At 44.9% G+C, this 72089-nt stretch overlaps 1 protein-coding gene across 1 annotated transcript; it reads right to left on the reverse strand.

Annotated features, from left to right (window-relative positions):
* Positions 1-26735: 26735 nt before the first annotated feature.
* On the reverse strand, positions 26736-49861 carry LOC308512396 (cyclin-Q-like; the record flags this gene model as incomplete). The annotated part of the gene is made up of 2 exons (XM_081082161.1): positions 26736-26806; positions 49054-49861. 2 exons carry the CDS (start codon positions 49859-49861, stop codon positions 26736-26738), a joined length of 879 nt encoding a protein of 292 aa, XP_080938287.1.
* Positions 49862-72089: the final 22228 nt, after the last annotated feature.

The raw sequence follows: 72089 nt of genomic DNA on the forward strand, positions 1-72089 counted from the left end.
TCTGTATCTATTATTGTTCAAAAGTTTATAATGGTCTCTATTATCCATGAATGAGTGAGATCATGTGGTATTTTTCCTTCATTGACTGGCTTATTTCACTTAGCATAATGCTCTCCAGTTCCATCCATGACGTTGCAAATGGTAATGATTATCATTGTTTTTATTATTATTTTTTCTTAAATGTACATTGTTTTTCTGTTTTTGTTCATTTTATACATATTTTTGGTTGATTTTTCTTTGTTAAATGGCATTTAAATATATAAAATAAATATCAAAAATATAAATCTTTTTTTATTATGGTTGCAAATATCAAAAAAATATATGAATATTTCTATATGTGACACGGCACCAGAGTTAAGTTAGGGTTTTTCAAAATTTTTGACACGCCAAGCTCAAAACGTTCACCATCACTGCTCTAGGTCCTCAAGTGTTCCAGCAAATGTCTCATCTCACCCCTGGACTTTTAGCAAATCTACAAGCAGCTGCAGGAAGGAGCCATCCAGTAAATGATTTTAAAATATTGCCTTCTGGTGCTTTTGAATTCTCTCAAGGAACATCTTTTCCCAAGAAGGCTTCCGATCTTGCTTGACAAGCTCTCCAACATCATTCCCAAACCACTAACTCCTCAGACTTTCCTTTCTCTTCCATTTTAATTTGTACTACTTCAGTATTTTTAAAATGCTTCAACTGCAAATTGACTACAAATCATTGTAAATAATAATACTAAACAATTAGTAACAAATTCTCCATGTTTAAGTTCAATATTCATTAATTATACAGGGTATCCCCCCCAAAATGTATACACACTCTAACAGCCGATAGCTCAATTGTGAAAATGTTGTTTAATATACACTGCCTTTATAATTATTCAAGGTGTGTTTATATATTTTTGGGACACCCTATATTTATAGTTTAATTCATCTTTGGTCTCATTAACTGTTCCTGTAAAACTCATTCAAAAGGCAAAAAGAAACAACAGCAAGTGGAAAGAAAAATAATAACATGCACAAGAGTACATATCATATTAACTATATAATAAAAGCCATATATTCAAATTGTCCCCTTCACCGGGAGTTCAAGCAGGGGCGGGGCTGGCCAACCACCTGCAGCCTGTCCCCTGAGACCAGCCCCACCTGGCAGCAGGTGGCCAGGGAAAGGGAGGCCCCACCAGCAGGTAGCTACTAGGGAACCTACACATGCCCTGGGCCTCTAGTTTATTAAAGATTCTAGATATTTTCCTATATACCTAAGATTAAGAATGAAAAGATAAGCAAAAATATCACTTTTGTTAACAGCAACAAGATAAACTTACCCTTTCATGCATTTCTGCCTGAAGCTGCTGTTCTAGTTCTCTCTTATATTCATTTAACTTTATTTCTAAAGTTCCTAATGTTGGATGCTGAGGGTAAGCACCTGAAAACTGATCATCAATATGTTGAAGCTTCTCAGCTATTAAAAAAACACAAACAGGGCAGAGGACTCAGGGTAGGTGAGCAAGAAGTCTGTTCAAAAGCAAAGAGTACAGGGATACGGACAGGGGGCATCTGCAATTTACTCTGAACCAATTCAAAAAATTGAGATAGATTACTGGATGTACAGAAAGTGATCAAGCAAACATAATACAAACTTACTGGTGAACTGTAAAACTTTCAACTTTTTTGAATGCTGGAAAATTTCCATCATAAAAGTCAGGGGAAAAGAAAGCAAAAGGTAGGTCAGAAAACAATGGCATCTTTTTCCAGTCTCCAAGTGCCAAAGAGTTCTTTTATGGTCTTTGGTGAAAGCTGAGTCACATGTTCAAAACACTGATCTTAAAATGAATCAGAGATTCTTAGTTTTAAGTCTTCCATTTTACAGAGGACACAGGTGCCCACACAGTGTAGGTGACTCCCAGAGGGCTTAGCAACTACACAATGGCATAACTGGGACAAAAGCCAGGTCTGCTATTTCTCTCATTCCAGTGCTCTCTGCAGCAGACCCGAAGCCCTCAAACCAAATGTGGATTAGAATCAAACATTAACAGAGTGCAAAACCCACACGAGAGTGCAATCTCAATCATGTAAACACCAGTGCCCACTAAAAAGTATGCACAGGAAAAAAAGACTGGCAGAATCAGATTAAGATATTTGAATTTATTGTCTAACAAGTTATTGCTTTTAATGAGTAAGGAGGAGCCAGGATTAATCACAGTATTTTAGCCACCTGTTTCCCTTCTGAGCATACGCCTAAAGGCAGGATGGTACTGTATGTAGAAAGGCTGTCCCATGGAAAAGGATCTGGATCATGGACCAGAAAACTTGGACTCCAGTATCACTTTTCCTTCATCTGGTGACCTTGGTTTCCTCAACTATAACATGAAGTGACGGGCCACTGACTTCTCTAGTTTTCCGCAATGCAAATAGTCTAGGATCTTCTCACGTTAATGGCTATACGATAAAGTTAGATGAGTCACAGGGAAGAGCCTGCCAGTTGAGGGGTTGACCCAACAAACAAGAACATGGGCCTTTGCATCCACCTGGTGATCACAGAGGGAGGGGCAGCACTGAAGGTAGGACTGTGCTGACACAATGGGAAATGAGCACTCCACCTGCACACAGTTTAGGAACACACACAACATAGGAAAGCAGATCTTTTTCTTCATTCAAAAAGAAAATAGAAACCTGGAATCAGGAAAAAAGCCTGAAATTACCAAGGGAGTCTTTGCTAGGCAAAATTGCACTTGTCTGAGGGTCCATGTCACAAGTCTCTTTAGCCTGATGATATTCTGCCATTTCTTTTAAAAACTCCACGAGAAAACCTAAAAAACACAATGTACATAGTTTTGTCTCACAACTTTCATTCAACCATTACTCAGTCACTTTATAAATTTTGGACTTATAACATTATCCTGTTGTACGTTATATATCTCTTAAGAATAATTTCTGAAGGAAGTCCTTCCCAAGCATGATACAAAAATCTAGAAGTGATAAAGAGAAATATTTAATAACATAAAAACTAAGAACTTATATATGGCATGAAATAAAGTCAAAAGACAAATGACACACTGGAAGAAAATATTTGCTATAATGAGGAGAAAGCACACTAACTTTCATAATATTAAAGAGATCTAATAAATCAGTAAGACAATTTAATGTCGATAAACAAAATCCTAAGAAAATGCAAGTTAATACTAAAACAAAGGGGTCCTATTTTCCCAATAAGACTGCTAAGATTAAAACTCTGATCATACGTGAAGTGCTGGCAAGAAAGCGGGGAAGTCGGCAGGTTCAATCACTCAGGAGGGAAATTTGTTAGTGTTTGTGTATTCAAAAAGACATGTGTTCTTTAACCTAGTCTTTTCACCTCTAGGAATTCACACAGCTACACTTCCACAGGGAAACAAAGAGTGTACACTGCACACCGCTTCTAATGGCAAAACCCAAACAATAAAACAACAAAATCTCAATCAACAGGTGCTTAATTAACTATGCTCTTCACGATTAATTCATTTAAATATATAATACTAGAGGCCCGGTGCACAAAATTCATGCACGGGGTAGGGGGAAAGAGTGGGGTAAGGGAGTGGTGAGGGAGGATCCCTCAGCCTGGCCTGCACCCTCTCCAAATCAGGACCCCTCGGGGAATGTCCAACTGCCAGGAATGGGTCTAAACCGGCAGTCCAATATCCATCTCCCAATCTGGAACCGCTGGCTCCTATCCGCTCACCTGCCTGCCTGATTGCCCCAACTGCTCTCCCCTGCTGGCCTGATTGCCCCTAATTGCCTCTGCCTCGGCCCTCACCAACATGGCTTTGTCCAGAAGGATGTCTGGAAGACATCCAGTCTGATTAGCGTATTACCCTTATATTAGTACTAGAGGCCCGGTGCACAAAAATTTGTGCACTCGGGGGGGGGTGGGGGGGAAGAGGGGATGCCTCAGCCCGGCCTGTGCCCTCTCGCAGTCTGGGACCCCTCGGGAAATAACAACCTGCTGGATTAGGCCTGCTCCCGGGTGGCAGAGGGCAGGCCCAATCCCTAGGTGCAGTCCCTGGTCCGGCTCAGAGCAGGGCCGATTGGGGGGTTGGGGCACCACCCCACGTCACACTCAAGGCAGGTCTGATGGGGAAGTTGCGGCGCCACCCCCTGTCACGCACAGAGCCGGGACAATCAGGGGGTTTGGGCGCTGCACCCTGTCACGCACAGAGCAGGGCCCTAATCTGTGTGTGACAGGGTAGAGCCATAACCTCCCCATTGGCCCTGCCCTGAGTGTGACAGTGGCAGCGCCCCAACCCCCTGATGGGCCCTGCACTGTGTGTGACAGGGTGCGGCGCCCCAACCCCCACATGGGCCCTGCTCTGTGTGTGACGGGGTGGAGCCGCAACCTCCCCATCAGCCCTGCCCTGAGTGTGACAGGGGGCAGCACCCCAACCCCCCAATCGGCCCTACCCTGAGCGTTACTGAGGGTGGCATCACAACCCCCTGATCGGCCCTGCTCTGTGTATGATGGGGGGAGCTCCCCAACCCCCCAATCGGCCCTGCTCTGTGCATGACAGGGGGGAGCTACCTAACCCCCTGATGGGCCCTGCTCTGTGTGTGACAGGGTACGGAGCCCCAACCCCCCTGATGGGCCCTGCTCTGAGCGTGACAGGGGGCAGTGCCCCAAGCCCCCAATCGGCCCTACCCTGAGCGTGACTAGAGGTGGCATCGCAACCTTCTGATCTGCCCTGCTCTGTGCATGACAGGGGGCGGCACCCCAACTCCCCTGTCTGCCCTGCTCTGAGCCCGACCAGGAGCTGCGGTGCAGGCATCTAGGGATTGGGCCTGCCCTCTGCCACCCGGGAGTGGGCCTAAGCCAGCAGGTCGTAATCTCCCGAGGGGTCCCAGACTGTGAGAGGACACAAGTGGGGCTGAGGGACACCCCCCACCCCCGCCAGTGCACAAATTTTTGTGCATCCGGCCTCTAGTAACTATGTAATTGACTAATGCTCAGGCAAACTTAAATACAGCATATTTAAGTTTCAAGTTTTTCAAATACTAACACTGTTCAAGATTTCTTAAAACTTCTGAATAAGAAACTTTTGGACAACTACAGCTAATAGAAAGAGAATTAAAACATAGGGACAACATAAAGAGTGCACCCTAATGTTAATTATGGATTTTAGGTGACAATGATGCCACCATGTAGGCTCATTGACTGTATAAATGTTGATCATGGGGAAGGCTGTGCATGAAGGAGGAGGAGACATACAGAAACTCTCCGTTCTGTTCAATTTTGCTATGAAGCTGCTCTAAAATATTAAGTCAATTTAAAAAATATATGGAAAGTTTGCTATATCTGCCTTTAAGATAAAATGTAACTAATATGTTCAAAGGCAATGGTGTAGGAATACAGTTAAAATAATTAAGAAGTGGTAAACATATGTTTTAATACTTGAGGATTAAAACAGGTTTCAAAAAAATTAATGTATTCTTTATTTCTCTTATCTAAAGAGCACATTTTAGAGATCTAGATTTACTGCCCTGTGTTGCCATCTTGAAATCCTGTGACCTTAAGCAAATTACCCACTTCTGCAGACTCTGGTTTCTCATGTGGGACACAGGTATACCTGCCTATTAAGAGGGTGCTCCTGCCCTGGCTGGCTTGGCTCAGTGAATAGAGCGTTGGCCTGGGGACTGACGGGTCCAGGTTCGATTCCAGTCAAGGGCACATGCCCAAGTTGTGGGCTCAATCCACAGTAGGGGGGCATGCGGGAAGCAGCCAATCAATGATTCTCTCTCATCATTGATATTTCTCTCTCTCTCTCCCTCTCCCTTCCTCTCTGAAATCAATAAAATATGTTTTAAAAAGAAGAGGGCACTCCCTTCCACTGAAATGGTGGAGGACTTCCACTCAATACAGGGTGCATCAATTCGTGAATGACCTGCTTTCTCAGTTGTGTCTAGCTCAATGACAAAAAAGAAAAAAACAAACAAAAAAAAACAAATGGGAACAAACTTTCAGGTTTGCTGCACTAGGAATACACAGATTTGCCACACAAATTAGAATCGTTTTATTAGAATCGTTTTATTTAGGCCTGCTCCTGGGTGGCAGAGGGCAGGCCCAATCCCTAGGTGCAGTCCCTGGTCCGGCTCAGAGCAGGGCTGATTTGGGAGTTGGGGCGCCGCCCCCTGTCATGCACAAAGCAGGGTGGATTGGGAGGTTGTGATGCCACCCTCAGTCATGCTCAGGGTAGGGCCGATTGGGGGGTTGGGGCACCGCCCCCCATCACACTCAAGGCAGGTCTGATGGGGGAGTTGTTTTAGATCCATGGCCAAAAGTTAGTACTACTCTGCTGCACACTTTGTCTTACTCTATGAGATAAGCAGCCCATGGATTCTGGCCAGAGAAGCTGTTTTCACCTGCTTCCAAGTGAATTGCTGCTTAGTCAGAACACATGAAGACTCTAACTATCTTCCCTATGAGTCCATTTCAGCAGTCTTTGATTCAGATAGCATGTATAAGAGAAAATTCTGTTGCTTCCTCAACTCTCTGTGGATTGATGAAGAATATGAAAATAATATTGGAAGAAATATTGGGTGCTGGTTTCGATTCTGGTCAAGGGCACATGTCCAGGTTGCAGGACTCCACCTCCAGTTGAGGGTGTGCAGGAGGCAGCTGATCAATGATTCTCTCTCATCATTCATTTTTCTATCTCTCTCTCCCTCTCCCTTCCTCTCTGAAATCAATAAAAATATATTTTTAAAAATGCACTTCCATATATATTATTTACATCTCAAGGCACTGTGAAATACAGTAATTTTCCCACATTTTATAAATATGAAAACTTAGGTTCAAAGTGGGTAATTTTCTTCAAGGTTATAATGTCTTAGTTTTCCTTTGAGTTTTAAGAAAACCTCTAAATTAACTGAACTACTGAATATTGTCCTAATCTACTTTGCATATAATCTGGAAACATATTAATTGAGCAGAGCTCAAGACTATGTTGCCTATATCCACGCAACGTATTCATATCAATACTATACAAGCAGGAAACAAATAGAGTTGCTATACCTCTATCTTCTACCCTACACCTGAAAAGAACAAGAGTATATAACTACAAGTTCAGAACAGTACTTACACATCAAAAATCCTATAGTACAAAAGACATTTATACTGAGAAGAATACACATGCTCTGCCAAAGAGCCTTAAAAAAATGCTTTGCCCTAACCCAGTGGTCAGCAAACTCATTAGTCAACAGAGCCAAATATCAACAGTACAACGATTGAAGTTTCTTTTGAGAGCCAAACTTTTTAAACTTAAACTATATAGGTAGGTACATTGTTAGTAACGTAACTAGGGGCCCGGTGCACGAAATTCGTGCTCTGGGTGTGTGTGTGGGGGGAGAGTGTCCCTCAGCCCAGCCAGCTCCCTCTCACATACTGGGAGCCCTCAGGCGTTGACCCCCATCACCCTCCAATCGCCTGATCGGCCCCTTGCCCAGGCCTGACGCCTCTGCCAGAGGTGTCAGGCTTGGACAGGGGACCCCTATTGCCCCCCGATAACTGGCTCTGGCCCCCGCCCAGGCCTGAGGCCTCTGGCCCAGGAATCATGCCTGGACAGGGGACCCCCACCTCCCTCTGATCGCTTGCTCCAACCCCCGCCCAGGCCTGACGCCTCAGCCAGAGGAGTTGACCCTCATCACCCTCCGATCACAAATCACCGGATCGGCCCCTTGACCAAGCCTGAGGCCTCCGGCAGAGGTGTCAGGCCTGGGAAGGGGAACCCCAGCTCCCCACGGTAGCAGGCTCCGCCCCTGCCCAGGCCTAACGCCTCTGGCCTAGGCGTCAGTCCCGGGCAGCGGGGACCTGCAGTGGCAGCGGGGGGCGCCGTGATCGTGGGCTTCGCATTAGGCCCAGGCAAGGGACCCCTAGCTCCCGGGACTACCAGCTTTGACCGTGCCCTGCTCCCATTGCTGGCTCCACCCCTACTTCCTGCTATCACTGGCCAGGGCGGCAAAGGCGCCTGATTCTCCGATCATGGCTGGGGGGCAGGCCAAAGGCGGCCCCAGGGCCGCCTTTGCCCTGCCCCCCAGTTCTTAGCTCCCCCCTGGGTTTCCGACCACTGTCAGTGGCAGGGGGCTTCTTCCTGCTTTCCCTTTCGCCTCCCTGCATTGTGCCTACATATGCAAGTTAGCCGCCATCTTGTTGGCAGTTAACGGCCAATCTTTGTTGGCAGTTAATTTGCATATGGCCCTGATTAGCCAATAAAAACGGTATCGCCGTATGCCAATTACCATTGTTCTCTTTTATTAGTGTAGATTAGGATACTCCTAAGGCTTAGGAAGAGCCACACTCAAGGGGCCAAAGTGCCGCATGTGGCTCGCGAGCCACAGTTTGGCGACCACGGCCCTAACCGGTTTGGCTCAGTGGATAGAGCATCAGCCTGAGAACTGAAAGGTCCCAGGTTCGATTCTGGTCAAGGGCATGTACCTGGGTAGGGGGTGTGCGGAAGGCAGCTGGTCGATGTTTCTCTCTTATCGATGTTTCTGACTCTCTACCCTTCTTCCTTCCTCTCTTTAAAAAATCAATAAAATGTATTTTTTAAAAAATGCTTATGGCCTTTTATTTTCCAGGACTAAAGGCCTGATGCAAGAAATTAGTGCATAGGTAGGGTCCCTAGGCCTGGCTGGCAATCACGGCTGATCAGGTTCCCTGCTTTCCTGCTCCCTCATGCACCACCACCACGCAGTTCCCCCCTCCCCTGTTCCTGCTTCCCCCTTTCCTTGCTCCCTCAGTACCCCGCCAACACCAGCTCGCTGCCTGCAATTTTCTGTGCGACCCCCCGATGGTCAGCGCACATCATAGCGAGCAATCGAATTCCCGGTCTCCTGGGCTAACCTCCAAGGAAACACTTTGCATATTAGCCTTTTCTATATAGATAAAGTCATACAAGAATGTAAGAATGCCACGTAACCTAGGCAAAAATGAGAAATGCAACTGAAGGATGCACAGACCTGGTTATAACCTATTCAGCATTTATATTTCAGATATACTTCTGAAATATATGTAGTAATGAAAACACATTTAAACCAATTCTATTCCTGATGTTACTTTACATGTAAAGTGTATTAGTAAATTATTCTCTGCCAAGATTAAACATTCACCAGGGACTGCTACATAAATTACACATACATCCAATCATGGGACACTTAAATGGAGGGTTTCAAGGAACTTTTCGGGTCACAGGAAAATGCTCACTATACAACAGTGAACTAAGAATACACACACACACCACTGTGCCAATAATAGCTGAATCAGAAAAGACTCTCTTCCTCTATGTTTTTATGGGTTTTTCAGATAGGTATAAAGTGTTCTGTTTTGTTTTTTAAGTTACGAAAACAATGGGGGGAGAAGGAAAAACTCAGTATTTCCCCTGATAAGTGTAAAATACACGTCTAACTGTATATAGTAATGAAAACACATTTGAGGTAACCCTACTCCTTGCTGTTAATTCATACTAATACGTATGTGCTGCCCAAGTGAAACCTTCAGAGCTTTCATTATATTTTAAAGAAAAAAGCTGTCATTCTCCAGACTATTGTACTGTAAGCAGCACACAATGCTTATTATATTGTCTCAATATCCTTCATCCAAACATGACTATTACAAAACCACGTATTAATTCAAGAACCTACAAACCAGTTTCACAAAACTTGCCTTGTTGCTAAAATGTTTTCATTTTATACAGCTACTCGCTCCTACCTGAATGTCAGTCAATAAATCTATTTGAATATGAAGACCGGGCAAACTCTCAACCGTTTGAGAATGCTCTCCAGGATAACGAGTTCTACAAAACATAAAAGCGTCACTCCCCAATACCACCTGCATATCATATTATTTTTAAAACCAAGACCCAGTGGGTTTAAATGCGGACTCCCTGTCACCGCTTCCACTTGTAAAAGTTACAGAACAGATATGCCTCAAGCCGACACCTTGAGGGAGTCCAGGATACCTCGGCGCTTGAAGGTCTGGGACAGCTTTGTGCGTAGTTCGTCTTGACTCAACACGTCATATTTGGGGGGCACGGTGAGCTGGAAGAGAAGATGCCAACGGTTACCAGGCAGGCAGAGGGCACGGGAATTTCTGAAGACGGAACAGTGGCTGACCTTCGGGAAAGCGGGAAAGCACGAAAGCCCAGCGGGGACGGCGCTTGCAGGACAACAAGCAAGAAGGTTCGCCTCCTCACCCGCGCACCGGGTTGGTGCTTTAACGGAAACAAACAAGATGCTACATCTCCTCACGTGTGCTCCCGGTACTTTTTCCTCACCTGTCCTCAGAGCCCAACCGCGGGCCGGGAATCAAGAGGAACGGGTATACCTCAAGGCTCTCCCGCCCACTCGAACTAGGAAATGGCGGATAAACACATTTCCTCCCCTCGGCTTGCCACGGTGAGCGGGTTGTGTACCGGGCGCGACTCTCACCAGCGGCTGGAGAGTAGAGATACGGAGCGAGGCTGTGAAACCCGCGGCCCTGGAAGTGGAGGCACCTCGCGGCGGGTGGGGGCCTCACAGCCGATCCCGCCCTCTCCCCGAGACCCAGCCAGCCCAGCACGGGAATCCGGGAATCCGGGAATCCGGGAATCCGGGAACCCAGAGCTTTACAGCCAAGTCAATGCCAACAACCGCCGGAAGCTCCGCCCACTTCTCGCGAGAGCTTGGCCTCCGAGTCCCAGGAGGACCGCTGGGCTAGAGCGGGGATTGGAGGAGAAGCCATGTGCTCTGCACCACATCCGGGGCCTGCGGGATCTGGGTGTTAACCCTGTGTCTTCCTCCTGTTGCGGCCTAGGGCGCTGGGCCCAACCTGGCTATCCCCTGGCCAGCTGGTCCCATCAAAGCCCAGGCATTGCACCCAGCGAGCTCCGCCAGCTCGGGCTTTGCTTATTTTGCCTTTCATTAAGTCACGCAGTAAGCGCGGCACTGTTGCCTTTTGGGACCCGAAAACCCTTTGTAGGGGGCTCCGTCTTGTGCACCGCCGGGTGATTAGCAGCATCCCTGGCCTCTCTGCCCACTAAATGCAGCGCCTCTTACCAGTTCTGACCTTACTGAATGTCTCAGACATTGCCTGATGTTCTTGGAGAGGCAAAAGTCACTGGTTGAAAATCAGTGAGCTAAACTTTAAGTATCTACCTTTTTATCGTTTTTTGGTTTTTGGTTTTCTTTGTACCTCTCCCAAGGAGTAAGGACATATTTTCCATTGATTTTAGAAACTGGAAGGAAGGGGGGGTGGCAGGGGGGGGGGAGTCAGAAAAACACCAATGTGAAAGAGACATCTATAGGTTGCCTCCTGCAGCACCCCCATTCCACTCCACTGTGGGCTTGGACTTGCAACCCAGGTATGTGCCCTTGGCCAGGAATCCAATAGGTGACTCTGCTGCTCAGGTTGATGCTCTAACCACCGAGCAACACAGGCCATGGCAAGTACCCACTCTTGTGCATACCGAGGAAGATAAAGGTAAGCTGGCTTACCAAGATGCTGTGGGTGAAAGGGGCCACATGGTAACCTGACAAGCTCAGGGAAGGCCTGTATGATGGTCTTGCAAACTCAAAGACCTGAAGTAACCACAAAGGACGATCTGAAATTAAACTTTAACCAAAAGCAGTAATAGTGGGTAGTTACATTCTAGGACAGTATCTTCACTGAGCCTATCTGTCTTTTTGCATCTATAATAACACTAGAGGCCTGGTGCATGAATTTGTGCACATTGAAAGGAAATTAATTAGAAGAAATATTTTAATATCCCTGTTCACCCTTTCTCAATAATAGAAGTGTCAACCAAATTCATGATCGACAATGACAGATTGAAATGCATGTGATTGCTGCCAATGAGAGCTTTATATGTATCACCCATGTGCGAGTCAACTTACCCTTTTATAGATATAAAACAAACTTGTTAATTAGAGCTGCTTTCTGATTTAGCTAAACTTTTTCCAGCCCAGTGAAGCACTCCAACTTCTTTTTCAGGTAATTGTCAGCAACACAGCAGTAAATATCAACACGAAGAAGCACATTATTATTGTAGATCACGCAGGGAGAACAAAGGGTAAAATATTTAATTTGCAGCAGTGTTTGACTATATTTTGTGCAGTGAAAAAACCTGAAGTCATTTTTAAGGTCCACCATTTCTTTTCTTTATTTCTTTTTGAGCGGGGGAAGGGGGGGTTGGGGGGGGTGGGGGCCCACCATTTCTCAATTCTTTTCAGTTGGGTCGAGTTTCTAAACTTTCTAAATCTTCATTTTCTGTTTAATGAAAAGAAAATAGGATTCTACCAAGTCTCCGATCTACCTACTCCACGACTTGTGTGAGGATCAAATGAGATGAGGCACAGGAAAATACTTCACAGACATTTGGTTAACTGTGAATGTTTCTACCTGGCTATAAAGCAAATTGTGTTCCTGGGCTGAAGAAACTTCTAGGAGGCTAGTCGCTAGGGAGAGGAAGCTGGGCATTGCGACATAACGTATTACCCTGACGGCAGGACACTTAGCATATTAGTCTTTTATATAGATAGACTAGTAGCCCGGTGCACAAAAATTTGTGCACTCGGGGGTGAGGGTGAGGGGTGGGGTCAGACCCCTCAGCCCGACCTGCGCCTTCTGTCATGTTCCTGGACCCCAGCCACTCCTGGCCTAGGCAGAGGCCTACAGGCTTGGGGCAGCCTGGCTCCCGAGGCCCCATTGTATCAAGAGAACAAAGTCGGCATTAGTTACTGCTCTCACTGAACCCAGTACACTGCATCTGTGCGTACAACTGCCTTGTTCATGTGCCTGCTTCGCCCTACTGAATTACTAACATCTTGAGGACATTGCTCTGTCTTATCCTGCTTCAACTTCAGTGCCTGGCCTGGTGCCAGGGACCTGAGAGGGTTTGCTGAGTGAGTGAGTGAGTGAGTGAGTGAGTGAATAATGGGTGAGTGAATGAGTGAATGAATGAGCGAGTAAGTGAATGAGCAAGCAGCTACGAGGCGGGAACTTCTGCCGCATTGCCATGACAATGCGGCAGAAGTTCCCGCCCCGCTCCCAGCTGCCTGCTGCAAACCCCGGGAAGTTCCCGCCCTGCTCCCAGCGGCCGCACACCCCTCTCCCAGCTGCATAGTTCATGCAGGGCAAAGGCGGCCCAGGTTCCCCCCCTTTGCCCTGCCACCCGGCTCTTGCCTGCTGCCTGGGTTTCCGATCACTGTCAGCGTCAGGCAGCTTCCTCTGTCCTTCCCCTTTCGCCTCCCATCATTGTGCCTATGTATGCAAATTAACCTCCCATCATTGTGCCTTTGTTGGCAGTTAATTTGCATCTCGCCCTGATTAGCCAATGGGAAGCATAGCGGAGGTACGGTTCATTACCCTTTTGTCTTTTATTAGCTAGGATACCCTTGAAATATCTGGGTAACTTGTAACTTCCCTTTTTCTGGGCCCCTTGTGGCACAACCTAATGTGCTTGGGCTCCCGGACAGTTACCACTAATTCCTTCATTGTTCTCATGTTAATTGTTGACTGTTGGCTATCCTACACCCTTCTAAGTATGTGTCTATCATTTTATTTTTTATCCAGTCCCACAGGTTCTCTCCCTCACCCCCAAGACCCCTTTGGTTTCTCCCGCCTCTCTAATGTATCACCAATGAATTTCTTGTAACCTACCTATGTCTCCTCCTTTGGTTGTAATGTATAAAAATAGAAGAAAACCCGCCACTCTCCAGAGCACTTTCCCAATCCGTTGAGGTACTGCTTCCAGGCACTTGTCGACAGTTTGCTCAAATAAACACAAAATTCTTTACAGGTTTGAATGTTTCTTATGTTAACACGGTAATAAAAACATAGCCAGAGAATGGTATAAGAACTAAGATGCACTGAAGCCTTGTGGGTGTTGTTCAGTGGTTAGAGAATTGCAGCATACCCAAGGGTCCTGGGTTCAATTCCCAGTCAGAGGTACCTACTTTGGGTGCAGTTTGCTCCTCTACTCCCCTAATCCCCAGATTGGGATAATGTGGGAGGCAACCAGTTGATGTCTCTCTCTCTGCCCTCACTCCCTCCTTTCTACTCTCAGAATCTTTCTCAGCACCAGGTCCTGGGAGTCACTACCAGTTGATTAGAACTGGCTCAGGAAAGGAAACCCATTTGCCATTCCTAGTCCACTCCCTTTTCCATTATGCAGCATATCCTCTTTACAGATGAGATGGAAAACAAAATAAAACAGTTTAAACATCCCCAGTTCCTTCACTAGCTTTTGTGCAGAATATTCCCTAGGCTAGATCCCACCCTTCTCCCAACACACAGTTCAGTTATTGATTCTTTTAAAATGTGATTCCCAGAACTGAGTATGGTCCCCAGGATGATATTATTTGTGAAGAGGACATTGTCTTCTCTTAATGCAACTTAGAATTGCATTAGCTTTTTGGGACCACTGTTTCAGACTGCTGCCTCTTGTTGAGCTTGCAATAAACGAAAATGTGTTTTTGTAGATGCACTGGTCTTAAACTAGGTTATCCTGTTGTGCAGGTTTTTTTTTTTTTTTAAAGCCCTAGTATGAGACTTTATTTTGCATCCTATTAAATTCTACTTTGTTAATTTCCCACCTAATTCTGCTAGTAGGGGAGATATTTTTGAATCTTGACTTTTGCCATATAATAAATTTGTGGTCTTTAGCATGTTATCTTTGTTTTTATCTGTTTGTTTATATTTTTACTAGTGGCCCGGTGCATGAAATTCATGCACGGGGGACAGTGTGTTCCTCAGCCTGGCCTGCACCCTCTCCAATTTGGGACCCCTCGAAGGATGTCCTACTGCCAGTTTACAGCAGTCACACATCCCTCTCGCAATCTGGGACTGCTGGCTCCTAACCGCTCACCTGCCTGCCTGCCTGCCTCATTGCCTCTAACCACTCTGCCTGCCGGCCTGCTCGACCCCAGCTGACCTCCCCCCGCCCCCCACTGCTGGCCTGCTTGCACCCACATGCCCCCCCCCCCCCCACGAGCCTGATCACCACAAACTTCCGCCCCTGCTGGCCTGCTTGTCCCTCCCTTCCCTCCCCACTGGCCTGCTCATCCCCAACTCTCCCCCTGCTGGCCTGCTCACTCCAAACTGGCCCCCACCCCCGCTATCCTGATCACCTCCAACTGCCCCCCACTGATGGCCTTCTTGCCCCCAACTGGCCCCTCTGCTGATCTGCTTACCCCCAAACAGCACCGCCCCCCACCAGCCTGATCACCCACAACTGCCCTCCCCTCTTGGCCTCTAACCGCCTCTACCTTGGCCCCACCACCATGGCTTTGTCCAGAAGAACATCTGGAAGGTCTCCTGGAAGGTCTCCCAGTCTAATTAGCATATTGCTCTTTTCTTAGTATAGATATATTTGTCTGTAAATATGATTATGATTGCAGATATGAGTAGGACCAGGTAAGGTTTTATAGAATGGGCCTTTTATTACAGATGGTTTGCCAGGTATGCATTTTTTCTAAAGAAGTAAAAATTACTTTAGAAAATGTTTCAGGAAGACTTTGAGAAATTTACAGTATCTGCTTTTCTTCCAAGAAAGTTGTCACTTTTATGCCAGAGTGAGAATTATTTGTATGCTTTGTATGTCAGCATTGGGCCACTGTGACTGGGGGGCACTTAGCTTGACTTGAGAGTAATTGTCTTGCTCACTGGCTGGGAGGGAGGGTGTGTGGCAGAGGAGATATATACTGGGTTCTGGATTACTCATAGATTGCTGATTTTCTGGATTGATTGTGCAAGCCCCTCCTTTTATTCATGTCCACCTTCTGTTGACAGACATCTACCCTGGGAGAGAAATTAGATGAAACTCTCTTTCTTGTCATTGTAAAAAGCATTTGATTTCCTAAGGTGTGATAAGGCCACCCAGCCATCCTCAGTCAAGGTACACATTTTCATGGAGGATGTTCCCACTCTTGAATAAAGTAAAACAATTATTTTTTCTTTTAATTTAAACTTTCTTCTATAACTGTTTTCTTGCTACTTAAAAGCTAGTTGTTGTTTTTTTTAAAACTGCTTTCAAAGCTTTTCAAGCTGTATATGTCCTTGGAATGAATTTATAAATAAGAATTGAGCCCGGCCAGTGTGACTCAGTGGGTTAACATCAACCTATGAACCAGGAAGTCACAGTTTGATTCCAGGTCAGGCCACATGTCTAGGTTTTGGCCTGATCCCTAGTACGGGGTGTGTAGGAGGCAGCCGACCAGCGATTCTCTCTCATCATTGATGTTTTTATCTCCCTCCCTCTCCCTTCCTCTCTGAATCAGTAAGAATATATTTTAAAGAGAAAGAGAGAGAGAGAGAGAGAGAGAGAGAGAGAGAGAGAGAGAGAGGAGTATATATGTTTATAAATATAAAAAAAATGTATTTGATGCTCTTAGAAAGTCTTATTTTCTTTCATTAAAACTGTGCAGTATAGGGAACTCCATAGATTCTCTTAATTTGAAGAAAGTTAGAGGGAAAGGTACTAATTCAGAGTTCCATGGGAAAATGTGTCACTTATATCCTGGGGAAGGCATCACTGGATGTGGAGGATGGGCCGTCTTTCCAAGTGAGGTCCTAGGTCCTGCTTGCAACTCCCAGCCAGGTTAGAATGTGCCTTCTTTAATCAGGACAAAACAATCACAGTGAGCAGAACATGACTAATGTTTTTTATAATTAACTAGAGGTCTGGTGCACGAAATTTGGGCACTCAGGGGTGAGGGGTCCCTCAGCCTGGCCTGCACCTGCTCACAGTCCGGGAGCCCTTGGGGAGTGGACCTAAACCATCAGTCAGACATCCTTAGCACTGCCATGGAGTCAGGAGAGGCTCCCGCCACTGCCACTGCACTTGCCAGCCATGAGCCCGGCTTCTGGCCAAGCAGTGCTCCCTCTGTGGGAGTGCACTGACCCCCAGAGAGCAGCTCCTGCATTGAGCATTTGCTCCCTGGGGTCAGTGCATGTCATAGCAACTTGTTGTTCCACCTTTTCGTTGATTTGCATATTAACCTTTTATTATATAGGGTAGCTAGTCTTGAATGTTCTATTTCTGCCCCTAACAAAGTCACCCTAGCTACTCGAGACAGATGCTATCTTCCCCACAGGAGCCAGTCAGGGCTCCCCTACCTTTAGGCAACAGGCCCTGTCCCTTGTAATGAGGATTGCTTTATGTAAGGACCTTAACAACTTCAGCCGGTTCTCAAAAAGGTGGTGATAATTGTTCAAACACAGACTTCAGCTCTCAGGCCTGAGACCACCCCTTTCCTCCATGCCCTCAAAGGTCCTCAACTGAGCTAGTCAATCCCACCCTGCCTTTCATGCCAGCATTACCTCTGCCCTAATCTCAGGGTCATCTTATACTGTCTAAATTACAGTCCCCTCCTTGCAGCTGCATTCTGCAAACATTGAGCACTTATTATATCCTGGTCTCAGTGTTAGGGAATCAGGCTGGAAAAAAAACACAACGCTGTTCTTTTCCATACTCTTTCTCCATATTGCTGTAAGTAGCTCCACGTTGATGCAGCATTGTGCTCAGACCAACCTTTCTGACAAAGTTTTACAATCCATGTGCCATAGTAAATGAACTCCCTCTATCCTCACTTTCATTTACCTTTTTGCTGACACTTCTTTAAATATTTTTTCCTCATGCCTGCAAGGCTTTTTTTAAGCTTTGACATGTGTGTTAGTTATCTACTGCTGCCGTAAAAAAATTATCACAAATTTAGTGGCCTGAAACAATGCAAATGTGTTACAGTTATTAGCACAGAAGTCTGGTGTGGGGCTCACCAGGCTGCAATCCAGGTATCAGGAGGCTGCATTCTCTTCTGGAGGCTCTTGGGGAGACTTTCTTTCTAGCTTCTGGAGACCACCCATATTCTGTGACTGGTGACCGCTTCCTTCATCATTAAAAGCCAGGAATATTGCATCTTGTGACTCTACTGAAGTCACATCTCCCCCTGATTTCCTCTCATACCTCCCTCCGCAACTTTGAAAGCCCCTTATACTTGAACTAGAGGCCCAGTGCACAAAAATTTGTGCACTGGGGGGGTGGCTGGTCCCTCAGCCTGGCTTGTGCCCTCTCACAGTCTGGGACCCCTTGGGAGATAATGACCTGCAGGCTTAGGCCTGCTCCCGGGTGGCAGAGGGCAGGCCCAATCCCTAGGTGCAGCCCCTGGTCGGGCTCAGAGCAAGGCTGATTGGGGAGTTGGGGCACCCCACCCTGTCATGCACAGAGCAGGGTGGATTGCGAGGTTGCCATACCACCCTCAGTCGTGCTCAGGGTATGGCCGATTGGGGGGTTGGGGCACCGCCCCCTGTCACACTCAAGGCAGCGTCGATGGGGAGGTTGCGGAGTCACCCCATGTCTCGCACAGAGCAGGGCCCATCAGGGGTTTGGAAAGCTCCCCCCTGTCATGCACAGAACAGGGCCAATCAGGGGTTTGAGGAGCTCCCCGCTGTCACTCACAGAGTAGGGCCAATAGGGGAGTTGGGGCACCGCCCCCTGTCACACACAGAGCAGGGCGGATTAGGGGGTTGGGGCACCACATCCTGTCACACTCATGGCAGAGTCAATGGGGAAGTTATGGCTCTACCCCATCACACACAGAGAAGGGGGGTTGGAGTGCTGCACCCCACACAGAGGGGCTCCATATGGGGCTCCATACCCTGTCACACACAGAGCAGGGCCAATCAGGGGGTTGGGGCACCGCACCATGTCACACACAGAGCCGCAGGGCGATCAGGGGGTTGGGGAGCTCCCCCCTATCAGGCACAGAGCAGGGTTGATCAGGGGGTTGGGGCGCCTTCCACTGTCATGAACAGAGCAGGGCAGATAGGGAGGTTGTGGCCACGCCCCCTGTCACACAAAGAGCTGCTGGGTGATCAGGGGGTTTGGGCGCTCTGCCCTGTCACGCTGATCCCAGTGCTGGGAGGCATATTACCCTTTTGCTATATAGGATAGAGGCCTGGTGCCCGGGTGGGGGCCGGCTGGTTTTCCCTGAAGGCTGTCCTGGATCAGGGTGGGGGTCCCCACTGGGGTTCCTGGCCAGTCTGGGTGAGGGGCTGAGGGTTGTGTTCAGGCTGGCGGGTGACTGAAGCTCCCAACAGCTCCTTTTTGTTTTATACTGGGCCAGCTTTTGCTCTGATGTAGCATACTATTCCACTATGTAGATATACCAGGGCTCTTTAACCCGCTCATCTGCTGACCAGCACTTAGGCTGTTTCCAAATCTTAGCTATTGTAAATTGTGCTGCAGTGAACATAGAGGAGCATGCATCCTTTCAGATTGGTAATTCTAGGTTCCTGGGATATATTCCCAGAAGTGGGATCACTGGGTCAAATGGGAGTTCCGTTTTTAGTTTTTTGAGGAAACTCCATACTCTTCTCCATAGTGGCTGCACCAGTCTGCATTCCCACCACCAGTGAAGGAGGGTTCCTTTTTCTCGCCATCCTCACCAGCACTTGCCCTTTGTTGATGATAGCCATTCTGACAGCTGTTAGGTGGTATCTCATTGTCCTTTTGATTTGTATCGCTCAGATGATTAGTGACTCTCAGCATGTTTTCATGTGTCCCTTGGCCTTCCTTTTGTCCTCTCTGGAAAAGTATCTATTTAGGTCCGTTGCCCATTTTTGTGATTGGGTTGTTTATCTTCCTTTTGTTAAGTAGTATGTGTTCCCTATAAATGTTGAGGATGAAACCCTTATCAGAGAGAACATTGGCAAATATGTTCTCCCATGCAATGGGCTTTGTTGTTGCCTTGTTGATGGTTTCTTTTGCTATGAAGAAGCTTTTTATTTTGATGTCTTTCCATTTGTTCATTTTAACTTTATTTTCCATTGCCCCAGGAGCTGTGTCTGTGAAGATATTGCTTCCGCATATATCTGAGACTCTGCTGCCTATGGATTCCTCTACTATTTTTATGGTTTCCAGCTTTATGTTCAAGTTATTTATCCATTTTGAGCTTATTTTTATGCATGGTGTCAGCTGGTGGCCTAGTTTCATTTTTGCATTTGTCTGACCAAATTTCCCGGCACCATTTATTGAAGAGACTGTCTTATCCCCATTGTATGTTTTTGCTTTTTTTGTCAAATATTAATTGAGCTTGGTTGTTTGAATTGGTTTCTGGGTTCTCTATTCAATTCCATTGGCCTATGTGTCTATTCTTGTGCCAGTGTCAGGCAGTTTTGAACACAGTAGCTTTGTAATACAGCTTGATATCTGGTATTGAGATCCCTCCTACTTTGTTATTCTTACTCAAGATTGCTGCCACTATTCGTGATCTTTTTTTTTTTTTATTCCAGATGGATTTTTGGAGAGTTACTTCTAGGTCTGTGAAATATGCTGTTGGTATTTTAATGCGGAGTGCATTGAATGTATAGATTGCTTTGGGTAGTATAGCCATTTTAATGATGTTGTTTCTACCAATCCATGAACAAGGTATGTTCTTCCATCTCTTTATGTCTTCCTCTACCTCTTTTTTCAACATCTTCTAGTTTTCTCAGTGGAGGTCTTTTACCTCCTTAGCTAAGTTTATTCCTAGTTATCTTAATTTTTTTGGTGGGATGATGAATGGGATTCTTTTTTTAATCTCCTTTTCTGTAAGTTCACTATTGGTGTATAAAAATGCCATATATTTCTTGGCGTTAATTTTGTACTCTGCTACATTGCCGAATTCATTTATTAAGTTAACTAAATTTTTGAAGGAGTGTTTGTGGTTTTCTATGTACAGTATCATGTCATCTTCAAATAATGACAATTTACTTCTTCTTTTCCAATTTGGGAACCATTTCTTTCCTTTTCTTGTGTGATCACTGTGACTAGGACTTCCAGTACTGTGTTGAACAGGAGTGGTGAAAATGGGTGTCCCTCTCTTTTTCCTGTTCTAGAGGGAAATGGTTTTAGTTTTTGCCCATTGAGTATGATGTTGGCTGTAGGTTTGTCATATAAGGCTTTTATTATGTGGAAGTATGATTCTTCTATTCCTACTTTGCTGAGTGTTTTTATCAGAAAAGGCTGTTGCACTTGGTCAAATGCTTTTTCTGCACCAGATGATATGATTGTGTGGTTTTTCTCTCTCAATTTGTTTATGTGATGTTTCATGTGCATTGATTTGTGGATATTGTACCATCCTTGAATCCCTGGAATAAATCCACTTGGTGATGGTGTATGATCTTTCTAATGTAATGTTGTATCCGGGTTGTAGAATTTAGGTGAGGATTGCAGCATCAATGTTCATCTGGAATATTGGCCTGTAAGTCACTTTCTTTGTGGTGTCTTTTTCTGGTTTTGGGATTATGGTAATGCTGGCTTCATGAAAAGAGCTCGGAAGTATGCCGTCCTCTTGAATTATTTGAAATAGTGTGAAAAAGATTGCTTTTAGTTTTTCTTTGAATGTTTGGAAAAACTCCCTTGTGAAGCCATCTGGTCCAGGGATTTTGTTTTTCGGAAGCTTTTTGATTACTGTTTCAATTTTATCAGTAGTTATCGGCCTGTTCAGGTTTTTTGCTTCTTTCTGATTGAGTATTGGAAGCTTGTATTTGTCTAGAAATGTGTCCATTTTGTCCAGGTTTTCCATTTGTAGGAGTAGAGTTCTTATAGTTTTTACAATCCTTTGTATATCTGCCGGGTTATTTGTTACTTCAACTCTTCCATTTCTGATTTTGTTTATTTGGGTCCCCTTTCTTAGTTTCTTGGTGAGCCTCCCTAGAGGTTCATCAATTTTTTTTTCTTTTTTTCAAAGAACCAGCTCTTGCTTTCATGATCTTTTGTATTATTTTTTTGGTCTCTATGGCTTTTATTTCTGCTCTGATCTTTATTATCTCTTTCTTTTTTGGTAATATGGGCTTTTATTGTTGCACTCTTTCTAATTATTTAAGTTGAAGATTACTTAATTTATTACCATTTTTTTCCTGTTTTCTAAGGTAGGCCTACAGAGTTGTGACCTTCCCTCGCAGGACTGCTTTCATTGTGTCCCATAGATTTTAGGATTGTGTGTTTTCATTGTCATTTGTTTCCAGGATGCTTTTCATTTCTTCTCTGATCTCTTTGGTAACCCAACTATAGTTTAATAGCATGCTATTTAGCCTCCAAGTGTTTGATTTTTTTCATTGTTTTTATTGCACTTGATTTCTAGTTTTATGCCATTGTGACCTGAGAAGATGCTTATTACGTTTTCTATCCTCCTGAATTTGAAGAGACTTTGCCTGTGTCCTAATATGTGGCCTATCTTTGAAAATGTCCCGTGTGCACTGGAGAAGAATGTATATTTGGTAGCTTTGGGATGAAATGTTCTGGAGATGTCAAGTCCATCTGAACTGGAGAGTCATTTAGGATTGCTGTTTGTTTGGAGGTTTTTTGTTTAGAGGATTTATCCAGTGGTGTCAGTGAGATATTGAAGTACCCTACATTGATACTATTGCTATCTATCTATCCCTTGATACCTTCCAGAAGTTGTTTTTTGTATTTGGGCACTCCTGTACTGGGTGCATATATGTTTACCAGAGTTATATCCTCTTGTTGATTTGCTCCTTTTAGTATTGTGTAGTGGCCTTCCTTATCCCTTGCTATGACCTTCATTAGAGTTCTATTTTGTTCCGATATAAGCATTGCCACCCCAGCTTTTTTCTCATTTCCATTTGTTGAAAATTTATTTTTCCCTCTTTCACTATCTGTGTGAATCCTTTGCTCTGAGGTGAGTCGCTTGCATACTGCAAAATATGGGTTTTGTTTCCTTATCCATTCAGCTGCCTCATGTCTTGATTGGAGCACTGAATCCATTTACCTTTAATGTTATTATTGTAAGTACTTGTTTGTCATATTTATTCTTAATGTGTGTGCTTTTCCTTGCCTTTCTGTTTCTTCTTTTTACTTCCATTCCTCTAGCATTTCTTGCATTGCTGACTTGGTGGTAATAAACACTCATAGCCCTTTTTTGTCTGTAAATTTCCTTATTAGTTCTTCAATTTTGAATTATAGCCTTGCTGGGTATGGATTCAGCCCCTTGTTTTACATCACTTTGTATATTTCATTCCATTCCCTTCAGGCCTGGTGTGTTTCTGTTGAGAAATCTGTTGATATTCTAATGGGAGATGCCTTGTAGGTAACTTTCTGTCTCTGTCTGTCAACCTTTATGATTCTTACTTTTGCATTGATGTTTAATTATGATGTGGCTTGGTGTTGGTCTTTTTGGGTTCATCTTATTTGTGACTCTGTGTGGTTCTTGGACTTGCATAGTTATTTTCTGGCCTGTATCAGGGAAGTTTTCTGTCGTTATTTCTTCCAACATGTTTTCCCCTCCCCCATCTGACTGGAAGAACTGGCTGGGTCTATAGACCAAGACTGAGCACAGACCTGCTGAGAACCTGGATTGCGGTGAGTGATTGTCACCTAAATGTACACTCCTGCTTTTTGCCCATGACCCTGATCATGTCTACCGCTGCCACACATAGAGTGGCATGTTCCCATTCTCCGGTGACTTCTCTAGGCACACTCCCATCAGGCTGGCCCAGGTGATGGACATGGGAGCCTTACATCAGGAACCAGTGCCTTGTTCTTGTGTCACCGTCCCATGACCCACTCAGAGATATGAGTGCAGGCGACTGATTCAGGCCTCAGATACTGAACATGGAGAAGGAAGTCAATTGATGGCCCCTGCCAAGGTCTCTTGCCTGGAGAGAGAAGTAATGAGACTTGGAAAGCGGAATGCTTCTGTAATTTCTTAAATTCTGCCAAACATGAGGAATTACTTTTACTCATCATCTTGACTCAGAATCCAGCTTCAGGTTCACAATGGCCAGCTATCAGACAAGTGTAAATGAGCAACATGGTTGTGACCAAAAAAAGGATGGAGAGGTCCCAGGGCAAGCCATGAGGCCAAAGAGCTTCACACTAAAGGAACTCTCCCAGAGACGGGTGCCCACGTAGGCAGCAGGAAGGATGGGACCTTGGAAGCTTATCCAAAACTAGTAAGCAATGTGACAGTTCACCAGGGCATGGAAAAGACTCTCACTCTGTGTGGAAAGTTGTATGAGCAGAAGACCCTCAAGCCATGTTTAAAATACTCTTGAAATAGTTTGCAAAGGCGCATGTCAGTGTTTAATTCTCAAATATTAAAATCACAGGGTGCTAACTAGTGATTTTACTACTTTATTTATTTACATGTATGGTATGTTTATTAATGTTGTGCCATAACTCTGTAATAGCCATTGAAAAATAACAACTTTTCCTATGGTTATTTGGATTGCTGGGCAGGGTATTAGCTGGAGGTACTATTCTATGTGGGTTGCTCTACAGTGCAAAGCAAGACTAGTCTGTGATTTACTCATTTTGCATTTCATTTGTTTTGTTTGTTTGTTGGTCTCCTCAATCTAGTGAGGGTTCATGGCTCAGAGATACCCTGAGGAAGATCATGAACGTCTCATGAGGTGTCCGAGCTGATCACCCAGAATAGCAGTGGATGTACCCTTAGGCACTCAGTAAATTTTTTGGAGTAAATCAAGGATTGAAGAGCGAGGAGAGGTGTCTGGCTTTGGCAGGTGAGGATCAGCTGACCCGTGGACATCCCTGAGAAGATGTCCACTCTGTGCCAGTGCCTCCTGCCAGCCCTCACATAGGGCATAGAGGGATTTCCTGTCAAGTATGGATACAGAACTTTTGTGGCCATGAGTCTTATGGAACCGTCTCCAGGGGAACAATCAGCAGTGGAATGGGCTGTACAGCCTATAGCATCTGGTTTTCCTCTCAGCCACAATAGTCTTCCTCTGGCTTCGAGTTGGAGATTTAGGGTCAGTGGATGACAGGGATGCAGTAGCAGGAACCATTCTCTCCTTCTCTGGTCAGAAGCATAATTCTTACCATCTGATGAGGCAGAAGTGCAATCTTCACCAGAAGCATCCCTCTGCAGGCCTGAATGCCATGGTTGGGCCCTCCCTTTCCCTCTCGACCTCTCGTCTTCTTTGTGTCCAGGATCGGTGTGTGCCATTCTCCCTACCTTGCCCTGCACTCTCTATTGGAATGACCTAGTGCCTTTGGGGTTGGGATCTGGGAATGTCACTGGCACTTCATCTACGCCAGGCCAACCCTGCACCCCAACCCCTCCCCAACACCACCGCTGTCTGCATAATCTGGTAGATTATGTCTCTGATATTTAAGGGATGCAGATCACAGATTCAGCAAGACTGGCCCATGCTCTGCTGCCATTTCACTTTTGTGCCTCATTCTGGGTCCCTTTTGGGATTCTCTGGGCCATTTTCTGCCTTGTCCCTCTAGCCCAGAGTGAGTGCTCTTCCTCATGCACCTCCCTTGTGCCTCTAGAAGCACTGCCCTTGGCATTAAATGGCTAGAGCCAGGCATGTCTTGGATATGAGGCATGTTCTCCTTGGGGAGCAAAAAAGAGGGGCAATCCCTTGTTTAGGTCTAGATGTCATTGGAACCAGGTCTTGTTGGGCACGGGCAGGGCAGGTAGTGCCAGCAGAGACTTGTGAGTTTGAAAAAGGCACAGAGGACAAAATATGTCAGGGTAGGAAGAGGTCTGACTGCAGAGGGAAAGAAGCCAGGTGGAAGGCTGTCTGCTCGAAGGCTGGGTTAAGAGAGCGGACGATGGGAAAGCCCATGCATGGGGACTGGTCCCCAGGGCCTCTGAAGGCCCATAGAGGCAGGGCTTGCTGTGGAACCCAGGAAGGGCATCCTCCTGCCTCTTTGGTGCCTCTTTGGTGCCTCTTTGGATCCAGAAAGGCAGTTGGGATGTTGATTTTCCTTCTGTACACTGTAGCTTGTCACGTTCTCCAAAACAGCTCAGAAGAATTGGGGAGAACTCCTGATTTCTGTTATCAGTGGGTGTCCCCAGCATGAGATTCCTGATGGGCTGACTGACATTCCAGGGATGCATAAAGAGGGTCCCAGACTTGGAGCACATTCTAAGGACCCCCTTTCTTCCAAAAAAGGTCACAAGGGCAGATGACCTGGGATCGCAGTAGGAATTTTGTGACTGGAGCAGGTTGCAAAGGACGGCCCTATTCGTGGGCTCAGAGGCTACTGTGTTCTGTACGTAAGTGAGGGCTATGATGAGAGCAGGTGGCAGGTGACCAGGATGTGGTGAAAACATCCCCCAAATTCATGTGTGGGTGCTGGGAGTCGGCAGGGCCTGTCCATTACTGGGCAGGAAGTTCTCCTGCCCACAGTGCCATAGCACATGCCCTGGGTAAAGCTGGCTCCGCATGGGGGGCGTGGATAGAGGAGTGTTTCTTGCTCATGAAGAAGGCATGTTGGGCTCAGATTTTGTTTCTAGGTCATTCTAAGTGGTCCATCCTGCCTCCCTGTATCTCCTGGACACTGGGATCTCATAGAGGCAGCCTGAGCTTGGGCTCCTATAATTTTCCAGTTTCTGCCTGGTGCATGTAATGTCTGTGTTAAAGAGAAAATCTCAGCCCCCAGGTGGCACCCTCAGGCTAAAATCCCATGATACCAAGTCTAGGCTCAACTGCTGAACTCATTACAGTTTGCACCTCTTCCAGAAACCTAAACAGCCAGTCTGAAATTTTCTGGACAACACCACTGTGCTAATCTGTCATGTGGTCCCTCTGCCTGGAATATGAGAGTTGTTGGGCATCACAATGCAGCGGGTACAGAAGAGCCTACAGAAAATCTGGGCCTCTCTGTCTCTTTGTACTGGGTCAGCACACACAAGGCGCATCCATAGGGACTGGAACAAGTGGTTTCCAGTGAGCACCACCGAGGTACAACTTCTCTGGGGCTGTCACCGTTAACTAGTCCAGGCCCTGGTCTCCAACACTCCTCCCCAGTTGCCTGTGGCGGCTCCATGGTAGGGCTTCCCTGTACACAAGTCAGGCCCCCAATACTGAAAGGGACATAAGCCTGTCAGGAACCCAGAGCCCTGGCCTCACCAGTCCATGCCTGTTATTCCCCTGGATCAAGGCCCTACTTGAACTCAAGTTCCTGTGGCCTGGAAACACATTTACATTCTTTTCAGCAAAATATTAAGCTGGCATAAACCTCTGCTTTGTTCTGTGTCCCGCCCTAGAATAGGACATCCTTTGTAGAGGATGGTCTAATGTTCAAAGACTATCCCTCATGATCCTCCTTCCCATCAATCAAGGAGGTGGTAAAGCAACTCTCAGCCAGTGACAGGCCCTGGGTCTGAAGAGTGGCCAACCCCAAGCCAGTTCCCAGAGAGCATTTAAGTGGACACAGGTGAAGGTCACACCGGGGAGATAGGGGTATGGAGGGCCACCCTGAGGGTCAATACAACCAAGTGAAAGGGAGATGTCCTAGTGTGCTGTTGGATCCCACAGTCAATGGACAGTTAGCTGCTCAGCATGGAACAGGCTCCCTGCCCACCTGCCACTGCATTCTGGCCCTAGGCTGTCTCAGTTTGCTCACTGTGTGGCCTGCCAGAGGAGCACCTAGGGAGAAGGCCACACATCCAGGCCCAGGGGCAGGACTCCATTTGCCTGTATGTCTCCCTAATTGTGAGGAAGTCAGTCCTGCGTTTTCTACTTCTACTGCTCCTCATTCAGTGCCAGCCACTCATGTGCTTGCTGCTCTCTGCTGTGTTTCAGAAGTTCATAGCTTGTCACATATAGCACCTGGCCCTTCGTTCTCTTTTTATTGCTCTTCCTGTCTTTGTCTTCTACCTTCCAGTCTTCTAGCTTGGGCCCATCAGCGTAGGAGCTCATTTTCCCGTTTCTTAAGTACATTTTTTATTGATTTCAGAGAGGAAGGGAGAAGGAGAGATGGATAAACCACCAATAATGAGACAAAATCATTGGTTGGCTTTCTCCTGCACATCCACCTGGGGATCCAAACATAAACTCCGGCCCCTCCTCCAATTGATAATTGAACCATGTCCTCTTGGTTCATAGGCCTACTGAGCCACACTGGCCATCACTCTCTGCTTCTTCTAGTGGGAAGAGAAAATGCTGAAGTCTCTGTAACAGTCTGTGAGCTCCCCACTCCCCCAAAAAAGAGGATAAGAGAACAAGGCTCAGAAAATGTGTATCTCTTACAGCAAATGCTTTCTTTCTCTTCCTCTCCCTCTCCTATTCCATCTCCCTCTCCCTGTCCCTCTGTCTGACATGCACCTTGTCTTCCCATCCCCACATTAACAGGAAATAGTGTCCATAATGGGAATCAGAACCTCTGGAATTTGGGGAAAAGTATACAAATGGGCAGGTTCTTAGGGAGGAAGGACATAGGCAAAACATCCTGTGGTCTGGGTGTTAATTCCTCTGCACAAAGAGATCGTGCCCATTACCTTGTGTGGAGATTCACCTGTGGGGCCAACTTATGTAAAGCTATTGTCAGCATGTCCTCCTCTGGAATTGCCCACTGTTATTAGCATTGATGGTATTTATTATCCACCAGATGCAAGATAAGGAAGAAAATGAAAGACAGTGCACACTGGCCAGTGTGTCTGGGCATTTTCCTGTGCACCAGAAAGTTTACTGATTTGATTTCTGGCCAGGGCACATGTCCAGGTTGCAGATTCAGTCCCCAGGCATCCAACATTGTTTCTCTCTCACAGGAATGCATGCTTCTGTGTCTGTCTCTCTCCATTTACCTCTCTCTAAAGAATTAATTTTAAAAACCCACCATATTAAAACACAACAAAAGAAAACTCATTGCTGCATGTTGCCTCTAAAACCAAGTGTCCTGCACTTGACGCTTTATTTGTTCTCGAGACCACAGTGAGAAATCTAGCAAAATTCTTTATTGGAATCTGGATTATTCTATAAAATATTCAGAAAAACATAGTATTAAGGCAATGAGGCTGAGAAAGCTTAGATAGAGACTACATCTGTGAAGTTGGGCACAGAAGGGGCCTGGATAGGAGGTGACTGCTGGTGCACAGGCATCTTGTACATGAAGGCCCTTGGGCAGGGTCTCTAGGGCATCAGAAAGCAAGCAGGGAGAGTAAGGCACACATAATAGGTTCCTTACTACTAGAATGTACCCTAGAGTCCACCAATCTGCACCGCAGTCAGGCAGGCTGGATACAGGGCAGCTGGAGCACATGAATGTCAAAGGGAAGACTCTGAATAAAGAAGAGCCAAAGCCTGACATGCTTGGCTCATTGGATGAGTTTTGACCTGTGAACCAGGAGGTCAGGGTTCAATTCCCAGGCCGGGACATGCCCATGTCGTGGGCTCTTAGCCCAGTAGATGTCTTGTAGGAGGCAGCCAATCAATGATTCTCTCTCACCATTGATGGTTCTAACTCTTTCTCCCTCTCCCTTCCTCTGTGAAATCAATAAAAATATATATATATATCTAAAAGTATGTACATAGTTTAGGGTTTTGATACCCTGAATATCCATTTAGAAATACAAGAGAGCCTTTTGTCATGGTCAGGATTTATATGCTGTTCCTTCTTCCCCTTTAATCTTCCTTTCTAGTCCACTTCCCCATGGGATTGTATATAAAGTGATCTATTTCATGCTGGGACGTTTTGTATTGTTTGTCTTGTTGTATTTCTCTGTACCATAATACGTTATTAATACAAACCTACAGTGGAAAAATTAGGCTGAGTAAATTTGGCATCCAAATGGCTTTACTAAGTATTTCACCAATCCAGGTGCATGCCAGCTGGCAATGAAAAATGGGCTCACTGAGCCATGCCATTCATGGTTTGTTCCACCCCACAATGTGCAATCTGACAGGCTACATTTTAAAATCCTTAAAATTTTGAGGTCCAAGCTTCCTAAATTTTCAACTAATTTCACATACACTATTTCAATAAAAAGAATGTTAAAAAAACCACACATTATTGGGGTAATTTTTAAAATTGAAGTTGGAAGGCTTGTTGATAACTATACACTCAACAGTCCAAGAGGTGAGTTTTTAAAAACCTTTCCCATTCATGATGTTTGTTTATATTCACTAATAAAAATACTGAGGATTCAAGATAACTCATAGTTTGAGTGATCATACCCTTTGTGGTACATTAAATGTCAAATAGTTGCAGAGAAAGTGCCTGAATAGTTCTCCAATAAAATACATATCACAATCTAGGGGCACTTTTGTTCACTCCGTTCAGAAGTATAGTCAGGAAGCTAACTGGTTCCATTTAAGTGGTAATCTCTGTTTCAATCTTAGTATAACCACTTCAGAAAGTGCTGATGTCACTTAAGTAAGCAAAAGGATGCCCACATTTATACTTCTTCAAACTTTTATATCATTCCGTATGCAATATTTCTCTATTTCTACTATTCCTTTCAAGGTTGAGGACATACAAAATGTCACAGGAAGGAGGTCAAGAATTGTTTTGCAGCCTTGGTGGAGGTTCCCCAATCCTTTTTTCCATTTAGGTTGTCCAAGGAAAATATGTAAATTGTTTACCCTCCCTAACTGGAAACAGGGCAGCATGCCATGAAGAAGTAACACGCTGCTTCATTTATTTTTTTTTTATCATTATTGTTCAGATTATTACAGTTGTTCCTCTTTTTCCTCCATAGCTCCCCTCCACCCAGTTCCCACCCCACCTTCTGCCCTTACCCCGACACTGTCCTCATCTATAGGTGTACGATTTTTGTCCAGTCTCCTCCCACGCTCCCCACACCCCCCACATCCCTTTCCCCCGCAAGAATTTTCAGTCCACCCCCTCTCTATGCCCAATTTTATATTATATTCACCAGTTTACTCTGATCAGATTTTTTACTCACTTGATTTTTAGATTCACTTGTTGATAGACATGTATTTGTTGTTCATAATTTTTATCTTTACCTTTACTTCTTCCTCTTCTTAAAGAATACCTTTCAGCATTTCATATAAAATAATATGGAACGCTTCATGAATTTGCATGTCATCCTTGTGCAGGGGCCATGCTAATCTTCTCTATATCGTTCCAATTTTAGTACATGTGGTGCCGAAACGAGCACAGTTCTCTTTCTTTTTTAATAAATATATGTATTATTTGGAAACATTAAGATCTCAGTATGTTTTTTAAAGAATGAATGAGTGCACTGTTTCATGAGCCAATAGTCTTCTTATTTTTTTTAAGTTTATAATAGTCTTTATTATCCATGAGTGAGTGAGATCATGTGCTGTTTTTCCTTCATTGACTGGCTTATTTCACTTAGCATAATGCTCTCCAGTTCCATCCATGCCATTGCAAATGGTAAGAGTTCCTTCTTTTTTACAGCAGCATAGTATTCCATCATGTAGATGTACCACAGTTCCCTAATCCATTCATCTACTAATGGACACTTGGACTGTTTCCAGATCTTAGCTATGTTGAATTGTGCTGCTATGAACATATGGGTGCATATATCCTTTCTGATTGGTGTTTCTGGTTTCTTGAGATATAATCCTAGAAGTGAGACCATAGCATCAAATGGGAGTTCCATTTTTAGTTCTTTGAGGAAGGTCCAGACTGTCTTCCATCGTGGCTGCACCAGTCTGCATTCCCACCAGCAGTGCACGAGTGTTCCTTTTTCTCCACATCCTCTCCAGCACTTGTCGTTTGTTGATTTGTTGAAGATAGCCAGTCTGACAGGTGTGAGATGGTACCTCATTGTTATTTTGATTTGCATCTCTCTGATGATTAGTTACTTTAATTATCAGGTTAGCAGATTGCCTTCAGCCATTTTGCCAACAGCAGGGTAATATAATGCAGATTTTCAGCCCTGCTGTTTATCAAAGTTCATTAGCCCTGTATAAAAATATATATATGTATATATATATATGTGTGTGTGTGTGTGTGTATATATATATGTGTATATATATATATATATATATATATATATATATATATGTATATATATATATACATATATGTGTGTGTGTGTGTGTGTGTGTGTATATATATATATATATATATATATATATATATATATATATATATATATTTTACAGGCCCAGTGCACAAAAATTTGTGCACTCAGGGGAGAGGGGGTCCCTCAGCCCAGCCTGTGCCCTCTCGCAGTCTGGGACCCCTCAGGGGATGACCACCTGCTGGCTTAGGCCTGCTCCCCGGGGAATTGGGCCGAAGATGGCAATCAGACATTCCTCTGGCAGCCTGGCAGCCCTAGGGAGATGTCCACTTGCCAGCGGGGAGAAGACCTAAGCTGCAGTCAGACATCCTTAGCACTGCTGACGAGTCTGGAGAGCCTCCCTCCACCACTGCTGTAATGGCAGCCATCAGCCTGGCTTGTGGCTGAGCAGAGCTCCTCCCATGTGAGAGCGACCTGACTACCAGAGGGCAGCACCTGCATTGAGCGTCTGCCCCCTGGTGGTCAGTGTGTGTCATAGTGACCAGTCATTCTCAGTCTTTCTGCTGTTAGGGTCAGTTTGCATATTACTCTTTTACTATATAGGATAGAAGCCTGGTGCATGGGAGGGGGCCGGCTGGTTTTCCCTGAAGTGTGTTCCAGATCAGGGTGGGGTCCCCACTGTGGTTCCTGGCCAGCCTGGGTGAGGGGCTGATGGCTGTTTGCAGCTGGTCACACACTCTTCAGAGTAGGGGTCCCCACTGGGGTTCCTGACCAGTCTGGGTGAGGGGCTAAGGGCCGTTTTCAGGATGGCAGGCGACTGAAGCTCCCAGCCTCTTTTTTTTATTTTTTATTCTGGGATTTATTTACCTTCTATTGCTGTCACTGGAGCTGAGAGCCGGCTGCAGCTTGAGGCTATGGCTGGCTGAAAGCAGGTATCTGGGTTTGTTTAGCTTCTATAATTGCAACATTGTTGCATCTGGAGCTCAGAGCAGGGCTGCCGCAGGTGGGGAAACTTGGCTTCCTCCATCACTGGAGCAACCAAGCCTCATGTTCACTTCAGCTGCGTGGCTTCCGGCAGGCATCTTGATTGGGAGTTAATTTGCATATCTCGCTGATTAGCCAATGGGAAGGGTAGTGAAGTTATGGTTAATTCCCATGTTTATCTATTATTAGATAGTATATATATACATATATATATACATATATGTATATATATATATATATATATATATATATATACACACACACATACATCTATACACACACACACACACACACACACACACATACACACAGACACATACTACTGTTGGTCTTTATCTCCAGCACTTAACTCTGAGGTTTGACAGTGTGATCAGTGCTTCTTTGTGTCTAGATGTCTTCTTGTTCATCAGTTAATGTTGTTCATTATATTCCACAAATGAGTGAGAATGTGATATTTATCATTCTCTGAGTGGCTTAATTTGCTTAGTGTAATGCTCTCCAAGTCCATCCATGCTCTTTCAAATTATAAGAGTTCATTCTTTGTTACAGCAGTAGAGTATTCCATTGTATAGATGTATCACAGTTTATTCATCCGTGCATCTGCTAATGGGCACTGAGACAGTTTCCAAATCTTAGCTATTGTAAATTGGGCTGGTATGAACATACAGTTGCATATATCTTTCCTGATTGGTCTATCTCACTTCTTGGGATATATATGCCTAGAAGAGAGAATACTGGGTCAAATGGGAGCTCCATTTTTAATTTTTTGAGAAAACTCTACACGGTTTTCCACAGTGCTTGCATCAGTCTGCATTCCCACCAGCAGTGCACATGGATTCTTTTTTGTGTGGCTGTTTTCTTGGATCCAGGGCCTTAGGTATTACAGACTTTTGATCCCCAATACGAATTAGGCATAATGCAGTTCGAATAAGAGCACACATAGTTCAAGATGACAAGGTTACTTGTTTTCCTTGAGCCTGAGTTCAGAGAGTACCTTTTGATATTTTTATTATTTTTTAATATCATATTTTATTATTATATCTGTCTTTGTTGTTTATTGTTATTGCATTAAGCATGCCTTTATTTTAAAGTCTATTTTGTCTGATGTGGGTATTGTTGCTTTTTCTCTGCATCCTCACCAGCACTTGTGGTTTGTTGATTTTTTTCTGACAGCTATTCTGACAGGTGTGGATTGGTAACTCATTGTCGTTTTGATTTGCATCTCTTGGACTGTTCGTGCCTTTGAGCATTTTTTTGTATGTCTCTTGGCCTTTTGTAGGTCCCCTTTTGAAAAGTGTTAATTTAGGTCCTTTGTTTTGATTGGATTGTTTATCTTCCTATTGTTAATTTGTGTGAGTTCCCTGAAATTTGTGTGAGTGGATATTCAACACTTATCCGAGATACTTGGGAAATATGTTCTCCTATGCTGTGGGCTTTCTTATTGTTTTGTTCAGGATTTTGTTTGCTGTGCAAAAGATTTTTATTTTGATGTAGTCAATTTGTTTATTTTCCCCTTTGTGTGCATTGCCTTTGAAGCTGTATCGGTAAAGATATTGCGGAGACGTATCTGATATTTTGCTACATATGCAATCTTGTAAGATTTTTTATAGATTCTCATCTGATGTTTAAGTCCTTTATCCACTTTGAGTTTATTTTTGTGAATGGTGTAAGTTGGTGGTCCAGTTTCATTATTCTGCATGTATCTTTCTAATTTTCCTAACATTTATTGAAGAGAATATCTTGACTCCATTGTATGGTCTTGCCTCCTTTGTAAATTAATAATAGAGCATAATGACTTGGGTCCACTTCGGGATACTCTGTTCTGTTTCAGTGGAGTATATGTCTTTTCTAGTGGCAGTAGCAGGCAGTTTTGAGAATGGTGGCTTTATATTATAGCTTAATATCTGGTATTGTGTGCCTGCTAACTTTTTTCTTCTTCCTCAGATTGCTCAGGCTATTTTTCCTCCATTTCAATTTTTGGAGGATTTTTTTCTGTGTCTGTGATATATTCTGTTGGTATATTAATGGAGATTACAATTAATCTGTAGATTGCTTTCGGGAGTATGGACATGTTAATGATGTTAATTCTACCAACCCATCAACATGGTATATTAGTCCATTGGTTGATATCTTTATCTCCATTTCAATGGCCTGTAGTTTTCCAAGTGCAGTTCTTTTACTTTCTTTATGAGTCAATAAAAATGTACAGTTTTTAATTATAAACCTTGTGTTCTATCAAAATTACTTCATGCGTGAATTTTAGGACACCCTTTACTTAGGGGACTCCGGTGAAAGGGCCATTTGACCCACAAAGGGGTCGCAACCCACGGGTTGAGAACCGCTATTCTAAAATGTCAATTAAATCTAATGGATCCAGTGTGTCCTTTAGAGGCTCTGCATCCTTGTTATTTTTTCATATGGAAGATCTATCCAGAGAAGTCAGAGGGGTGATAAAAGTCCCTTACTGTGACTGTCCTGTTGTCACACTCTCTGTAAAAGTCTTCTAGAATTTTTGTTAGTTTTGATTTTTTGTTTGTTTGTTTGAGATATATATATATTGAGGTGCTCCTCTGTTGGGTGAATATATGTTTACTAGGGTTATATTGTCTTGTTGGTTGGTCCCTTTAGTATCATGCAGTGACCTTTCTGTCTCTTGTGATGGCCTTTATTTTAAAGTCTATTTTGTCTGATACCCATATTGTTACTTCAGCCTTGTTTATTTTTTTTCATTTCCATTTGCATGGAAATGTTTCCCATTCCTTCACTCTCATCCTGGGTGTGTCTTTTGTTTTGAGGTGGTGTTCCTGTAGAAAGCATATACTTGCATCATGTTTTTGTATCCATTTTGCTCCAATACACCTTTAGATTGGAGCATTGACCTATTTACATTTAGGGTTATTATTGATAGGTATTTATTTCTTTCCATTTCATTTCTGTGTGGCTAACTTTCTGACTCTGTTTCTCCTTCTCATTACAGCAATCTCTTTAGCATTTCTTGTAAAGCTGGTTTGGATATGATGTACTCCTTCAGCCTTTTTCTGTCTAGGAAGCTCTGTATTTGACCGTCTATTTTGATTGAAAGAATTGCTGGATATAGTAATCTTGGCCTCAGATCCTTACTTTCCATTAACTTGAGTACTTCATGCCATCTTCTTCTGGCCTGTAGAGTTTCTGATGAGAGATCAGGAGTCAGCCTTATGGGAACTCCTTCATAGCTAACAGTTTTGTCTTGCTGCCTTGAAGATTCTGTCTTTGTCTTTAATTTTTGGCATTTTAATTATGATGTGTCTGGGCATGGGTTTGTTTGAGTACTTCTTCTTTGGGGTTCTCTTTGGCTCTTGATCTTGTGTGGGATTTTCCTTTATCAGGTTAGGTAAGTGTTCTGCCATTGTTTCTTCAAAGACCTCTATGCCTTTCTCTCCTCCTGCCTCTTTTGTCACTCTTGCTATTCTAATACTGTTAGGTAAGTGGTCCTCCTGTTTGTTTGGGTTTTTTTTTTTTTAAATCTTATTTTTTCTGTCTTTTTTTATTGGGTGATATTTTTAACTTTGTTCTAATTCAGTGATTGATCCTCAGCTTTCCCTAATATCTGCCTATTCCTTCCAATGTGTTCTTTATTTGTGTTACGTCATTTTATATCTAGGACTGTTCTTTTCATAGTCACTATATCTTTTTTCATGCTCTTGAGCTCTTTTACCCTCATAACTCTGAAGTCAGATTCAGATAAATGTCTGCTCTGTGCTTCATCTATCTCTATATCTGAAGAATTCTCTAGTTCTGTTATTGGGGGTTGTTTCTTTGTTTCCTCTTTCTGGCTTTCTGTCTGGGTTTGTGGTGAGGAGCTAGGTGGATCCTATATGCCTCTCAGTCTCTAGTGCAGGACATTGTTAAAGTATGTTTCTGACTAATTCGGTCAGGCAAAGACTCAAAGCCTCCAGAGATCTCCTCTGTCTATAGACTGGAAGGATTCCAACTTCACTTGCCTCCAAGGCAATGGTCATCAGCTGTGACAAGAGTTTGTTTCAACAAGGTGGGGCAGTTGCCTCTGCCTGGAGGTTAATTGTTATTTATAATCTCTTAACTGCCCTCAGGGCACGGTGTTTACCAGTAGTGTGTGTTAATTGTGTCCCCTCCAGGAAAAGCAAATGTCTGCATGGGAGAGATTTTCTCTGCTGCATGAGGAAATGACTTCTCCCAGGAACTTGAAGTGTTTGTCTTCTGAGCTGGTAACCTTGACTCCCAGTTCTGGCTTTTTCCCTCACAGCTCCAGTCCGCTTCACCCTCCCTTTGCCAGGGCACAAGGTGTGTGGCTCCACAGGGAAGTTTGTGCGTTGGCCCTTTAAGAGGATGCCTGAATTTCCAGTTGTCTCTCCCTGGCAGACAGTGCCCTGCTGCTATTCACATCCACAGGTTATATGGGTACCCTCCTCAGTTCTGGTGCTCTCTGCTAGGAGGCGCAGCTTGGGGATTAGACCCAGAGTTCTCAGTGGCAGTCCTCCACAGCTGAGATATCTCTCCGAGACTTCAGTTGCTGTCTGTGGGTGTCAGGCCCGCCCCCTTCCAGCCTCCTCTCCTCCTACCAGTGTCTAAGTGGCCTCCACCTTCGGTCCTCGGGTGTCACGGTTCTCTCCTGTGAGTTTTCCATTGATTATTCAGGAAGTTGTTCCGTATTTTAGTTGGAATATCAGTTTGTTCCTGGGAGCATGTCCCTGCAGCATACACTTATTCTTCCACCATTCTTTTAAAAATATTTTTATTTATCTCAGAGAGAAACGGAGAGCGAGTGAGAGTTAGAAACATCAGTGATGAGAGAGATTCATTGATCAGCTCCCTCCTGCAAGCCCCAGACTGGTGATTTATTCCACTCCCAGGTAAGTGCCCTTGACCTGAATCAAATCTGGGCCCTTCGGTCTGAAGGCCAGTGATCTGTCCACTGTTCCAAATTCGCTAGGGTTCTGCCACCTTTTTCAATCTTCTTCAGAATCCCTCTGCATTGTAAAGTCCCTGCTAACATTCTTGTCCAATACACTCCTTTTCATGTGGTTTCAGGATGGAGTTGTGCATGAAGGCCCTAATGTCCTGTGAGTGCACATTCTGATCAATAGCACCATCAGGAAATGTGCATTGAGGCATGCTCAGTAGGCATATAGTAACATAAACCTGCCATGTCTCTTACTGTTTCTGTCTCTGTTTGGATCATGATGGATCCCAACTAAGGCTCTTGTTTCAAGTAGGGGTTGGCAGGATATACTCTTCATTTCAACACGTGTTCTTCTGAGAAACTTTGGTAATGGTGCCCTACTCTAAAATGTATTAGGCCATTCAATTATAAGGCCAGATCTTTTTATAAGGACAAGGCATTTATTTTTATTGAATGATAATTCTAAGAATCACATCTAATCTAATAAAAGATAAACATGGTAATTGGTGTACGACCGCTACCCTTCCCATTGGCTAATCAGGGCAATATGCAAATTAACTATCAGCCAAGATGGCGGCCGGCAGCCAGGCAGCTTGAACCTAAAATGAGGCTTGCTTGCTTCAGTGACGGAGGACTCCAACGTTCCCTGCCGGCTGCTGCAGGCCTCTGAGCCTGCAGTTTCAAACATTGTAACAAATATAGACGCTAAACAAAACCTCAGCCAGCTGGGATCTCAGAGCTGGGGTTGATACAGAGTTTTGAGAACTAAAACAAACCAGATACCTGCTTTCAGGAGCGGAGGCCTAAGAGCTGGAGCCTCAGAGCTAAAGCTGGCCCAGAATTAAAAAAAGAAAAAGAAAAAAGGAGCAGTTGGGAGCTTCAGTCCCAGCCTGAAAACAGCCCTCAGCCCCTCACCCAGACTGGCCAGGCACCCCAGTGGGGACCCCCACCCTGAAGGGTGTGTGACCAGCTGCAAACATCCCCTCATCCAGGCTGGCCAGGCACCCCAGTGGAGACCCCCACCCTGATCCAGAACACTCTTCAGGGCAAACCAGCCAGCCCCACCCATGAACCAGTTCTCTATTCTATATAGTAAAAGGATAATATGCCTCCCAGCACCAGGATCAGCGGAGCCAAGGGGCCTCCCTGCACCAGGATCAGCGTGACAGGGGGCAGCGCCCAAACCCCCTGATTGCCCTTCTCTGTGGGTGATAGAGGGCGGCGCCCCAACCCCCCACCATGGGCCCTGCTCTGTGTGTGATGGGGTAGAGTCATAACCTCCCCATCGGCCCTGCCCTGAGTGTGACAGTGGTGGCGCCCCAACCCCCCTGATCGGCCCTGCTCTGTGGGTGATAGAGAGTGGCGCCCCAATCCCCTGATCCGCCCTGCTCTGTGTGTGACGGGGTGTTGTGCCAACTCCCCTATCGGCCCTACTCTTTTAGTGACAGGGTGATGCTCCCCAACCCCCTGATGGGCCCTGCTCTGTGCGTGACAGGTGGGGGGGGGGCGAGTTCCCCAACCCCCTGATCGGCCCTGCTCTGTGCGTGACAGGGGGAAGTGCCCCAACCCTCTGATCGGCCCTGATCTGTGCGTGACAAGGGTTGGTGCCACCACCTCCCCATCGACCCTGCCTTGAGTGTGACAGGGGACGGTGCCCCAACCCCCCAATTGGCCCTACTCTGAGCATGACTGAGGGTGGCATTGCAACCTCCCAATCCGCCCTGCTCTGTGCATGACAGGGGGTGGTGCCCCAAATCCCAGTGGGCCCTGCTCTGAGCCCAACCAGGGGCTGCACCGAGAGATTGGGCCTGCCTTCTGCCACCCGGGAGCAGGCCTAAGCCAGCAGGTCGTTATCTCCCAAGGGGTCCCAGACTGCGAGAGGGCACAGGCCAGGCTGAGGGACCCCCCCCCCCCACCTGAGTGCACAAATTTTTGTGCACCGGGCCTCTAATAAATATATAAAGATATACTTTGTGCTTCCAACAATCATATACGTATTGAGGAAATGTGGAGACCAAATAACTACAACTGAATCAATAGGATGCAATTACTGTAGTTCCTCGCATTACATTGTTGACACGTTCCTGAAGTGGGATGTAATGCAATATTCGCGTAAGTCAGAACCCACCTACATAAGCACGTATGTCACTCACATGGAGTACACATACACAGCAGTAATGGCGTGAAACAGTAAAAAAAAAAAAAAAAAAAAAAAATTAAAAGAAAGATAACAATTCCTGACCTTTACTTGTGGTAAATGAATAATAATAATAATAAAAAAAAAACCATGAAGCATATATGTACATACGTAGAAATGATCAAACTTTTTTAAAAAATAAATAAATGGGGTATGGAGACGTATCCAGAAAACTATGTACTTTGAGTCCAACATAACCCAAGGAATGTCTACATTATCTCAACAGGCTGAAAAGTGACCAATGTGGATTCAGATAGTCTGTTTTTAATGAAAACAAGGTTGGGAAGGCACACTTCAAAGAGTCAGGCATTGCAAGTTCCAAATTAGAGCGTGCACATCGTTGTGAAGAAATAAGGTAAAAGTGACTTATTCATATTAGTAAAGAGATGTTTTAAAATCTAACACTGAGACCCTCACTATAATTTATGTTGGAAAATTGGAAGTATTGATAGCATCAGTGTAGTTAAGAAGAATATGCCTCTGCACTTGAATATAGACAAGCAGCCTTCCCATTTCAATTTTGGATGAGCTAGTGAGCAAAGAAAATTAGTGAAAGGCTCATTTAGTGGCATTAGTGGAAAGAATTAGCACTGAAACATAGTACTGTTTGTGGGAGATGTAATATTTCTCATATTTTGAAGGAGATTAGTGCCCTTCCTATAAGCCATTAAATAATACCACTAAAGAGCAGTAAAATCTATATGGCCATCATTACCAAAATTCAGGTTATACCTTTAAATTATTCAGCATTAGAAGAGAACCATGCTAAATCGGTGATAAATAATAAAATGACTAGAGGCCCGGTGAACGAAATTCAAGCGCTGGTGGCATCCCACAGCCTGGCCTGCGCCCTCACGCAATCTGGGACCCCTTGGGAGATGTGGGACTGCCAGGTTAGGTCTGACACCTCCTGAGGGATGTAGCAGTGCACGAAACGGCAGGCAGCCGGGCAGGAGCCCAAGCTGGAGCCAGGTGCTGTGTTCCCGCTCATCCAGGCCCCACTCCACCTGTCACCACTGGTTCGTAGCCTTGTCACATAGGCAGCAGAGGCTCTTGCTGTCACAACTGCACTTTCCAGCCTTTAGCCCGGCTTCTGGCTGAGTGATGCTCTCGCTGTGGGAGAGCCTTGACCACCTGGGGGAAGCTCCTGTGTTGAGTGTCTGCGTCCTGGTGGTCGGTGTGCATCATACCAACCACTCATAATGTCGCTTATGCTTATATATATATATATATATATATATATATATATATATATATACTAGAGGCCCGGTGCACAAAAATTTGTGCACTCGGGTGGGTCCCTCAGCCCGCCCTGTGCCCTCTCGCAATCTGGGGCCCCTTGAGGGCCCCTTCCCCTGGCTGCTGGCACCAGTTTTCCTCCGGCGCCTGGAACCCAGGCCTTCCCTCTTCGCCAGGAGGGGCGCGCACAGTGGGCTAGGGACTTAGCTCTTTTAAAAATACTTCTGAATGTTTGGTAAATAACCCTGTAGGAATCTCCTTTCTGAAACATGTTGGTTGTTAAGGGCTGATTTGGGTAATCAACAAAATGTATGTTAGAATCCTAATCTCCAGAACCTGAGAATGTACCTGTGTATAGAGATAAGATCTTTAAAGAGGGGATTAGATTAAATTGAGGCAGTTCTAGTGGGACCCTTAGCCCATCTCACTGAAGTCCTTATAAGAAGAGGAATGTTGGGGCCCTGCCTCAGTAGGTCCGGGGGTTCCCAAAGGTGTGGATGGAGTCGGCGACGAAGGAATGACACAGAGGCAGCATTCAGGTGATCATCATGTCCAGGTTCTCTTTTTATTGTCCTGTTACATCTATATTTATACTATTTGATCCTAAAAGCATGCCTCTATAAGCTTTTTTTGCCAAGGAGAGCATGGGGTCTGTTTATTGGGGGGTCAGTCAAAGGGGGAGCTGGCTAGGGTGGGGTAGGGCAGCTACTTGTCTGGCCCCCAGAAACCCAACTTGTGTCCAAAGCCTCGACCGCTTTGAAGCCAAAGTCTTCCTCCACCTTTATCTGCATGGGGGCCAGCTCCAGAGACAGCGGGACTCACGCCTGGCCCCCTTCCGGTGGCACTCGCCGCCTCTTCCAACCCCTGGGCCCCTCGCCAGGGGCCAGGCTGCTGGCTTCTGCAGGCGCTGGCGTCCTCCTGGGCGGGGACAGCCCCTCTTTCTCTGGAGGCTGGTTCTCAGTGTTGCCTGGGGTGGGGGCATCTGTGCCCTGGCTGCCCTCATCCTCCAGTAAGATGGTGAACTGGCTGGCCCAGTAGTTGTCACCGTAGGAGTCCAGAACCTTCATGAGGAACCTCCTCTCCTGCTGGAGTCTCCATGTTATCCTCTATATCTGATGGAGCCTGTTCAGGAACCACTCCTTCGCCTGCTCAATCTCCCTGCAGCGCCTGGTACTTCCTGCGATTAAGTTCCCTTTGGCGCCGCTGTTGCCAGCCTCAGGCTGCCTCCTCCTCTTCCTCTAGCTCCTGGAGGCTGCAGCTGCCCAGACCCCCAGACAGGAACTCCACTTCGGTCTCAAGCTCGCTCTCCAGGATGTGACCACCTTCAGCAGAGGCAGCGCCAGCTCCCAGCCAGGAGGTGCTGAGAACTCCTCAAAGCCCACGGCTGCCATGGACCCCTCTCTCTGCCCCAGCTCCATTTCTCCCTGGCTCCAGGCGCAGAACTTCCAACCTTGCAAGCCTCTAGTTTAAAGTGGCTTGCAAAACTACAGCCCATTGGATTTCACAGCCAGGCACCCAGGCCCGGCTGCTAAGCCTCCTGTGAGTTGTAGTTCTCTATTTCCAGCTTGCCTCCCTGCCCCACCCCCACCCCAGTCCCAACTGAAAGGCCCTGCTGGCTGGACTAACCCTGTGGCCAGGCATCTGAGTCACCTCGGGTCTTTATTCCTGCCCCGACACCACGCCATCTGGCCATGGAGACTCTCCTCTTGGGAGGCCCCTGGGTCTCCTTCTGGGTCTCCTTCTCGGGCCTGGCTGCATCGCCCCCGAACCGGATGGCGTGCCCCAGCTGCTACACAGCCCCGGGCCCTGGGTCTCCTCAGCCTGGGCACCGGATCGTGTGCCCCAGCTGCAACGCAGCTCTGGGTCCTGGGTCTCCTCAGCCTGGGCACCGGATTTCTGACCCAGCAGCGATGCAGCCCCAGCACCTGGGTCGCCTTCTGGGTCTCTTGCTGGGGCCTGGCTGCTTCGCCCCTGGGGTCCAAATGGTGTCCCCAGGCAGCTATGCAGCCTGGCCTCTGGCCCCGCCTCTGGGTGTTCTCCCATCACTGGTGATCAGTGATCTGAGAAGCCACGCTGGGCAGGGAAGAGGCAGACATCTGCCTCTTCCCTGCCCCACCCAGTTTCTCCGATTACTGGCCCAGGGCCAGCAAAGGTGGCCAGGTCCTCCTATCACAGAAGCCAGCAAAGGCAGCCTGGCTTCTCTGAGCAAAAGCAGCTTGGTTCTCTGGCTCTTGGCTGCCACTGGGTTTCCAATTGCAGTCAGGGCAGGCGGCTTCTTCCCTCCTTCCCCTTTCGCCTCCTAGCATTGCACCTATGTATGCAAATTAACTGCCATCTTTGTTGGCAGTTAACCTCCAACTTGGCTGGCAGTTAATTTGCATATCGCCCTGATTAGCCAATGGGAAGGGTAGCGGTCGTACGCCAATTACCATATTTCTCTTTTATTAGATAGGATAGATATGTGCGACCAATTTGGCATGTCCTGCCCAATAGAGTATTACCATTCACGGATGATATCTTGCCACTATTAGAATACCAGTGGCCAAGTGCATGGATTCGTGCATGTTGAAAGGAAATTAATTAGAAGAAATACCATAATACTGCTATTTGCCCTTTCTCTATAATAGCAGTGTCAATCAAATGCAGATTGACAATGACAAATTGAAACACACTCATGCAATTGGCGCCAGTAAGAGCTTCATATGTATCACACATGCACGAGTCAACTTAGCCATATAAATTAAGCAAGTTTATTCCATATATATATATATATATATATATATATATATATATGGAATAAACTTGCTTAATTAGACCTGCAATCAGATTTAGCTAAACTTTTTTCAAGCCATTGAATCACCTTAACTTCTCCTCCAGGTAATTGTCAGCAACACAGCAGTAAATATCAACACAAAGCACATTATTATTGTAGTTCATGTGGGGAGAACAACGGCTAAAATATTTAACTGAAGCAATGTTTGACTTTATTCTGCACAGTGAGAAAACCTGAAGTCATTTTCAAGTTCCACCATTTCTTCCTTCTTTTCAGTCAGGTCAAGTTTCTAAGCTTGCAAAATCTCGGTTTTCAGGCTAATAATAGGATACCTCTGACTCTACCAACTATCTACACCAGAGCTTTGAGTAAGTGGCAGGGCTTCGCAGGGTGACGCCCACTGCCCCATCTGTGATTAGAGGAGGCTTTTGTGGAGCCCACCCAGAAACAGCAGGCTGGGCCTGGCTAGGTGCCTTCTGTACCACATGCTCACATGACCAGCGCCTGTGCATGAGCCCACTGTGCCCCCATTCAGCACACCAGGGCCTGGTTGCATGCACCAGTGAGCAAGCACCTTGCCTGGACTCAGCAGGCTCTGCACCACCTGCTCCTTCACAGCACCAGTCTCAGAGCCAGGGGGCATCCAGAGTCAGGCTGTGTTGGGAGACTGAGGGGCTCCTGGGGGCAGCGCGCTTCCTCTCAGTTCCACTAGGGGGCCTTCAGCTGCAGGGCGCCTGAGGATTCACAGGGCTCCCCAGGGCCTTTGCACCAGGAAGGACAGGGCAAGCAGGATCATCCAGGAGGCTTTTAGCTTCACCTCGGTGCAGGGAAGTGGTGATACCCAGGACACAAGGGCACAGGAGGTTCAGAGGGCAGCTTTGGGGCTGGAGTGGGAGGACTTCATGCAGGTGGGGGAGGGTGAGATCCTGGAGCTGAGGTTGGACACAGGCCAGGATGTTGGGCTTGATCTTCAGTGCAGGAAAGAGGAGGACTGGGTGTCTGAAGAGCAGTGTGTGCAGGGAGAGGAGAGGGAGGTGCAGCAGGGAACCCAGAGTGAGGAGCAAGGGGAAGACAAGGAGGGCCTGGGGGAGGAGTTCCAGGCACAGGCTCAGTTTATCCTGTGCACAGAGGGCCTTCTGCAGGTGGTGCCATGGCAGGCCAAGTGGGCAGGTGAGGAGGTTTTCCCAGATCTGCAGGTGGGGAGGCAGGAGGAGGTGGTGAGTGAAGAGCTGAGGCTGGAGGCACAGGATCCAGGTGACCCGCAAGGGAGTGACCACCAGGAGGAGGGGTGGATGGAGGAGCAATTAATTGCAGTAGAGCAGTTTTTCCTGCAGGGGAAGTGGAGGGCACCATGAAGGGAGTGGAACAGGTGGGAGAGGTGGAGCCTCAGTCCAAGACCAAAGCAAAGCCAGAAGAAGAGCAGCCAGTGCAGCAGGAGGAGGCCCAGTCAGGGCCCAGGGCCAAGTTCACCTGGTCCCCTCTGGAGGTGCTCCAGTTTCTCCAATTGGAGATGGAGCCCATGAACGAGCAAGCCAGCAGGGCCTTCTCTCGGCTCAGGTGCAGGACTCGGCAGAGGCTCAAGCCCTATTTCAAACCGAGAAGCCTCAATATCCGGCGCATCCCTGGGTTCTGGCTCACAGCTGTATCCTTGAGGGTAGAGGAGCAGGATCACAAGGAGCATGGGACAGTGCAGGAGAACGGTGTAAGCGGGGATGGTTCCCCTAGAAAAGAACATTGAGGACAAGCTAGGGGCAGTGCGCCCCGGTCTGGCCCAGGATCCTGGAGACACCCTCTGTCTTGTACAGGCAACATAGAAGCATTACCAGGGTGTCCAGGGGCAGAGCTCCAAGGCAGAGGCACGCATACACCAGAGGCTGATGCCCACAGACAGGGCTGTGTTGCACGGGCTGTTCTGGGACTAACACTGCCCTACAGGCCATCTGTATGTCCAGTTCCTCAGTCAGAAGCATGAATGTGTGATGTGTAACCTGTCAAACCCTCAGCACAACACAGTCTGGTGGGCATCAGGGTCTGTCAGGAAACAGAGTGGTGCTGTGCCCCTTTCTGCCCTTGATGGAGAAGGAGTGGCCTTAAGGGAAGGAGAGGCTAGGCCGGGCTGCTCTTTCTAGCTGGTCCATGCCCAGCTCCCAAGGTGCAGGTTGCTTGACCCAAAGCAGTTTGTCAACCACCCAGAGTTGTCGGCAATGATCAGGGTCCAAGGTGAAAACATCCTTGGTCACATGATCAATTTGAAGGTCAGTCTACCTGCTCCAGGGAGTGGTGGAGGGCAGGTGGGTAAGTGGCCTGTCCCTGAAAACAGCTACAGGCTGGAGCCCTGGGCAGCGATTTCACTCCCTGGATCCACTTTCCTTCTGCAGGTGAGGGAAGTCAGGCATCCCTGGGGTTGGTGCACCATTAGCCTGTACTTCTGCAGCAACCCCTACTTCCGCAACCATGTGATTGTGAAGAAGTATCTCATCACTCTCACAAGTAACAGGAGGCTCCCTGTATGGGCTGCAGCTGGTGGTGGGCGGGGATGGAAGGCCATGTGCCCAGCTTCACATACCCCTCTCCTGCAGGATACAGGTTGTCCAGTGCCACTCCAATTCAGTGGTACCAGCATTGTGAATGAGAAGCCTACAGCCACAGGCTCCAGGACAACAGCGCCAGCTTCTTCTACTGGTTCTCTGACAACAGCGTGGCAGGATCTGGCAGGATTGCTGAGGTTGGATGTCACTGGCCATGCCAGCATGCAGCTTCCTGTGTCCACCTGCTGCTTGCAATTCTATTCAGGTCCCTATGGTCTCCTGTTTGCCCTACCAGATCATCAGCAAGGACCTGTGGCTCAATCCCCTGGAGAACTATGAGAGGAAGATGGTCCCCAGAGTGGACAGGGTGGGTGAGGAGGGGCTGCCTGGGCTCTCCCCTGGTGTGCTGCCAGGTTCCTGGGCCATTACTTTTCTCTCACAGGGACACCTGGATGCTGGGAAGGATACAGCCTGTGACCCCCGGACCTCAGGGTGTGTGCCTGAGACAGGAACTACCAGCACAACAAGTGCAGTGCAATTCCAGATCAGGCAGGGGGGCTTAGGCAGGGGGAGAGAGTGTGCATGTCCATTGTCACTCAGAGTCAAAGCAGATTACCTCAGCCCCTCCTCTGAACTCTCCCTCTAGGCCACCCACAGCACCTTCAGGCCTTTCCACCTGCCCCTCAACAGGGGCTGCCATGACATTTTCTTCCTATACTCCTTTCCACAGGTGTTTGTGAATCTTCCTCATGCTGAGGCCTAGGCTGCTGTGCTGCCACGTCACATTGCCTTGTTGCTGCTCACCACCATCTCCCATTTCCCCAAGGTCTCCTCTTCCTCCTGGGGCCAGTGGGATCAGCCTGCTCCTTATCAGTATCTTAGGGGGCAAAGTGTGGGCCACAGAGCTGGAGGAATCCTTGTTTTGCAGCCTTGTCAGAGGTTCTTCAATCCTTTTATCCATTTAGGTTTTCCAAGGAGAATACCTCATTTGTTTACCCTCCCTAACTGGAAAACAGGGCAGCATGCCATGACGAAATAACACAGTGCTTCATTTTGTATGCAGTTCACTTCAAAGACTTCATGCACATATGGTCATAGACACCCTGGGAAATTTAGGGCCATGAATATAACTCACCATCCAATCAGACTGCTTTTCTGTGTTTGTTGTAAAATCAGACAAGAAATCCCATGTTGCAGAACACTTTCTTCTGAAAATTTTTTGTAATGTTAGTGTTTAAGGTTTTACCAAAAGTAATATACATGTCTCTTTCTTTTTTTCTACTGACCTTCCCTCCGGCTTCCTCTATCTCTAGTCTCTTGTTCTTGTCACCCACTCCCAGTGTCTTGCCTCTGTTGGTCTCTTGGTTGTGCTTATATTCTGAATATGTTAACAATACAATATGTAAAATTTAAACATTTAAGTATATTGTAATTTAAATCAGCACTTAGGAAGCAACCTTGTACAATTCAAACCTTGCCTCCAATCCTGAAACTTCATAATGGTACCTACAATTCTTGATGCTTCCCCCAAACCTACCATTTGCTTTTTGTCATTCTTAAATAACAGAAGCCAAATTGCTTACAATAAAATATTGTCTGTACCTTATCATTTTTATTTTCAGTGTCTAATTCTTCTGTCACAGGGTCTTCCCCTCTGACTCCCCAAGTGCCCAATCAGGTGAGCTACTGTACTGCATGATTCACTCTCTCTTGCATACATGGTGTATCCTGTGATCGCCGCCAGCACCACACTCAGGACCTCTTACAGGGGTGTCCCATCGGCTGTTGCAGTAATTGCCGTGCCCCCATCATACCCATCTCCTGTGTGGCTGTAATAATCATCACAGGAACTGGGCCACCATAAGTCAGAAAGGGCCTTCGTGGTGGTGGTGCCCAGTTTTTTATTGGAATGTTGATCTTCCTTTTGTTTAGTGGATGAGTTCAGTATGAATTTTGGAGAATAGGTCCTTATCTGATATAACATTGGCAAATATCTTCTCCCAGGCAGTGGACTTCCTTGTTTTGTTGTTGTTGTTGTTGTTTTTGTATTTGTTGGCCGCTTCTTCTCTGCAGAAGTGTTTTAATTTGACGTCATCCCATTTGTTTCTTTTCTCCTCAGTGTCCATTGCCCTAGGAGCTGTATCAGTAAAGGTATTGCTGAGACAGATGCCTGATATTTTGCTTCTTCTAAGATTTTCATGGTTACCCACTTACTTTTAAGTCCTTTATTCATTCCCAATTTATACTTGTGTATGGTGTAAGTTGGTGGTCTAGACTAATTTTTTTTGCATGTATCTGTGCTATAAGTCCAACACCAATTATTATTATGTTTTTATTTTGGCTTTGTAATATCTTCAATGAAACAAAATAAAATTTCCTCTGTTAATTGAGTCATGCTTTCTCTAAATCTGGCCTTTAAAAAAATCCCCTGGGGCACAGTCCCATCCGTTCTTTGATTTTCCTTCCACTGATCCCAAACCTCGGCTGTAGTCTGCGTCCTTTCAAAGGACAAAAGCAGACCCGGAGGCCTCAGAGCTGCCCGCGGCACCCTCCTGCCCGCGGGAGGTGCAGCGCCCATTCCCATCTGGACCTTGGCTGCCAGGGAGAGTCAAAGCCTGAGAATCAAAGTGGCAGCATGTCATCGCCTTCACCGGCCTGTCTCCAGCAGCACAAAACCAGTCCTCCCTGCCAGTGCTCTGGGGACCGGCCCTCAGGGCGATGTGGTGGCGCTGTCCCCTGGCAGCCGAGTGTCCCAGGCTTGTCTTTGGGGATCTCTGTGTCCATGGTATAAATGCGAGTGAGATCAGACACAATGTTATCAATGATTGGCTTGGTAAGGTCGCCACTAAACACCTGCCACCATGGCTTCTCGGCCATGGCCTCAGCGGGCACCTGGACCCCATAGACCTGCAGGGCCAGGTGGAGCACCGCCACCGCTATGTGCTGAGCCTGGAACCGGAAGCACAGCCCCCCGCGGTAGCTGTCCCGCAGCAGGGCCCAGGCAGTGACGGAGATGGGGGTCCGTTGCCAGCTGTAAGGATTCAGCCAGTTCTTGAGAGAAATCAGGTAGTGGAGCAGGTACCTGTGTGGGTGCTGAAAGGAGACTTGGAAGCGCAGTACCCGCAGCACAAGGAGCTCGCACTGCACAATGCTGTCCTGGATCACCCAGACTAGGGAGTCCATCTCCAAGGGCTCGCTGCCTGGGTGGAAGTACCTGTTGGACACGTTGATGATGTCACGGGTTCGCAGGGGCTGTTCTTCCACTTTGCCAGCCAAGTAAAGGGCAGACATGGCGACCAAGTAGGGGTCATAGGCGTCCAGGTTGATCTCGCAGAAGAACTTATGGTAAATGGCACAGGCGGTGGCGAGGGGAATGGACTGCATCCCTAGCTTGACACCTGCCTCCATGATGAACCTTGTCACGCGGAAGTGCACCCTCGCCTGCGGTTCGGGCCACCCCTTGGCGCCTGGCGCCGCGTCCTCCTCTCTGCAGCTTTCCAGGCTAAGGTCCTCCATGGGGCCCTGCTGGGAGGCCCCAGACCCCGCGGGAAGGGCAAGAGTCTCCAGTGCAGTGCCTGTGCCAGCAGAGTCCTAGCCCAGTGCGCAGCCGCCCCGCCGCGCCCCGCCCCTCCGCGCCCCGCACCGCCCCGCACCGCCCCACCTACCCAGCCCTGCCTAGGCCTGACTGCCATCCAGGTTCCAACACCAATTATTGAAGAGACTGTATGACTCCATTCTATGCTTTTGCCTCCCTTTGTCAAATATTAATTGAGCATAATGGTTAGGGTCGACTTCTATGTTCTCTGTTCTGTCCCATTGGTCTTTCTGTCTGTTTTAGTTCCAGTAAGAGGCAGTTCTGAGAATGGTGGCTTGTAGTATAGCTTGATATCTGGTATTGTGATCCCTCCAAATTTGTTCTTTTTTGTCCAGATTGCTGTAACTATTTGGGGTCTTTTCTTAAATTCATAGGAGTTTTTGGAAACTTTCTTTTGGTCTGTGAGATACGCCATTGACATTTTAATGGTTAATACATTAAAACTTTACTTTGCTTTGGGTACTATGAACATTTTAATGATGTTGATTGTACCAAACCATGAATATGGTATGTTCTTCTATTTGCTTTAGTCTTCCTCTATCACTTTTTTCAATTTCCTGTAGTTTTCCAAGAACAGGTTTTTACCTCCTTAGTTAAGTTTATTCCTAGGTTTCTTAAATTTTTGTTGCACTGCTAAATGGCATTTTTGTTTGTTTGTTTCTATTTCTGAGTTCATTATCCGTGTATCAAAAAGCCATAGAATTCTGGGTGTTAATTTTGTACCCTGCTACATTGCCAAATTCATTTATTAAATCTCCTAGTTTTTTTGGTGGAGTCTTTAGGTATTTCTATGGACAATACCATGCCATCTGCGAGAATTATGACAGTTTTACTTCCTCTTTTCCACTTAGCATGCCTTGTTTGACTTCTTCTTGTCTGACTGCATTGCCTAGCACTACCAGTACTCTGTCGAACAGAAGTGGTGAGAGTGGGCATCCCTGTCTTGTTCCTCTTCTTAGAGTAATTGTTTTTGCCCATTGAGTATGATGTTGTCTGTAGTTTTGTCACATAAGGCTTTTTTAATGTTGAGGTATGATCCCTCTATGCCCAGTTTGCTTAGAGTTTTTATCAAAATTGGGTGTTGGATTTTGTCAAATGCTTTTCCTGCACCAATGGATATGAATCTCTCTCAATTTGTTTATGTGATGCATCACACTTATTGATTTCTGGATGTTGACTCATCCTACTTCCCCAGAATATATCCGCTTTGGCATGGTGTATGCTCATTTCAATGTAATGTTGCATCGCATTTGTTAGAGTTCTGTTGAGGATTGTAACATCTATGGTCATCAGAGATATATTGGCCTGCATTTTTCTTTCTTTGTGTTTTCTCTATCTGGCTTTGGGATTAGAGTAATGCTGGCTTCATAGGAAGTGTTGGGAAATGGTACTTCCTTTGAATTTTATGGAATAGTCTGAGGAAGAAGGTTTTAGTTTTTCTTTGAACACTTGGTAAAACTCCCTGTGAAGCCGTCTCGCCCAGGCTTTTGTTTGCTGCAAGTTATTTTTGTGACTGCTTGAATTTCCTGAGTAGTTATTGGCGTGGTCCTATGTTTTATTCTTCCTAACTAAGTTTAGGAAGATTGTATTTTTCTAGGAATATGTCCATTTCTTCAGGGTTGATCAGTTTGTTGGAGTAGAGTTGTCCATAGTATTTATTTACAATCCTTTTTATATCTGTGGGGTCTTTTGCTATTTTGCCTCTTTCGTTTCTGATTTTGTTTACTGGGGTCCTGTTGGTGAGCCTAGCTAGAGCTTAGTCAATCTGGTTTATCCTTTCAAAGAAATAGCTCATGTCTTTATTAATCTTTTGTGCGGTTTTTGGTCTCTATGTCATTTATTTCTGCTGTGATCTTCATTATTTCCTTCCTGCTGCTCAGTTTGGGCTTTGCTTGTTGCTCTGTCTAACTTTTTAAGTTGTGCGGGTTAGATAATTTGTTAACTGTTTTTCTTGTTCTTTGAGTTAGGCCTGTAATGCTATGAAGTTCCCTCTAAGGACTACTTTCAGTGTGTCCCATAGATTTTGGACTTTTATTTTTACTTTTCATTTACTTCCAGGATGATTTTAATTTCTTCTTTAATCTCTTCGGTAACCCAGTTATCTATCTTTGTACATAAAAGCCCTGTGACCGGAATGGCAGAATGACCAGAATAGCTGGTGGCTATGACTTGCATTGCGGCAGCCAAGCAGTCTTATCTGGGCCCCAATCGGCCATATCCCTGACCAACCTTGCTTCCCATCGGCCCCCAATCCCCCATTCGGGGCAGGACTGATAAGCAAACCACTCACAGCCTTTCCCCTGGTCAGCCCCACCCCCTATATGCGCTAACGCCCAGATTGGAGGCATGGCCTTCTGGTTAACCGCCAATGGCCACTAACCGCTGCAGGCCTGGCCCCATGTGCCCCCATCTGGGGTTGCCAACCAGACTGCTTCCATACAGGAATTCATACCCTGGGCCTCCATTTATTTAATAAAAGACTATTTAGCCTCCAAGTATTTGAATTTTGTTATATCTTATTGTAGTTTATTAGCAATATAAGAGGCCCAGTGAACGAACTTTGTACACTTGGCGGAGTCCCTCACCCTCTGGCAGCCTGGGAGACCTCAGGGGATGTCCGAATGATGGCTTAGGCTTAATCCCAGTTGCCAAACATGCTTAGCGCCTCTGTGGAGGTGGGAGAGATTCCTGCCACTGCTGCTCCACTTGCCAGTCGTCAGCACAGGATCCAGCTGAATGGCCCTGCCCTGTGGGAGCTCACTGATCCCCAAGGGCAGCTCTTGCATTGAGAGTCTACTCCCTGGGTGTCAGAGCACATCATAGCAATCGGTCTTATCTCTTTTTTATGACCTTTACTTTGAGATTTCTTTTTTCTCTCTTTTCTAAATTGTTTTATTGCTTAAAGTATTACAAAGGGTATTACATATGTCTCCTCTTTCTTCCCCGCCCTGACTATCCCCTGGCCTCCCCTAACTCCCAGTGTCTTATGTCCATTGGTTATGCTTATATGCATGCATACAAGTCTTTCGGGTGATCTCTCACTCTCCCCGCCTGCCCCCCAACCCTCCCCGGCCTTCCCGCTGTAGTTTGACAGTCTGTTCGAAGCTGCTCTGCCTCTGTATCTATTTTTGTTCATAAGTTTATAATGGTCTTTATTATCCATAAATGAGTGAGATCATGTGGTATTTTTCCTTCATTGACTGGCTTATTTCACTTAGCATAATGCTCTCCAGTTCCATCCATGCTGCTGCAAATGGCAAGAATTCCTTCTTTTTTACAACAGCATAGTATTCCATCATGTAGATATACCACCGTTTTCTAATCCATTCATCTGCTGATGGGCACTTAGACTGTTTCCAGGTCTTAGCTATGTTGAATTGTGCTGCTATGAACATAGGTGTGCTTATACCCTTTCTGGGCTCAGAGGTGTGGCAAACTTTCCTGCCCAGATCCCTGGTTTTTACCTTACCAGAGGAACTCTGCCCTTCCTGGCTGTAAACTGTCTGACCACCTGAGTGTACTTTGCCAATTCCGGGTGGGTGTTATTAGTTTCAGCTGCTCACTCCATTTGCTCCGGGACGTGCCCTGGGATGTGTATGCCTATTCCATCGCCATCTTGGCTTCTTGAGATTTATTTCTTCAAATATAATTATTGATCCCCTAGTTTTTTCCCCTTCTTTGCCTGAAAAGTATTTCTCTCCTTCCACTTTCAGTCCATGTGAGTCCTTATTCTGAGGTGGGTCTCTCATAGACAGCATATATATGGGTCTTGTTTTATTATAATTTTGGCCATTATATATCTTTTGAATGGAGTGTTTAGTCCATTTAGGTTTAAGGTTATTTTGATAGGTACTGATATGTTGCCACTTTTTTTTTTATGCCCGTGTTTCTTCTGTCTCTTCTATTCCTTCTTTTTACAACAGTCCCTTCAGCATTTCTTGAATTGATGGTTTAGTAGAGAAACACTCCCTTAGATTTTTTTTTATCTGTAAAGACACTGAATTCCCCTATAGTCTTGAATGATTGCCTTGCTGGATAAGTATTCCTGGATTTGGTCCCTTGTTTTGCATCACTTTGCATATTTCCTTTCATTCCCTTCTGGCCTGATCTGTTTCTGTTAAAAATCATTTGATAATCTAACAGGAGAGCCTTTGTAGGTGACTCTCTGTGTCTCTCTTGCAGCCTTTAAGGTTCTGTTTGTGTCATTATTGTTTGCCATTATAATTACAATGTGTCTTGGTATAGGTCTTATTGGTTTCATCTTGTTTGGGACTGTCTGTGCTTGTGTGACTTTTTCTTCCCAAGATCAGGAAGGTTTTGTGATTATTTCTTCTAATAGGTTTCCTAATCCTTGTTCCTCATCTTGTCCTTCTGACACCCTTATTATACACATGTTATTTGTTTCATGTTATCCCCAATCTCCCTTAGGATATCCACCTGCTTTCTATTTTTTCTCTCAAGTTGCTGTTCAGATTGTGTTGTTCAGGGTGTGTTACTCTGCCCTGTCTCCTAAATCGCTGATTCAGTTCTTTGCTACTTCTAGTCTACTATTGAAACCTTCCATCGTATTTTTTATTGTAGCTATTATCAATTTTTTTCATTTGTCCTTGATTCTTATGTAAGTTGTGGATTTCCCATGCATCTGGTGTATGAACTTTATGACCCTTATTCTGAATTCCTTTTCGAACATATTGTATGTCTCCATTTAATTGAGTTCCTCTTCTGGCAATTCCTCCTTTTCTGTCCTTTGTGCGTTGTTTGTTTGTCTCCCCATTTTAGCTATCATGTCAGAACCCAGGTGCCAGGGTGCGATGGGCCAATGGCCACAGAGTGGATCCGCAATTCAATTGTACACTCCAAGACTCACAGGAGGCAATGGCACTGGTGGGGGGCTGGGGTCCCGGTGTCCGTGGGTCTGCTGCTGCCGTAAAAAGGTCTTTGGCCAGAGTGGCTCTCAGGTGATGTGTGAGGCCCATCTGGGTAGAGGTGAGGCTGGGTTCCTAGTCATAGCAGCTCTCCCCTTCAAGATGGTTTGTTTTCTTAGAACCATATTTAACATCAAACAGTGCAGTAACATAAAAATACTAAAGATTGTGCAAAGAGCCGATTAAAAATAGAATGGGGAAACAAATCAGAACTATGTATACAGAGTTGCATTCATACTGGACATTGTTTTCTGTCATTTTTACTGAAGAAATAGTAAAAGTAAGAAACCTGAGAAGCGGTAGAGGAGGAATAAAGTACCTAATCATTTTGAATGAATGATTGTTTGTTTTAAAAAATAAATAGTTTATGTAAGCCGGGTGCACTGGAAAACATGAAATAGATGTGTCAAAACATAAATGAAGTAACAGACACATTCTAAAAAGTAATCCACATTGCCCAGTCAGTATTGCTCAATGGTTGAGGATAGAATTGTGAACCAAGATGTCTCATCATCTATACCGGGTGAGGACACATGCCCAGGGTGCTGGCTGGTTTGCCAGTAGGAGCCATTTAAGGAAGCCGCTGATCAAAATATTTCTCTTTCATCTATGTTTCCATCTCTCTATCCCTATCTCCAGATAACCAAGAATAAGCCTACTAAAAAACAAGAATGGAATTTATGTGCTTTCCCCTGGAATGTGAGACATTTTCGTCCTTATTACTAGGGGTCTTTGGAGGACTTTTATTAACCAACATACATTTTAGTCCTTATTACTAGGAGTCTTTCGAGGAATTTTATTAACCAAAATATATGTTTCTGTGTTGAATACTTCAATGGAATATTGTTAATAATGAAATGTTTCATAAACTTACCATGAAAAAGGACTCTGTCATTTTTGAAGGAAACACTTGGTTTGGGAGAAGAATTTGAGGTAGATCTTGATTTTAGTTGCAATAATAAGTAGGTTTCAAACAGTTGCTCATTTGTTCAGGTTAAATGTTATGTAGTGTTGATATTATGTGTACTCATTTTAGTCTGTGGGTGGAAAAACAACTAAAGTAGACTACACCAAGAAACCATCTTTTCAAAGTGGGGGTGGGCAGGGGGCACCACTTCCATCAAGAAATAGAGGTGATGTGAGAAGTCTGAGAAATGAAAGGGAGGAAGTAAGAGAAGCAAAAGGACATCCTTCAGGTGGAAAACACTTAGGTAATGTTTCAAAATTTAGGGATGGTAGGAGATCTGACTTAGGTAAACACATAATACAATATGCAAATGAGGTATCATAGACTTGTGAACCTGAAGCCCATGTGATCATATTAACTTCCATAAATTCAATAAAGAGTGCCTATGTGATCATATTAACGTCCATAAATTCAATAACTTTAAAGTCATAAAGGTACTGTCAGTAACTCAAATGTTTTTAAAAAATTAAAAAAAAGATATGAGCATGAAACCATTATTTATGTGAAAACAGTAACATTGAATGAAGAGATACAACTCAATTTCATTCATATCATTCAAAGCAAAAGAAATGATACGGTTCATTAGATTAAGAATGTATACTGATGATCAAGATGATTTGTAATTGCTAAAGAGGTATAGCACTTCTAATAATGAATGCAATATGTAATGTGTGAAACACTCTTAATGACCTTCCAGGGATACGATTTAAACCTCAAGCTAAATTCAGTCTATTTTAGCATTACTGTTTGCCTCTAGTCACTTCAACTGTTCTCTGAAGAACTCAATTCTATTGATCTTATGTTAGAATGTTACACTTTGGGAACAGGAAGTCATGTAGGTTTAAAGTGAAGATTCATACTTATTGAACTACTAAGAATTTGTTCTGAAAGTACCCTTCTTTCGTCTCAAAAAAGGACATCAGTTCACCTTGGAAAATTCCCACTGAAATAAAAGTTGGTCTAACTATATAAACGTCAAGGACACACACTTCATTATTTAGAATTGGATTTGAAATACTAGTTTTGAGTATAGGAATGTGCAACCCTGTACTGTGTAAAATAATAATCTCTATTATTAATTTGATAAGATGATCTTGTACTTACGTTTGATGTAGAAAACTTTCCATTTGGAAACTACATAAGAGAAATGTCTATGGTATTTAATAGATTCACAAAGGGGTCTCTGACTCAGGAAAAGGCTAAAAACCAATGATTCACCAAGTTTATTGGTCTTTCTTTCCTTCTTTCTTTCTTGTATATGAGGAATATGAAACATGAATAAACATGTTGACGAGCTATTTTCAGGGAGTTGTCTATTAATTAATTTATCTATTTACTTATTTGACTGACTATGAAAGGAAAGTATATTCATTTCAATATATCTGTAGGAGGAAAAGTTGGTTTCATATTAACCAGTTTTCCTAATTTCAAAGATTTAGTGTCCATTTGTGATAATTAGGTGTGTGACATTTCACGGGAAATTTCCTAAGTGTTATTGCAGGGTTTGTGCAAGATGAAGGTGAATGTTCCTGTTTTTACCATCTGGGTGATACTGAGAAGAGTTTGCTAGTTCATATTTGGCCACATATGAGGATGCTCATAGTTCTTCTTTCCCATGACGAATTACAGAATTGGAAGATAAGCCTCTTTGCTATTTGAAAATGAAAACAGTGATTGTTAATTATGTATTATTCAACATGTTTTCTTTAAATACTATTAAAATAGAGTGTAGTATTCTGATCAAAGAGTTATTTTATAAATGAACTGTAGGAATTATATGATAACATTTGTGAAATAACACTTTTTTGTAATGCATCATGTTTTGACTTTTTATATTTTAATTTTTAATTATGACATTGCATGTTTTAAAAGCTTTTATTGAGATGAAATTAGTTTGATGACTAGTTGAGACTGTTTTCTTGTATCTTTTAAATAACTTCTTTCACTTAGTATATCTGGATTCTCTGCATTCAAATTGCCGTGTGTGTGTGTGTGTGTGTGTGTGTGTGTTTTGTTTTGTTTTATTGGCACGTATATATAATTCTGCTTCAGTTCTTTCTCAGTTATCCAAACTGATTTTCAATAACTCTGAGCACTGTACTGAAGACATGTGAAGATAGAATTTTATCATTTTGTGCTAACCAGCATGCTTATGACCATGATCCTGTTTAGTAAATATTTATACACAATAACCAGACTTGACCATTTAACAAATGTTGACCCTACTCAAGTAGAATGATGTTATTTATAACACAGAGGATGGCGGACATACAATTAATCTTCACAGAAGTGGCTGCAGGGTGGATTCCCTTCCACTGAAAAGAACTCCATCTTCAAGAAGTTGGGATCCTCCACCAAGACCTGCCCATTCTGATCCAAGGCAAAGCATTACTGGGATGGGAAGTCAAGGTAAATGGTACAGTCTCTCATGGATTAGAGTAATGAGCTGTTTTAAAAGGAATGCTACACTTTAATTTCTGGAAGCCATGTGGAAAGTGAGTAGTGGATGGGCATCTGTACTCAACACTATCTTATTGTTTCATTGTTAGGAATAATTCTTCATCTTCTGATTAGTGAGGTAATAAGTAGATAACACCAGAGTGAAGAATGCATTCCTTTTAATCCATGTTGATACAGTGTCCCTCTTTTTTATATTTACTTTTTTAATATTTTAAGAAAAATGGTTTTAGTGTCGTAATGTTACATTCAATAAATGTTAATATTTCCAGAAAAACTATTTTAAATGTAATAATTTTACATGCAATAAGCATTAATATTCCAAGAAAAACAATTTTAAATATAATAATACTGGAGACCCAGTGTACAATTCATGCATGGGTGGTGTCCGGCCTGCACACCCCAATCGCCGGGATGGCCAGGGGTAGGGGATACAGGTGTTTGGCCGCCTGGCTGGACCCAGATAGAGTGGGGGATCAGATGGAGGAAGATGAAGGCCAGGGGAAGGGGCTGTGGGCATATTACTGGCTGGCGGGTCCTCAATCATTGAGGGGGTGGAGGGGGGCCGTGGACAGAACAGTGTGGGGCTGCCTGCAGGGTGCAGCCGGGATGCTAGCCAGACTGTCCCACCCCATGGTGGATCTCCTGGTCAAACTCCTGTTTGAAGGGACAATTTGCATATTAGTCTGTTATAATATAGTGTTACATGCAATAAACATTAATATGTTAAGGAAAAAATATTAAATATAATATTACCAAAACAGTGCAAACCTATTTTATCACAAAAGTTGTAGGAATTATTAAATATATGAAAATAATAGGAATCCTTTTATTATATTCTAAAACATATGTTTTTTACTCTGGCTCTATTTTATTCATCTGTTTATTCTTTTATTGTTTGAAATACTTTTTATTGATTTCAGTGAAAAAGGGAGAGGGAGAGAGATTGCAACATCAATGATGCGTGAGAATCATTGATTCTCTGCCACCTGCATACCTCACACTGGGGACAAAGCCCACAACCCAGGCATGTGTCTTTGGCCAGAATCAAACCTGGGACCCTTCAGTCTGGAGGCCAATAGTCTATCCACAGTGCCTAACCAGCTAGGGCTATTTTTTCTTTATTGATTAAGGTATTACATATGTGTCCTTATCCCCCATTTGTCCCTCCTACCTCCTCCTCATGTCATCACCCCCACTGGTGTCAGTGTCCATTAGTCAGGCTCATATGCATGCCTCAAGTCCTTTAGTTGATCTCTCTAACCCCACCTTCCACTACCTTCCCTGCAGCAACCTTTTGCAGCAAAGATTCAGGAACTGCAAAAGTGTATGAACTGAAATGAATACACTAGACAACAATTACATATTTAGAAGGCGTGGGGGAGCCAGGTGAAGACATTTCTCTAGTAAAGAGGCTCTCTGAAACCCAGGACCCATCAGTTTTTATTTACTTTAATACACATTTGCCCTTTAGCAAAGCATACAGGCATATCAATGGTAAAGTTTGGTAAACAGTAAAAGTATTATCATGGTAGGAGGTTGCTTACAGCCATTTTGCCAACAGCAGGGTAGCAAAATGCTGATTTTCCGCCATGCTGAATATCAAAGTCCATTCGCCTGCTGTAGGATTCTCGCTTTGATATATTCACTACTGTTGGTCTTTGCTGGGCCGACATTTCCCCCTTTTTGCTTTCTTAATTAGTTTAGAAAGGTGTCTGCCATTAGCTGGGCTCAGATCCTTTTAAGGCTTTTCATTCTGCATCTTCAGACTGGAAGCAAACATAGAAGAACAAGAAAGAAAGACAATAGCGGTTACTCTAAAAAGGAAACGTAGGGAGATTCGACGACAAGGATTGAGTTCTTTCATGTCCTTCTAAATATTATTGTCAGGTATTTAAGGAATTCATTCATAGCAGGCTTCTTTTGGGGCCATTAGTTTTTTATGGATCCCTTTCCCAGTCACTGTTAGCTTGTGACATGACAGCAATGATGTTCGAGTTCTGGATGGTGGACAAATGGTGAGAAATGACAATGTAGGTCTGAATTTTTTTGGCTTTGTCATGGGCAACCTGCACCAATGCACCGATGATGAGTGCTAGCATGGCAAGGCGTCTTCACCATCCCCTATCTCTGGATGTTTCTCCTCTGACTCCTCAGCGTTTTGCTTGGGGCCTCTGCTATCTGTGGTTGCAGTAGACTGGTCAGTTCCTCCCTCAAATTCATGTTGCAGGAACCATCCAGGCTTGGAGGAGTTTTATGGAAACACACAAGTATATCCTCGACCAGAGTTTAATAAAGGGACCCTTCTATAAACCAGACTCGGTATCTTTCCATTTAACCAGACCATTTTGGTTTGGCTTATTCTGACACCAGTGTAATTCTATGGGTGTCTTGCCATCAGCATTACAAGGAAAAATTTTAAAGTAATTAAGGCTTGGTGCAGTCTACTTACAGGAGATTTCTTCACTATTCCCCCACTTTTGTTTTTCAAGTTGGGATTTAGAGGCCCTTGTAGCAGATATAACATGCAAGGGGGACATTTCTTGATAATCTGTTTTGCCTGCTGTACAATATTTTGGCAGGCTGATGTAAAAGTTGATGAGATTCTGTGGCCTGTTTAATAAAATAACTAATTGATAGGCCTATGCATTTCCTTTTGTTAAAGGACCAGGACTTGTTCAAATAGTATAGATAGGCATCGGTCACAGCCATTTAAATTGAGTAGTTGCAGTTCTGTTTACCAAGCCAGCAGCATAGGCAGATCAGAGATAATATGAAGAGGCTTTTGGAAATCCTGCAAGTCAGCCTTGATCGTTTCTAATTCGATTCTTTGCACAGAAGTATGACTGCTCTGAATGACTTGGTCTGAATTCTTTGCATTATAAGCAGCTTTACCATGAGATGAACTATCAGTGAAAACAGTGACTGCTCCAGGAATAGGTTTCTGCCTATTCCAACTAAGTTCCCCTGAATATTCTTTTATTTTCATTTGCTAATTTAAATCAGTCAAAAATAAGGCTTATTTCCTAACTTTGTCATTGGGTGGGGACAGTAAATGACACTAATAGGGTTTTTGCTATCAGTCTTTGAGTATATTGACATAAGCGTTGTTTACGGAGGCAAAATGCAAATGGTTTACTTTTCTTTATGAGGCCTAATACATTTATTTTTAATTACAGTTTTCTAGATCTTTGAAGGGAATCTGCTCCTGTTTTTTCTCCCAGAGTAATTTCTAGGCCACATTTAGGGAGTTTCTTTTAAAAACATTTTTTTTTCTTTTAAATAGAGCTACAAACTTGGTTCCTTTTAAGAAATACCAATAAGAGGTATGCTGGCCAATTGTGCAATGCATACAGATTAAGTCAAAGTAACTCCTTTTTTTCTATGGTGTCTTATTAATGGTGAGATTTAATGCTCCAATAATAACTTTTTGTTTTCCTTGTAAATAGTAGCAGAAGAGATTTAAAAATTTCTCCTTTTTTTGAGCTTAAAATTTACTTTTGAACAGCATTCTTTTGGCTATTGCTCATTTGCATAGGTACAGAAATTTTACTCTGGACTGTGTTAGAACCAATTGCTAATAAAATATCTGCTTCTCGTATAACTGAGTTTATATGAGACCATGATTATATTGTAAAAAGCTAATTTATTTAGTGACTAAAGTACGCATCTTTATTGAGAAAGCAAAGTAAGTAAACTTATACATTTGACCTATGAAGTCCAGATGTTGCACTACCCCCGGGCCTATCTAAAGATCTGGCTGTCAGGTCTCCCATCTTAAAATTCTGCTGCTGAATAATCTGATGTTGCTTAAGAAGTATTCAGAAACTTTGTCCTGCCCTCCCTTAGAGGGTGAAACTTTTATAACATTTAAAATACATGCATGTAAGGAGAACACAGCTATTAATTTTTATTTGATGAAGCTTCAAGTGATTTCAAGTATATTAGATCGGGGTAATTTGGTTTGAAAATATTTCTTTTCCTAAAATATTTCTTTTAAGAAGAGAGTAAACCCTTGAATTATTCCAGGGCACTTGAAAAGTTTCAAAGCTATCTCTTGGTTAAAGTCTTGAAATTTAACATGGAAAGACTATCACAAATATGAGTAACCCAAACATTACATTATACGTTTGTTGTAATTATGCTAAAATAGATCAATAAAATTTAAACTGGTTTTTTTATTAAAAATTTGGTTCAGACCATAGAATTAATCCTCTTTTTTAATCAGTCCAATAAAATATTATATCCTAGGTTGACATTTTACCACACATAGTACACATAAGGACTACAATATACTTTGTACTACTAAGTTTTTCCAGAGAAATCACATGAAATATTTTTCTTGATAATGAATTTCTAAACTTTATGCATTGTATCATTATGAGCACATAATTTCTCCCAATTTAATTTGAACTTTTAACTCTTGGAAGCCTTAAATTTTAGGTGGTAAGTTAAATACTTAGCATTTCTTAGTTTAGTAATACCTTCACATTTTTATGGATATATTTCCAATAAAATTAACAAAGACTTATTTAATTAATAGATTCAAATCTGTCCTTTGTTTTTTCATTCGAGTCAAACTCAAATAAATATTGCAAAATTTTGTTATTTCAAAACCTTTAGAGTTTTAATAAGTTTTTTTACTTAATGTAAGCAACTCCAATTTTTTAAGTTACCAAAGACTTTGGAAAAGTATGTTTAGACATATGAGGTTGCCAAAGAAGTAGGGGGAGAAAGGAAGAAGGCCTGTAGCCATTGGAATTTTAAAACCACCACATTTTTCCTTCAGAGATAACATCTGAGAGTGCTTTTCCAGGTTCTCTGCTTTTCCAGGGAGAAGATCCACTGGCCCTTTCCTCCAACAGAGAGTGCAGTCCGCCCTCTCCTCAGGGACTGCACCCTCACCATCAATATATTTATTTATAACTATGGGCCCGGTGCACGAAATTCATGCACTGGGGTGAGGGGGGATAGTGTCTCTCAGCCCAGCCTGCCCCCTCTCACATACTGGGAGCCCTCAGACGTTGACCCCCATCACCCTCCAATCACAGGATCGGCCCCTTGCCCAGGCCTGACACCTCCGCCAGAGGTGTCAGGCTTGGACAAGGGACCCACATCTCCCCCTGATCACTGGCTCTGGCCCCCGCCCAGGCCTGAGGCCTCTGGCCAGGAATTATGCCTGGGCAGGGGACCCCCATCTCCCTCTGATCGCTTGCTCCACCCCCCGCCCAAGCCTGACGCCTCTGACCCAGGCTTCAGGCCTAGGCAAGGGGACCCTCATATACCCCAATCACTGGCTCCACCCCCCACCCAGGCCTGATGCCTCTGGCCCAGGCATCAGGCCTGGGCAGAGGGCCCCCAACCCCCTCCAATTGCTGGCTCCATCCCCTACCCAGGCCTGATGCCTCGGCCAGACTAGTTGACCCTCATCACCCTCTGATCACAAATCACCAGATCGGCCCCTTGCCCAGGCCTGAGGCCTCTGGCAGAGGTGTCAGGTTTGGGCAGGGCCCCCCAGCTCCCCGCAGTTGCAGGTGACTCTGCCCCTGCCCAGGCCTAACGCCTCTGGCCCAAGGCAGTAGGCCTGGGCAGGGGACCCCCAGCTCCCCACGATCTCCTGCTCTGCCCCTGCCCATGCCTAATGCCTCATGGGACCCCGAGCTCCCCACGGTCTCCCGCTTTGCACCTGCCCAGACCTAACGCCTCTGGCCAAGGCGTTAGGTCTGGGGAGTGGACCCCCAGCTCCCCAGGTTTGCAGGCTCCATCCCTGCCCAGGCCTAACGCCTCTGGCCAAGGCAGTAGGCCTGGTCAGGGGACCCCGAGCTCCCCACGATCTCCCGCTCTGCCCCTGCCCAGGCCTAACGCCTCTGGCTGAGGCATTACGTCTGGGCAGGGGATCCCCAGCTCCCCACGATTGCAGGCTCTGAACCTGCCCAGGATAACGCCTCTGGCCAAGGCGTCCGGCCTGGGTAGCGGGTACCCGCAGCGGCAGCGGCAGCGGCCCCGTGATCGCGGGCTCTGCTTTAGGCCCAGGCAAGGGACCCCTAGCTGCTGGGACTACCGGCTTTGCCCGTGCCCAGCTCCCATCGCTGGCTCCAACCCTACTTCCCGCTATCACTGGCCAGGGTGGCAAAGGTGCCCAATTCTCCGACCATGGATGGGGTGCAGGGCTCTTAGCTCCCCCCTGGGTTTCCGATCACTGTCAGTGACAGGGGGCTTCTTCATGCTTTCCCTTTCGCCTCCCTGCATTGTGCCTACATATGCAAATTAACCGCCATCTTTGATGGCGGTTCACTGCCATCTTAGTTGGCAGTTAATTTGCATATCGCCCTGATTAGACAATGAAAACGGTAGCGGTCGGACACCAATTACCATGTTTCTCTTTTATTAGATTATTACTGAAAAGCTTTGTCACAAAGTCTTCATTTTAGTTATATCTATCTACTTAACTTTTAACAATTTTGAGATTCCAAAAGCCAGTTATCACCATCTGAGGGCGTTTCACTTTGGCAAATTTTGCAGCAGAGAAAACTTACTGGCTTTCATTGGCATTAATGTTAACCTTGGAATATGGTCCATTATTATTTAAGAACTGCCCCTTCTTATGGAAACACTAATCTTATTGCTTAAACACAGCCTGTATATTTTCCTTGTGTCATTTTCACCATCTTATAAAGAAAAACAGTCTTGGGTTTGTACTATAGCATCTGTGAAGAGATGGGGGTCAGTCCAGGAGGCCACCCAAAATCGGGTGGGGTGCGACTTTTCTTAAGCTAGTGTTTTTCTCTTCATGGGTACAGAAATCCCAGAGATATCCCTTAAATTGTGAGGAATGTCTCATCTATCCAAATTTCAAATGACGGTCTGGGAAATAAAATGAGACTTTTAATAACACTCTCGAGAGTGGGCATACATTTTACAGGATCACCAAAAGACTAGTAATTAATGGGTTGGGAGGTGTTTTAGATATTTAGTAATGGCCTGTCCATCTACTGTTTCTTTTCTTATTAAATTAAATTGAAGGCATGCTTAATAGACTAACAATAAACAACCAAAACAGATTAATAATAATCAACTGACATGCCCCCGTAACATAGAGACAAAGCTTAATGAATCAGAGTAGTTTCCATGGATCTTATTCTGCTCTTCATGGCATTGGCTGTCTTCCAAAGTTATTTTACCTAAAATCTGCCTGTCCCAAGGTGTCATATGGTAATTTTCAGACAAAGCATTAAAGGGTCCTTTTGTAAAATGACTGTTAACCCCATTTTCTCTAGCTGCTGTGCCTTTCCACACTAGAGGTGGAGGACCCAGGGCTTAGGTATTACAGACTTTTGATCCCCAATACGAATTAGGCATAATGCAGTGCGAACAAGAGCCCACATAGTTCAAGATGGCAATGTTACATTTTTCCTTGAGCCTGATTTCAGAGAGTACCTTTTGATATTTTAATTTCTTTATCCTTGAGCATACAAGTAAATGTTTACAATTATTTATTTATTTATTTATTTATTTATTTATTTATTTTGCTTTATAATCAAACTTTCCCTCATTATAGCCTGGCAGTAATGAACGATTTTCCGCCCACTTTAAGTTTCACAATTTCCAAAGCTGACATGGGCTTTGTGCACAGAGAATTTTCCCCACCTTTTCAGTGCACTTCTCAGCTTTCTGGTGAAATGTCTTCATTTTTCACTCTGGTGAAATTTCTTCTCCAGATGCCCCACATTGGGCGCCAGAATGCTGCAAGGATTCAGGATCTGGAAAAGGAGCTGAACACAAATGAGTACACTAGACAACAAATAGAAATTTAGAAGACATGGGGGAGCCAGGCAGAGACCTTTCTTTCTAGCGGAGAAGCTCTCTCAAACCCTGCACCCATCAGCTTTTATTGACTTGGCTTTAGGTTTCTCATATATGCCCTTTAGCAAAGCAAACAGGCATGTCAGCAGTCAAGTATGTTAAATATTAAAAGGGTTATCAGGTTAGGAGATTTCCTTCAGCCATTTTGCCAACTGCAGGGTAATATAATGCTGATTTTCAGCCTTGCTGAATATCAAAGTTCATTAGCCCTCTCTGAGAGATACATATAGATATGTATATATATATCTATATATCTATATCTATATCTATATCTATATATACAAACACATGTACATATACATATATATATATATATACACACACACATATATATATATATATATATATATATATATATATATATGTATGTGTGTGTGCATATCCTATCTAATAAAAGAGAAACATGGTAATTGGCGTACGACTGCTACCCTTCCCATTAGCTAATCAGGGTGATATGCAAATTAACTTCCAGCCAAGATGGCTGCCGGCAGGCAAGGCAGCTTAAACTGAACATGAGTCTTGCTTGCTTCCGTGCCAGAGGACTGCAACATTCCCCGCCTGCCTTGCGGCCTCTGAGCTTGCAGTTTAAGAAACATTGTAATGTATAGAAGCTAAACAAAACCCCAGAAACCAGCTTTCAGCCGGCTGGGATCTCAGAGCTGGAGTTGATGCAGATTTTCGATTATAGAACCCAAACAAACCAGACACCTGCTTTCAAGAATGGAGGCCTAAGAGCTGGAGCCTCAGAGCTAAAAGTGGCTCAGAATAAAAAAAAAAAAAAGAAAAAAAAAAGAAGGACCAGTTGGGAGCTTCAGTCCCAGCCTGAAAACAGCCCTCAGCCCCTCACCCAGACTGGCCAGGCACCCAAGTGGGGACCCCCACCCTGAAGGGTGTGTAACCAGCTGCAAACAGCCATCATCCCCTCATCGAGACTGTCCTGGCACCCCAGTGGGGACCGCCACCCTGATCCAGGACACACTTCAGGACAAACCAGCCAGCCCCCACCAGTGCACCAGGCCTCTATTCTATATAGTAAAAGGGTAATATGCCTCCCAGCACTGGGATCAGCAGAGCCTCGAGGCCTCCCGGCACCGGGATCAGTGTGACAGGGGGCAGCGCCCAAACCCCCTTATCGCCCTGAGGCTCTGTGTGGACAGGGGGCGGGGCCTCAACCTCCCTATCGGCCCTACTCTATGAGTGACAGAGGGGAGCCCCAACCCACCTGATGGACCCTTCTCTGTGCTTGACAAGGGGCAGCGCCCCAATCACCTGATTGGCCCTGCTCTGTGCATGATAGGGGGTGGTGCCGCAACCTCCCCATCGACCATGCCTTGAGTGTGCCTGAGGGTGGCATTGCAACTTTCTGATCCGCCCTGCTCTGTGCATGACAGGGGGCGGCGCCCCAACTCCCTAATCGGCCCTGCTCTGAACCTGACCAAGGGCTGCACCTAGGGATTAGGCCTGCCCTCTGCCACCCAGGAGCAGGCCTAAGCCAGCAGGTCATTATGTCCTGAGATGTCCCAGACTGCGAGAGGGCACAGGCTGGCATGAGAGAACCCCTCTCCCCACTGAGTGCACAAATTTTTGTGCACCGGGCCCCTCTAGTATATTTATATGTGTGTGTGTGTGTGTGTGTGTGTGTGTGTGTGTGTCTGCCTATATATATATATATATATATATATATATATATATATATATATATATATATACATATATATATATATATATGAGGCCCAGTGCACAAAAATTTGTGCACTGGTTGGGGGGGTGTCCGTCAGCCCCACTTGTCCCCTCTCACAGTCTGGGATCCCTCAGGAGATAATGACATGCTCGCTTTGGCTTGCTCCTGCCTGGCAGAGGGCAGGCCCAATTCCTATGTGCAGCCCGTGGTTGTGATTAGAGCAGGGCTGATTGGGTGTTGGGTGCTGCCCCTGTCATGCACAGAGCAGGGCGGATTGGGAGGTTGGGTTGCCATCCCCAGTCAGGCTCAGGCTAGGGCTGATTGGAAGGTTGGGGCACCACCCCCTGTCACACTCAAGGCAGGGTTGATGGGGAGGTTGCAGCAACACCTGCTGTCACGCACAGAGCAGGGCCCATCAGGGGGGTTGGGGCTCAGTACCCTGTCACACACAGAGCACGGCCGATGAGGGTGTTGGGGTGCTCCCTGCTGTCATGCATAGAGTAGGGCAGATAGGAGAGTTGGGGCACTGTCCCAGTCACACACAGAGCAGGTGGATCGGGGAGTTGGAGCGCCGCCCCTGTCACACTCAGGGCAGGGCCAAGGAGGAGGTTGTGGCTCCACCCCGTCACAAACAGAGTAGGGCCCATGGGGTGGTTGGGGCGCAGCACCCTGTCCTACACAGAGCCGCAGGGTGATCAGTGGGTTTGGGCGCTGCCCCCTGTCATGCTGCTCCAGGGGCCAGGAGGCCTGGAGGTTCCACTGATCCTAGTGCTGGGAGGCCTTGAAGCTCCGCTTGACACAGGGGTAGTGAGGTCTTGCTGCTCCACTGATCCCGGTGCTGGGAGGCCTTTCAGCTGTGCTAGACACAGGGGCAGTGAGCATTTGCTGCTCTGCTGATCCTGGTGCTGGCAGGCTCCGCTGATCCAGGTGCTTGGAGGCCTCATGGCTCCGCTGATCCCGGGTTCCGGAGGCCTCATGGCTCTGCTGATCCTGGTGCTGGGAGGCATATTACCCTCTTACTATATAGGATATAGGCCTGGTACACAGGTGGGGGCCGGCTGGATTGCCCTGAAGGGTGTCCTGGATCAGGGTGGGGGTCCCGCTTGGGTGCCTGGCCAGCCTGGATGAGGGGATGATAGCTGTTTGCAGCTGGTCACACCGCCTTTATGGTCAGGGTCCCCACTCAGGTGCCTGGCCAGTCTGGGTGAGGGGCTGAGGGCTCTTTTCAGCAGGTGGGTGACTGAAGCTCCCAACCTCTCCTTTTTTATTTTTTTTATTCTGGGATTTATTTATCTTCTATGGCTGTCACTGGAACTGAGGGCTGGCTTTAGCTCTGAGGGTCAGCCCCAGCTCTGAGGCCTCGGCTGCTGAAAGCAGGTATCTGTGTTTGTTTGGGTTCTGTTATCGAAACTCCGTTGCAACTCCAGATCTGCTGGCTGGCTGAAAGCATGGGGTTTGTTTAGTGTCTATAATTGCAACATAGTTGCTTAGAGTGCAAGCTCACTTTCCAGCAGTGGCAGGCAGGGAACCATGGCTTCCTCCTTCACTGGAGCAAGATAGCCTCCTGTTCACTGCAGCTGCCTGGCTGCTTTTTCTCTGCATCATCTCCAGCACTTGTGGTTTTTTATTTTTTATTTTTTTCTGACAGCTATTCTGACAGTGGTGGATTGGTGCTTCTCTCATTTTGATTCACATCTCTTGGACTGTTATTGCCTTTGAGCATTTTTCCCTATGTCTCTTGGCCTTATGTAGGCCCCCTTTCAAAAAATGTCCATTTAAGTCCTTTGCCCATGTTTTGATTGGATTGTTTATCTTCCTATTGTTAATTTGTGTGAGTTCCCTGTCAACTTTGGAATTCAACACTTATCAGAGATACCATTGGCAAGTATGTTCTCCTATGCAGTGGGCTTTCTTGTTGTTTTGTTCAGGATTTAGTTTGCCGTGCAGAAGATTTTTATTTTGATGTGGACCATTTGTTTAATTTCTCCTTTGTGTTCATTGCCCTCAGAGCTGTGTCAGTAAAGAGATGCCAAGACATATGTCTGATAATTTGCTGCCTGTGCAGTCTTCTGAGATTTCTTCATATAGATTCCCAACTAACGTTCAAGTCCTTTATCCACTTTGAGTTTATTTTTGTGTATGGTGAAAGGTGGTGGTCTAGTTTCATTTTCTTGCATGTTTCTGTCTGATTTTCATCATTTATTGAAGAGACTGTCTTTTTTAAAAGTTTATTGCGTAAAGGATTACAAAGAGTATTACATATGTGTCCTTTTTGTTTCTCCGTCCTTGACAATCCCCTGGCCTCCACTTCCCCTCCCCCCACTGTGTCTTATGTCTGTTGGTTATGTTTGTATGCATGCATACCAGTCCTTTAGTTGATCTCTTACCCCTTTCCTTTCTGCCCCCCAACCCTTCCCGGCCTTCCCGCTGCAGTTTGACAATCAGTTTGAGGCAGCTCTGCCTTGTATCTATTATTGTTCATAAGTTTATAATGGTCTTTATTTTCCATGAATCAGTGAGATCATGTGGTATTTTTCTTTCATTGACTGGCTTATTTCATGTAGCATAATGCTTTCCACTTCCATCCATTCTGTTGCAAATGGTGAGTTCCTTCTTTTCTACAGCAGCATAGTATTCCATCGTGTAGATGTATCACAGTTTTCTAATCTATTCATCTACTGATGGGCACTTAGGCTGTATCCAGATCTTAGCTATGGTGAATTGTGCTTCTATGAACATATGGGTGCATATATCCTTTCTGATTGGTGTTTCTGGTTTCTTGGGATATATTCCTAGAAGTGGGATCACAGGGTCAAATGGCAGTTCCATTTGTAGTTTTCTGAGGAAGCTCCATACTGCCTTCCATAGTGGTTGCACCAGTCTGCAACCCACCAGCAGTGCACGACTGTTCATTTTTCTCCACCTCCTCTCCAGCACTTGTCATTTGTTGATTTGTTGGTGATAGCCAATCTGACAGGTGTGAGATGGTACCTCATTGTTGTTTTGATTTGCATTTATCAGATGATTAGTGACTTTGAGCATGTTTTCATATGTCTCTTGGCTTTCTGAATGTCCTCTTTTGAAAGGTGTCTATTTAGGTCCTTTGCCCATTTTTTGATTGGATTGTTTATCTTCCTTTTGTTAGTTGTATGAGTTCCCTATAAAGTTTGGAGATTAGGCCCTTATCTGATATGACATTGGAAAATATGTTTTCCCACACAGTGGGTTTTCTTGTTGTTTCATTGATGGTTTCTTTTGCTGTGCAGAAGCTTTTTATTTTGATGGAGTCCCATTTGTTCATTTTCTCTTTAGTTTCAAGTGCCTTAGGTGCTGTATGAGTGAAGAAATTGCTTCGGCATATGTCTGAGATTTTGCTGCCTTTGGATTCTTCTGGAATTTTTATGGTTTCCCGTCGTACATTTAAGTCCTTTATCCATTTTGAGTTTATTTTTGTGTATGGTGTAAGTTGGTGGTCTAGTTTCATTTTCCTGCATATGTCAGTCCAATTTTCCCAGCACAACTTATTGAAGAGACTATCTTGACTCCATTGTATGTTCTTGCCTCCTTTGTCATATATTAATTGAGCATATTTGTTCGAGTTGAATTCTGGGCTCTCTATTCTATTCCATTGATCTATATGTCTGTTCTTGTGCCCATACCAGGCAGTTTTGAGAACAGCGGCTTTGTAATACAGCTTAATATCTGGTATTGAGATCCCACCTACTTTGTTCTTTCTCAGGATTGCTGCAGTTATTCGGGGTCCTTTTTTTATTATGGAAGAATTTTTGGAGAGTTCGTTCTAGATCTGTAAAGTATGCCGTTGGTATTTTAATGGGAAGTGCATTGAATTTATAGATTGCTTTGGGATGTGTGGACATTTTAATGATGTTGCTTCTACCAGTCCATGAACAAGGTATGTTCTTCCATCAGTTTATGTCTTCCTCTATCTCTTTTTTCAATGTCCTGTAGTTTTGGAGTAGTGGCCTTTTACCTCTTTACTTAAGTTTATTCCTTGGTAGCTTAATTTTTTTGGTGCGATGGTAAATGGGATTGTTTTTGTAATCTCTCTTTCTGAAAGTTGACTATTGATGTATAGAAATGCGTCAGATCTCTTGGGGTTAATTTTGTATCCTGCTACATTGCCAAATTCATGTATTAAGTCTTTTAGTTTTTTGATGGAATCTCTAGGGTTTTGTATGTATAATATCATGTCGCCTGCAAATAAGGACAGTTTTACTTCCTCTTTTCCAATTTGG

The sequence above is a fragment of the Myotis nattereri genome (assembly GCF_964212035.1).
Source record: "Myotis nattereri genome assembly, chromosome: Y".
NCBI classification, from domain to species: Eukaryota; Metazoa; Chordata; class Mammalia; order Chiroptera; family Vespertilionidae; genus Myotis; species Myotis nattereri.